The sequence below is a fragment of the Elephas maximus genome, chromosome 12, assembly GCF_024166365.1.
Source record: "Elephas maximus indicus isolate mEleMax1 chromosome 12, mEleMax1 primary haplotype, whole genome shotgun sequence".
In the NCBI taxonomy this organism is placed as follows: Eukaryota; Metazoa; Chordata; class Mammalia; order Proboscidea; family Elephantidae; genus Elephas; species Elephas maximus.
Window position 1 is genome coordinate 66,732,131 of NC_064830.1, and position 71,802 is coordinate 66,803,932.

At 46.3% G+C, this 71,802-nt stretch overlaps 1 protein-coding gene across 4 annotated transcripts; it reads left to right on the forward strand.

Moving 5' to 3' along the window:
- Nucleotides 1-26,688: 26,688 nt before the first annotated feature.
- METTL22 (methyltransferase 22, Kin17 lysine) lies at nt 26,689-48,770 on the forward strand. Of its 4 annotated transcripts, none has more exons than XM_049903991.1 (11): nt 26,689-26,776; nt 29,150-29,317; nt 30,958-31,341; nt 37,842-37,882; nt 37,972-38,116; nt 40,691-40,762; nt 42,862-42,915; nt 44,251-44,331; nt 44,566-44,668; nt 46,588-46,756; nt 46,978-48,497. In XM_049903991.1, exons 2-11 carry the CDS (start codon nt 29,185-29,187, stop codon nt 47,107-47,109), a joined length of 1,314 nt encoding a protein of 437 aa, XP_049759948.1. In that variant the 5' UTR covers nt 26,689-26,776; nt 29,150-29,184; the 3' UTR covers nt 47,110-48,497. The 4 variants fall into 4 exon arrangements, with proteins under 4 accessions (XP_049759948.1, XP_049759950.1, XP_049759947.1 ...); XM_049903993.1 differs by lacking the exons at nt 26,689-26,776; nt 46,978-48,497 and adding exons at nt 27,293-27,553; nt 45,776-45,852 and having other exon boundaries at nt 46,588-46,676; XM_049903990.1 differs by lacking the exon at nt 26,689-26,776 and adding an exon at nt 27,294-27,553.
- The last annotated feature ends 23,032 nt before the right edge of the window (nt 48,771-71,802 follow it).

Genomic DNA, 71,802 nt, shown 5'->3' on the forward strand with positions numbered 1-71,802 from the left:
ACGTACCCTCTCACAGTTCTGGAGGCTGTAGTTGTTGTTTGGTGCAATTGACTCGTAGAAGGCCCCATGTGACAGAGCAGAACTGCCCCATAGGGTTTCCTGGGCTGTAAGCTGATCGCCAGGTCTTTCTCCTCAGGAGCCGCAGGGTGGGTTCAAATCACCAACCTTTTGGTTAGCAGCCAAGCACTTAACCGTTGCACCACCAGGGCTCCTTTCTAGAGGCTAGAAGTCTGCAATCAAGGTGTCCACAGGGCCATGCTCCCTCTGAAGCCTCCGGGGCGGGGGGGGGTCCTCCCTTGCCTCGTCTAGATTCCGGTGGTCTCGCGTCTTCCTTGGTTTGTGGCTGTGTCACTCCAATCTCCACCTCCGTCTTCACATGGCCGTCTCCCCTCTGTGTCTGTCTCTGTGTTTCTTCTCCTCTTTCCACAGGGTCACCACTCAGATGGGATTAGGATCCACCTACTCCAGCATGACCTCATGTTAACGAATTACATCTGCAAAGACCCTATTTGCAGGGGTTAGGGCTTCATCATATCTTTTGGGAGGACACAAATGCACCCTAGCAGTCACTCAAAGCCACACAGAAGACAAGAAGAAGGACATTTCTGGCATCAAGGACCAATAGGAATAGGGTAGTCCGTTGCCTCCGAGGAGCTCACAGCGTCCTGGGGAAAACAGACAAGAAAGAAATACGTGTAACACTGTGTCCTACTTGCAGGGACAGAAGTAGGTCTAAATGGTACTACTTGATAACTACCGTTTGCTGAGTGCTGACTGAAAGGCCTTGACTAGCACACCAGGGTATTCAAGCAGTCCCCACTCCCGTCTCCACCCCAACTGCTCTCCCTCACTCTCCCCCACCCTTGGCACACTTGATGAGCTCTTATTGCCACATAACCTGTATTAGTTTCCTAAACCAGGTACCAAATTATTCTAAACTTACTGGCTTAAAACAACATAAGCGTTTAATCTTAGAGTTCTGGAGGGCAGAAGTCTGAAATCAGCTTCACTGGGCTAAAGTCAAGGTATCTACATGGCTACACGACTTCTGGAAGCTCTAGAGGACAATCCTTGTCTTTTCTGACTTCTAGAGGCTGGCTACATTCCTTGGCTTGTGGCCTCTTCCTCCACCTTCAAGGCCAACTGCGTAGCATCCTCAAATCTCTCTCTCTGACTTGGCTCTCCTGACTCTCTCATATAAGGATTCTTATGATGACATTGGGCCCACTGGATAATCCAGGATTATCTCCCCACCTCAAGATGCTTAAATCAATCACATCTGCAAAGACCGTTTTGCCATGTAAGGTAACATACTCACAGGTTTCAGAGATCAGGACATGGACGCCTTTGGTGCGGGGGCATGATTCTGCTATCACAAACTCTAATAAGGTAGGGACTCGTTAACCAACATGTTGCCATCGAGATGGTTCTGACTCATGGTGACCTCATGTGTGTCAGAGTAGAACTGTGCTCCATAGGGTTTTCATGGCTATGACTTTTCAGAACCAGGTCATCAGGCCTTTCTTCTAAGGTGCCTCTGGGTGGGTTCAAACTGCCAACCTTTCAGTTAGTCACCACATGCTTAACCATTTGCACTATCAAGGGCCTCCTTATAGACTCATTATCACTCCCACATTAGAGATGAGGAAACTGAGGCTTACAGACGTAAAGTAACTTATCTGAAGTCACAAAACTAGTAAGGAGCAGGGGGTTGAACTGGGCTTTATCTGATTCCTGAGAGAACAGTCTGGAAACCCTGGTGGCACAGTGGTTAAGAGCTACATCTGCTAACCAAAAGGCCAGCAGTTTGAATCCACCATGTGCTCCTTGGAAACTCTATAGGGCAGTTCTACTCTGTCCTATAAGGTCACTATGAGTTGAAATCAACTTAACGGCAACAGGTTTGGATTATTTTGGTTTTTTTTGTTAATAGTCTGGTTTCCACTCTGGTACAAAATTCAACAGAGAAGGAGTCAAGAGAAGGTCAATGAAAGACAGCTTCCTGGAAGAGTGTACCCCAATCCAAACTGTGCAAGATAAATAGGGCATCCTGTGGTTGAACTGCAGGACCCCTGCCTATGCTTCCCATCACTGCTCCCAGGAACGGAGGCATCTACGTGTGCAATGTGGGGGGAAGACACTGGAAACCTGATGTCACCAAACACACCAGGCCACTTGCCTCTGTAATTCCATATCATCAAGACAAAAATAGTAGATTGGGCGGAGTCTTCATAATGTAGCCAATTATCTCCAAACTCCAACTCACGGGGATGTTGGCAACCTCTGTGAGCATCCGTCTTCCGTATAGAAAATGGGCATAATTGCTGCCCTGGTGGCCCAGTGGTTAAGTGCTCAGCTGCTAACTGAAATGTCTGCAGTTCAAAGCCACCACCTGCTCTCCAGGAGAAAAGACTTGCAATCTGCTCCTGTAAATATTACAGCCTAGAAAACCCTATGGGGCAGTTCTATTCTGTCCTATAGGGTCACTATGAGTCAGAATCAACTCAATGGCACATAACAACAACATAAGGCATGAGATGGATTAACCCAAGAACTGCACCAATGGACTCAAACACACTGATGATTATGAGGACGGCACAGGACCAGGCAATGCTCTGTCCTGTTGTACATAAGGTCGCCCTGAGTCAGAGCCAACTGGACAGCAACTCATAACAACAACAATGAAAGTGCACTAACCATCCACCCTACCCCCTTCTGTTCTTCTCCCTGGCCCTGGAGTTTTTCTCATAAATGTTTTTCCAGTGTTAAGGAGCATCTTGTTTGCTCAACAGCAGAAGAAATAAAGTGTCTAGACACAGGCCTGAAGAGCCTGGCCTTAGCCAGCCTCTGCCACTGCTTATAGTCTGAACAGAATCCCCCAGAGACTTCACAACCAGGGACTCCTGGGACCATCCTGGCTGGGAAAGAGAAGGGATATTCATCATAAAAACCGTACCTACACATTTTTTTTAATCTTGGAAAAAAGAAGAAGATAAAAGATACCTATTATTCCACCACCAGAGAAGCCTCTATTAACATTTCAGGTGCATTTCTTTCTAATCTTTTTCCTATGAATCAAATCATGATTATATAGCATTTACTGGGCTTTCTGTGGGTGTGTGGCTCTGTTCTATGTGTTTTTACATGCATTGTCTTAATCCTCACAATAACCATAAGGCAGGTACTATTATTTCCCCCCAGTTTACAAGTAAGACTATCAAGGCCAGGAGAGGTTAACCAATAAAAGGATACCAGTACCAGTACCAGTTGCTGTCAAGTCGACTCCGACACATGGGGATTCCATGTGTGCCAGAGCAGAACTGAGTTCCATATGGTTTTCAATGGCTGGTTTTTTCAGAAGTAGATTGCCAGGCTTTTCTTCCTAGGCACCTCTGTGTGGACTCCAACTGCTAACCTTTCTGTTAGCAGCCAAGCATTTAACCATTAGCATTACCCAAGGACAATAAAAGGATAAATAGATGTAAATAAAGATAAATGGAGATGGAGCTAGGATGGTGGAGAAGAGTAGAATCTTTGGAGTCACACCACCAGGAGACTCTATTTTTCTGTAATTTTAGAAACATCTTAGGTAATAGTAGGTATAGGTAATATTAAGGAACCCAGGTGGCACAGTGGTAAAGCTCTCTGCTGCTAACTGAAAGGTTGGCAGTTTGAACCCACCAGCCATTCCACGGGAGGAAGATGTCACAGTCTGCTTCCATAAAAGATTTACAGCCTTGGAAGCCCTATGGGGATGTTCTACTGTCCTATAGGGTCACTATGAGTCAGGATTGACTCGAAAGCAATGGGTTTTGGTTTTATAGGTAATATTGGCATAAGGAATCCTGGTGGTTAAGTGCTCAGCTATTAATCAAAAGGTTGATGATTCAAACCCCCCTGCTACTCTGTGGAAGAAAAGACCTGGAGATATGCTCCCATAAAGATTACAGCCTAGGGAACTCTATGGGGCAATTCTACTCTGTCACAAGGGGTCGCTTGGCTTCGCAGCACACAACAATACTGACACAAGTTTTAAATTTTAAAATGTACAGAATGCCATACCATGAAAAGTCTCCTTTCCTCTTCTGACCCCAGCCAGCAGGTTCTCTTCTGCACCAGCAACCACACTTAACCGTTTCTTGTATCTTTCCAGAGATACTTTATGCAAGCAAATATGGTTTTATACACCTGTATTGTATGCGTGTATGTGTTCCTTTGCCCCCAAATGGTGGTATATTCTACACCTCGCTTTTTTAATTTAACAGTTGACAGGCCATGATGTGTCAGTCAGTGATGTCCTAACTTACCAGGTATGTAGCACTGAGCAGGACATTTAACTAGTTCCTTCTTTACTGAATCACTGTGAGATGCAGATTAAGTAACACAGGTAAAACACCTAACCAGAGCTTTGGGGCAGTGTTTAAGAGCTTGGCTGCTAACCAAAAGGCCAGCAGTTCAAACCACCAGCTGCTCCTTGGAAACCCTAGGAAGCAGTTCTACTCTGTCCTATAGGGCTGCTATGAGTTGGAATTGACTCGATGGCAATGGGTTACACACAGTAAGTGCTCAGAACATGTATTTTATTATTATTAAAAGTGTAATCATACTGCATATAGAGTTTTCTATTCTATGCTTTTCAAGTAAAATTAGATCACTCGATTAGATATACGCAAAACTAAGAATAAGCCTCTATCCTGACATTACACAATATATAAAAATATACTCTAAGCTAAATATACTCTAAACTACCAGCGAAGAATCTGGTTGGCCCTGCTTGGATCACATGCCCCTTTTTGAAAGTATGTGGCCAGGACGTTGGGACACTATAATTGGAAATCCAGGGTCACATGTTCCAGCAGCATGACTGACATGATTGAGAGTCTGGCCCAGGACCACAAGGAGTGGGACAGGGTGGTTGCCGCGAGGAAGGGAGGCTGCAGACTGAATCAACACGGTCACCACATTTAGCAATTATTATTCTAGTGTGGATATTGAGGGATGAAGGCTGCAGTCAGACCACAGCTATCCAGCTCGGGCATTCCCGTCGTTCCCATTACACATGCCTCTCTCTCCAACTCCCCCCCTAACCTTTTCAAGCTGCAGTGCAGCTCAGGAGATGAGAGCTGAAGGCTGCTGTCAGAAGGCCTGGAAAACAACTCCAGTGTCCAACAGCGTGCAACCAAAAGCAGCTCAGAAAAGAATCTCAGTGAACACAAGCCAGCTGGTTGCAAAGGTCACAGTTAAGGGTGGGGTGACATGCCCCCCAGGTCCTCACACATGCAGAACCTAGTGCTGCCAACGCTGTCAGTGACACGGCAAGCCCAGGAGAGGGCCCTGGGAGGCTGAGGAGTTGGCAGCTTCTCCCCGCCGCACAAAATGAAAGTAGTAATAGAAATGGCTAATGTTACTGAGTACAAGCATACCTCATTTTTTTAAGCTTTGCTTGATAGTGCTTCGCAGATACTGCATTTTTTATAAATTGAAGGGTTGTGACAAACCTGCATCGCTCAAGTCTATCAGCCCTATTTTTCCAACAGCACGGGCTCACTTCGTGTCTCTGTGTCACGCTTTGGTAATTCTCACAATATTTCAAACTTTTCATTATTATTTTATCTGTTATGGTGATCTGTGAGCAGTGATCTTTGATGTTACTGTTGTAATCGTTTTGGGGCACCACAAACTGCACCCATGTAAGACAGTGAACTTAACTGATAAATCTGTGTTCTGACTGCTCCACCAACCAGCTGTTCCCCTATCTCGCTCCCTCTCTTCAGGCTTCCCTATTCTCTGTGACACAACAATACTGAAATTAGGCCAATTAATAACCCTACAATGGCCTCTAAGTGTTCAAATGAAAGGAAGGGTAGCAGGTCTCTCATTTTAAATCAAAAGCTAGAAACGATTAAGCTTAGTGAGGAAGGCAGGCCAAAAGCTCTTGCACCAAACAGTTGGCCAAGTTGTGAATGCAAAGGAAAAGTTCTTGAAGGGAATTAAAAGTGCTCCTCCAGTCAACACACAAATGATTAAGAAAATGAAAGTTTTAGTGGTCTGGATAGAAGATCAAACCAGCCACAACATTCCCTTAAGCCAAAGCCTAATCCAGAGCAAGGCCCTAACCTCTTCAATTCTATGAAGGCTGAGACAGGTGAGGAAGCTGCAGAAGAAAAGTTTGAAGCTAGCAGCGGTTGGTTCATGAGGTTTAAGGAAAGAAGTCGTCTCCATAACATAAAAGTGCAAAGTGAAGCAGCTAAGTGCTGATGTAGGAGCTGCAGCAAGTTATCCAGAAGATCATTAATGAAGGTGGCTACGCTAAACAACAGATTTTCAATGCAGACAAAATAGCCTTATATTGGAAGAAGATGCCATCTAGGACTTTCATAGCTAGAGAGGAGAAGTCAATGTCTGGCTTCAAAGCTTCAAAGGACAGGTTGACTCTCTTGTTAGGGGCTAATACAGCTGGTGACTTTAAGTTGAAGCCAGTGTTCATTTATGCTTCCAAAAGTCCTATGGATTTTAAGGACTATGCTATATCTACTCTGCCTCTGCTCTATAAATGAAACAACTAAGCCTGGATGACAGCACATCTGTTTATAACATGGTTTACTGAATACTTTAACTTTAACCCCACTGTTGAAACCTACTGCTCAGAAAAAAAAAGATTCCTTTCCAAATATTACTGCTCACTGACAATGCACCTGGTCACCCAAGAGCTCTGATGGAAATGTACAAGGAGATTAATGTTGTTTTCATGCCTGCTAACACTACATCCATTCTGCAGCCTATGGATCAAGGAGTAATTTTGACTTTCAAGTCTTATTATTTAAGAAATACATTTCATAAGGCTATAGCTGCCATAGATAGTGATGCCTCTGATGGACCTGGGCAAAGTAAATTGAAAACTTTCTGGAAAGGATTCACCATTCTAGAAACTATTGAGAACATTCGTGATTCATGACAGTAGGTCAAAATATCAACGTTAATAGGAATTTGGAAGAAGTTGATTCCAACCGTCATGGATGACTTTGAGAGGTTCAAGACTTCTGTGGAGGAAATAACTGCAGATGTGATAGAAATAGCAAGAGAACTAGAATTAGGAGTGGACTCGAAAGATGTGACTGAATTGCTGCAATCTCATTATAAAACTTTAACAGATGAGGAGTTGCTTCTTCTGGCTGAGCAAAGACAGTGGTTTCTCGAGATGGAATCTACTCCTGGTGAAGATGCTGTGAACATTGTTGAAATGACAACACAAGATTTAGAATATTATACAAACTCAGTTGATAAAGCAGCAGCAGGGTTTGAGAGAACTGATCCCAACTGTGAAAGCTCTACTGTGGGTAAAATGCTATCAAACAGCATCGCCTGTTACAGAGAAATTTTCATTAGAGAGTCAACTGATGTGGCCAACTTCACTGCTGTCTTATTTTAAAAAAGTGCCACAGCCACCTCAGCCTTCAGCAACCACCACCCTGATCAACTGGCAGCCATCAACATCGATGCAAGACCCTTCACCAGCAAAAAGATTACAACTTGCTGAAGGCTCAGATGATGGTTAGCTTCTGTTAGCAATACAGTATTTTTTAATTAAGGTATGTACATTTTTGTTTAGACATAATGCTATTGCACACTTAATAGAATAACAAAAAAAACCAAACCCATTGCCGTCAAGTCAATTCCGACTCATAGAGCCCCTATTGTGACCCTATAAGACAGAGGAGAACTGCCCCAGAGGGTTACCAAGGAGCAGCTGGTGGATTTGAAATGCCGACCTTTTGGCTAGCAGCCAAGCACTTAACCATAAAAACCCTCCATTGCTGTTGAGTCGATTTTGACTCATAGTGACCCTAGAGGGCAGAGCAAACTGCCCCATAGTTTCCAAGGAGCGCCTGGTGGATTCAAACTGCTGACCTTTTGGTTAGCAGCCATAGCTCTTAACCACTGTACCACCAGAATTTCCTAACAGACTACAATATAGTATAAATATAACCTTTATATGCACTGGGAAACCAAAAACTTTGTCTTATTCACTTTATTGCCATATTTGCTTTATTGCAGTAGTCTGGAACTGAACTGCAATAACTCAGAGGTATGCCTGTACTTACTATGTACCAGGCCCTGTTCCAAACACCTGACCTGCACTGACTCACTAGATCATCACAACAGCCCTTTGAGGAACAAGCTGTCATTATTTCTACTTTCCACCCCTGTCTGTCAGTTTGTCCTACTACGGTGGCTTGCATGTTACTGTGATGCTGGAAGCTATGCCATCAGTATTCCAAATATCAGCAGGGTCAGCCATGGTAGACAGGTTTCAGTGGAGCATCCAAATTAAGACACACTAGGAAGAAAGGCCTGGCTATCTACTTCTGCAAATTAGCCAATGAAAGCCTTATGGATCACAACAGAACGTTGTCCGACTCACTTGTTTTGGACATGTCATCGGGAGGGATTAATAGCTGAAGGTGAAGCAGAGGGCCAACAACGGTGAAGGAGATCATGGGTGAGGTAGATTGGCACAACTATCACAACAATGGACTTGACCATGCCAGTGATCATGATGATGGTGCAGGACTGTGCAGGGTTTTGTTCTGTTGTACATAGGTCGCCATGAATCAGAGTCAATTGAACAGCAGCTAACAACAATTCCCATTTTACAAGTAGGGAAGCTGAGGTACCAGACGAGTTAAGTAACTTGCCCAAAGTCACAGAGTTGATCTTTGATTCAAACCCAGGCTGTCTTGCTCCAGAGGCTGTGCTATTAACCACTGGATTGTATAGCCATTGTCTGGGCCCAGTATCATAACAGCCCGTGCTATGGACCCAATGAGGACTTGGGCTTCAGCCCCTCCAAGTTCCAACCTGGGCCCACCCCGAGACAGAGCACTACCCAAGCAGAGTGTCCCCTCCCTCTTCCACGGCCCAGGGTTAGGGCTAACTAAAGTCTACCCTGGTGGTGCAGTGTTTAAGCTCTCAGCTACTAACCCAAAGGTTGGAGGTTCAAACCCACCAGCTGCTCCACAGGAGAAAGATGTAGCAGTCTGCTTCTCTAAAGATTACAGCCTTGGAAACCCCGTGAGGACAGTTCTGCTCTATCCTATAGGTTGCTACAAGTCGGAATCAACTCAATGGCAATGGGTTTGGTTTTTCAGTTTAAGTCCACCCAGTGACTCCCTGGCCCAGACTTAGGAGTTAATGATTTGTAACACTTCCGGAGCACTGACTACATACCAGTCATACCCAGCTTACCACATGCCAGGCACCGTGCTGAGCATTCCCATGCATTATCTCATGTAAACTTCATAGCAACCCCCTCACAGGTGCTCTTACTATTAAGCTCATTTTTGACATGAGAAATGATGCTGAAAAAGGCTCATCTAAGAAGACCACACAAGAGGTTTCAAGAAAAAAAATGGGCAACAGCATATCCATCTACGGAAGTGTTTATAAAGCAAGCCTCGTATTAGTATTAGCAGCCAGGCCCCCATGAGCCTCTCGGTTTGGGTCTCCTGGTCCACAGAAATGTCTCCGTGGAAATCTAGATAGAAATAAGGCTCTATAACAGGCATCAGCCAACTTTTTCTTAGAGGGCCACAGGGTAAATATTTGAGGCTTTGTAGGTCATACAGTTTCTGTCACAAGTACTCAACTCTGTTGTTGTGGCATGAAAGCAGCCGTAGACAATCTGTAAATGAATGAACATGGCTATATTCCAAGAAAACTTTATTTACCAAAACAGACTGGCATTATTAGTTACCAGGGCAAAAGAAAAGGGGAAGGTTGGGATGTAGTGCTTATGGCCTCGGGAGAAAGATACGGCAGTTTGCTTCATAAAGATTCACAGCCTTGAAAACCCGCGGGGCAGATCTACTCTGTTCTATAGGGTTGCTATGAGTCAGAACCTCATGCAGAACCTACACATAGACAAAGAGGAAGTCATTCGAACAGAACAAGGGGATACTGCTGGTTTAAAATCAGGAAAGGTGTGTGTCAGGGTTGTATCCTTTCACCCTTATTTGATCTGTATGCGGAGCAAAAAAATCCGAGAAACTGGACTATATGAAGAAGAATGTGGCATTAGGATTGGAGGAAGATTCATTAACAACCTGTGATATGCAGATGACACAACTGTGCTTGCTGAAAGTGAGGACCTGAACTACTTACTAATGAAGATCAAAGACTACAGCCTTCAGTATGGATTACATCTTGACATAAAGAAAACAAAAATCCTCACAACTGGACCGATAAGCAACATCATGATAAACAGAGAAAATACTGAAGTTGTCAAGGATTTTATTTTACTTGAAATCACGCCTTTGGAAGCAGCAGTCAAAAAATCAAACGACACATTGCATTGGGCAAATCTGCTGCAAAAGCCCTCTACAAAGTGTTTAAAAGATGTTACCTTGAGGACTAAGGTGCACCTGACCCAAGGCATGGTGTTTTCAATTGCCTCACATGCATGTGAAAGCTAGACAATGAATAAGGAAGATCGAAGAAGAATTGATGCCTTTGGACTTGGGGGTTGGAGAATACTGAATACCATGGATTGCCAAAAGAAAAAAAATATATATGTCTTAGAAGAAGTATAGCCAGAATGCTCCTTGGAAGCGAGGATGGTGAGACATCGTCTCATGGACTTTGGACATGTTGTCAGGAAGGACCAGTCCCTGGAGAAGTACATCATGCCTGGTAAAGTAGGGCATCAGCAATAAAGAGGAAGACCCTCGACGAGATAGATTGACACTGTGGCTGCAACAATGGGCTCAAACACAGCAACGATTGTGAGGATGGTACAGGACTGACAAGTGTTTAGTTTTGTTGTACGTGGGGTCACTATGAGTTGGAACCAACTCAAGGGCATCTAACAACAAGGACATGAGTTGGAATCAACTCAATGGCAATGAATAATTGCTTATGAAGTACTGAGTTTGTTTATGGTGATGGAAAAATCACATTGATTAAGGGTAGGGCTGCACAGCTAGTTATTATAAGTGCTATTAATAAGTTGTACAGTTGTAAAAAGTTGAATTGGCAAAAGTTGTGCCATAGATATATTTACAACAACCATCAAAAAAAAAAAAAAAAAAAGAGTAGCTGCCAAGGCTGCTTGTGTACAACCAAACACTTAATGGGATTTGGTTTCTGGCTGGAGGTTTAGGGTCATGCTGTCATGGGATACCCCAGTTAATTGACCTAATGACGTGTTTAGTGCTTCTGCTATACCTCCTAGTTCATTGTGTAATGGTCTTGCAAGAGATCATCTAAGGTACAATAATTGGTTTCTTTGCCTGGAGTTAACAGAGGAAGAGAGTCAGGAATAGGAGGAGGAAATGAACTGTGTGCTTAATTGCCTCCATGAAAAACCACCTCCTTTGCCATGAGGCCAGAAGAACTGGATGGTACCCAGCTACCATTACTGAATATTTTGATCAAAGAGTCTATAGAAGATTCCTGATCAAAAGGGGGAAAACACAGAAGAGAATTTCAAATTCTCATGGACTCGAGACTTTCTGGAGCCATGGAAGCTAAACAAACCTGCAAAACTACTGCCCTAAGATAATCTTTAAAACTTAAAACCAAAAATATCCCCTGAAGTCTTCTTAAAACAATAGTTCAGCTTAACTAGTAAAGAAGTCAGTCTTGAGCATTACGCACTTTTAAGAACTATCTATATGGGATCAAATGGACAACAGCAACCGAAAAGTTTAGATAGGAACCTTAGGGGGTAGTGAGTTTAGGTTAATGGGGGAAAAACAACTCAGAAAAGGAGGGTGAGATTGGTTGTACAACTCAAAGAATGTAATCAGTGTCACCAAATCGTACACGTAGAAACTTGAATTGGTGTAGGTTTTTGCTGTGTATGTTCTCAGCAACAACAAAAATAAAATAAATTATTTAAAAAACAAACTGAGGCCAGGTTTGACCTGCAGGTCCCTGCTCTGTATGAACAATTCAGAGACTTTTACTTAAGAACAGTAGCAGAAGAGAAGAATATGCATTTATTGAGCAACGTACCAAGGAGCCCTGGTGGTGCGGTGTTTAAAGCGCTTGGCTGTGAACCAAAAGGTCGGCAGTTTGAACCCACCAGATGCTCAGCATGAGAGAGATGTGGCAGTCTGCTTCCATAAAGGTTACAGCATTGGAAACCCTCTGGGGCAGTTCTACTCTGTCCTACAGGGTCACTATGAGTGGGAACTGACTCAATGGCAACAAGTTTTATTGTGTAGCACGGTACTAGCTGGGCTTTGTTTCATGTAACCCTCTAAAACAACTCTGAGGTAAGCTAGCTGTATATACCCATTTTACAAATGAGTGAAACTGAGGCCCCAAGACATAAATAACTTGCCCAAAGTCACATCACTGGTTGGCAAAAGAGTCAGGACTTGAATCCAATACTCCGCAGCCTGAGCCCCTGTGCCCCCATCACAGTGCCTGCCCTGGACATGGCTTTGGGTTCTGACTATACGACTCTGGGTGCCCCTGGCATTCGAGCCTCCCCCAGCCTGCTCCGACACACAGCCTGTTTATCCAGGAGAATGGCAGTGCTTCTGAGCCTCTGTCTGTCTATGTCCCTTCCCGCCAGCCCGCCCTCCCTGTAAACCCTGGTGAGCTATCTTACTCTCCTCTCCACAAAGCTCGGTTCTGATCTGTGGGCAACACAATTTTCCAGCTGAGGAAGAAGAAATCGAAAATTTTGTTTTCGCACAAGCTGCCCTTTTAACCTGCAGCTGAAATTCCTCACAAATGAGAAATAATGTCCAAAGTCATACAAAAGTTGAGCTGGACACTCAGCTCTCCTTCAGTTGATATTTATTGAGCTTGTACCCTGGGCCAGAAGCTGGCTGGGGGCTGGAGAGACAGGAGGAAGAAAGCAGAGCCAGCTCAAGGAGCTGACCGAAGCACAGGCCCCTCTGAAGGAGCACTAGTGCCGACACCAGTTGCCACGGAGTTGATTCTGATGCAGGGTGACCCCGTGTGTGTCAGAGCAGAACTGTACTCCACAGGGTTTTCGATGACTGTGACCTTTCAGAAGTAGATCACCAGGCCTTTCTTCTGCGGTGCCTCTGGGTGGATTCGAACCTCCAGCCTTCCAGCTAGTAGCAGTCCCTTCCTTAATAATCACTTGCACGTTAATTCTCATCTCTGGCTCTGCTTTTGGGAGAACTTGACTTAAAAAGGGGTAATAAATGGCTGGGTCAAGATTGGCACCCAGGCTGTCAGATTTCAGAAAGTTGAAGGCACATATTTAAAGACTTCCTTCACTTTTCTGAATCACTTTTCAGAGTCAAACACACCTGGGCCAACCCCCTCAAAGCTGGGTGACAGCAGGCAAGTGATTTTGCTTCTCTGACCCTCAGTTTTCTGATCTGTAAAATGGGGCCAGTCTTGGTACCTCCCCTTAAGTTAGCCAGAAGAACCAGAGGTATCCTGGCTGGGTACATATTTCCTGTCTATTACATAGATGTACATAAGAATGCAGCAGGAGTCCAAGCCTTGGGCACTGTGTTCTGCACTGCTGGGTGGGTGGAGGGTGGATGTGCCACTCTGGTGTGAGGACTCAGGTAGGCAGCCTCATCCTGACACAGGGCTCTTGAAGCCAAATCTGGACAATGTGGACCTCCATGAGCCCTCAGCTGCCTTATTTTGCTTAGGTTTGGTTTGCAAAGTGTTTCTAAGATAAAAGGAGCTGCCAGTGAGCCATGTAATCAAAGTGTACTCGTGAGATCTAAAGGCTCATGGAGTGTCATCAGCTGCCAAAGAGGAAAATGCAAGTTGGAGGGAGAAAAAAAGATAAATCACAAAGACTGGGAACAGAATGAGCCAGGCAGTCTGCATTCTGCCTCTCCAGCAGTAACCCAGCTCCTGCTCTCGGGGGTGGGGCACCGACGGGTGAGGCAATAAATAGACCACTCACATAAGGCAGCTGTCCAAGGTCACAAGGCTGGGATTCCATCTCAGGTCTGCCCAAGTACAGAGCCCAGGGTCTCAACCCTGCCTCTCTTGAGCTGCCTGAAGTCTCTAAAAATCAGCTGCCATCAAGTCAACCCCAGCTCATGGTGACTCCATGTGTGTCAGAGTAGAACTGTGCTCTAAAAGTTTTGTAATCGCCAATTTTTTGGAAGTAGATCACCAGGCCTTTCTTCCAAGGTACCTCTCCAGTGGACTCAAACCTCCAACGTTTCTATAAGCAGTCGAGCACATTAACTGTTTGCACCACCCAGGGAGTCTACTGACACCTAATTCCATACTTTTCTCCCGCCTTCATTCTATTCCCTTTCAGCCAAGTCCAGCATTTCAAACCACAACTGGTTGTATTTCCGAGGTTTTTATACAATATAGCTATGACATCCAGAATATTCCAGAAACAAACAAGGAAACAACTCTATGAGAGAAAACATGGTCATTTAGCACATGGTCACTATTCTACTAAATGTCAAGTCCACAGTTGCACACTCTGGACATGAGATTTCAAGTCAGCACTAAGACATGGGTAGCTGCAGCCCAGCACCAGGGGGTCTCTGTTGCTAGCTTCTCACATTCCTCAGAATGAAAAAGAAATCTGGTGGCACAAACTGAGAAAGTTAAATTCATTATACTAGTTATTTCCACCCAGATGGGGCTGGACATAGTTTAGAATTTTCCCTGTTCTCTGAATCACTTGTTGGTACTAGGTACTGTCTGGGTGATTCCGACTCATAGCAACCCCATGTGACAGAGTAGAACTGCCCCATAGCTTTTTCTAGGCTGTAATCTTTACGGAAACAGACTGCCAGGCCTATCACCTGCAGAGCTGCTAGGTGGGTTCAAAGTGCCAACCTTTAAGTCAGCAGCAGAGGACTTAACCGTTGTGTATCAGGCCTCCTTTCTGGTTGACTATCCACCTCAAAGTGAGGTTTGGGTTTTATGAACAAATTAACTACTTCATTTTTGGCTCCGCTCAGGGTCAGCACAGCCTAATACAGTAGAAAGATCAGGGATGTGATCACCAAAGCAGAAACAGCTCGATGCTCGTCACAGTAGTATGACTAAATAAACTGTGGTATGTTTGTTCGCTGAAATGTCGCAGTGCAGTGAAGATGAACGAACTGCCTCACACGCACTGATTAATCTTACAACATTGCGCAAAATATTCAAACACAAAATAATGCACATAGAATGACTCTATTTAAGGTTTAATAAAAGCAAAACTATAGTGGAATGCGTGATTAGGTGGGAAAATGTTTTTGTTTGCCAACGCATGGTGGCCCCGTGTGACAGAGTAGAGCTGCCCCACAGGGTTTTCTAGGCAGTAATCTTTACAGGAGCATACTGCCAGGTCTTTTCCCTGGCAGAGTCACTAGGTGGGTTTGAACCAATGACCTTTTGGTTAGCAGCTGAGCACTTAACCATTGTGCCACCAGGGCTTTGGTAAAACTATTAAGACAAGCAAATAACCGAGTTCCATGGACGGCAGGATAGGGGCTATTTCTAGCAGAACGAGGGAGGTGGGAATAAGCAGGGGCTCCTAGGGGTTCTGGCGCTGTCTATACCTTGTACTGGGTAGAATTACATGAACATTTGTTTAATAACTCTGTTATACTTCATATAGGTATGTTTTTATGAATATTATATTTTACATTAAAATGTTTTATGGGAGGGGAGGGAAGTGAAGGGAAGGAGGCAGGAGGGGAGAAAAGGGAGGGGCAGAGAGAGAAAGGCATAGGCTCCACCTCCACCATATACAACTGTGTGATCTTGGGTACATAACTTAACCCCTTTGCACCTCATCCATGAAATGGAAAACAATACTTCATTCACAGAGCTGCTATGAAGACTAAAAGCAATAAAATATGCAAGGTGTCTGGTATATCTTCCAACAGGCTGGGAATTTCTGACCGGGACATGAGTTCGTACTCCTGATTGAGCTAGAAAACTTCAATACACGCCCGGCCCTCCCCCCAAAAAATAACCAGTTGCAGTCAACTCCGACTCATGGTGACCCGATGTGTGTCAGAGTAGAATTGAGCTCCACAGGGTGTTCAATGGCTGATTTTTCAGAAATAGATTACCAGGCCTTTCTTCCAATGTTCCTCCGGGTAGACTCCAAGCGCCAACCTTTCAGTTAGCAGCCAAGCACATTAACCCATCTGCACCTCCCCAGGACTCTCAATCTATGCCCAAGCCTGAGGGAAACGAATGTATTTGAAAATAAAATAGAAATTAGAGAAGACACGCAATGGGGCAGTTGGGCATCAACAGTTGAAAAATGGCTAGTCTGTTCCCCTCATTACTCCATATCCCACATTTGAATCCCAGCAGATTATACTGGAATCCTAGGGTAAGAGCTGGGATACAATGATGATCAGAGGAGGGACCCATCAAGAAGAGATGGTGCTGCTCAAGACCCTCCACCAGCATCCTGCCTTCCCAAGGTCCTGGGGTAACCTAGAAAGTAGAACAACAGACGGCTTATGACAACATGCAAAGATTTATTATTCTCCAGAAGCCTGACCCAGGAAAGAGGTGACTTCCAGCGCTTGTCTCCGAAGGCAGCATTCTGACCAGGTCTAAGCGGATCGCTAAGAACCTCTTCTACCCGCCACAGCGGAGTGGATGGCACGGGCAGCCACTCTGCAGTTCTGCCTTCCTGATGGCATCCAGAGCAGCAGCACTTCCAGTGGCTTTCCAAAATGTCTCCGGTTACTCATTCCTTCTGTAAATAATCTCTGCCAGGCACTCAGCATTGTAACGGCAAAGGCCTGCCTTCATGCAGCTTACGTTCCAGCCTAAGAGGCAGATGGTCAGCAAGTAAAATAGGTAACAGATGATTCCAGACAGTGGCAGGTCTATGGAGAGAGCGAACAGGGTGCTGACACAGAGGGACTTGGGCAGAGAGGAGGTACTACAACAGATGGCATGGGCAGGGAAGAGCTCTCTGTGGTTGCCATTAGCTACCACCAAGTCGGCTTCCAACTCATGGCAGCCTCATGGCACGATGGAATGAAACACTGTCTGGTCCTGCTCCATCCCTATGATCAGTTCATATCAGACCATTGTGGTCCATAGGGTCTTCATTGGCTGATTTTCAGAAGTCAGTCACCAGGCCTTTCTTCCTAGTCCATCTTAGCACTGAAGCACTGCTGAAACTTGTTTAGCATGATAGCAACACAAGCCTTCACTGACAGATGGGTGGTGGCTGCACGTGAGGTTCTCCCACACGGAAGATGAGAATTCTACCACTTAACGTTTAAGCTATGAACTGAAGGAGGAGGAGTCAGTCATGACAATGAGCTAGGAATGGACGTTCTGAGCCAAGGAGACAGCAAATAAAGAAGCCAAATGAGCTAATCCCCTAAATCCTGTGATTGTAACACTGCAGCAGGTCATCTGCAGCCCTAAGAGAGCCGCAGCAGGCTGTAGGGGACATACGGGAATCACTGGGTTGTCCATTTTTCTAGGCAGTTTCCAAAAAAATTAAACATATAAAGACCATAAAACCAAAACCAAACCCAGTGCCATCGAGTCGATTCCGACTCGTAGCGACCCTATACCTAGCAATTCCACTCCTCAGTATATACTCAAAAAGCCTGAAAGCAGGAACTCAAACAGAGACTTGCACACCAATGTTCATTGCAGCACTGTTCGCAACAGCCAAAAGGTGGAATTAACCCAGGAATCCATCACCAGATGAATGGATAAACAAATGTGGCATATCCACACGATGGAATATTATTCAGCCATAAAGAGAAAAGGAGTTTTGATACATGCTATAAGGTGAATGAACCTTGGAAACATTATGCTGGTGAAATAAGTCAACCACAGGAGGATAAATATTGTATAATCCCACTTGCATGGAATATCTAGAATAGACAAGTGTATATAGACACCAAAGTTTATTAGTGGTTACCAGGGGCAGGTGGGAGGGACGGGAAAAAGGGGGCTCATTGCTTAGGAACAATGAGCTTTTGTTAAAGGTATGGAAAAAAATCAGAAACAGTGGTGAGGGATGAGCAACATGATAAACATAATTCATGCCCTTGAATTTTATTTGTGAAGAATGTTAAAATTGCAACTTTCTTGTTACATATATACATATATGTACATATCTACTTTACATATACACAATTAAAAAGTCATATGTACAAAAACTTGTATACAAATGTTCATAGCAGCACTATTCACAATAGCCCCAGATCAGAAACAACCCAAATATGCACCAATAGGTAACTGGATAAAGGAAAGGTGGTTTTGTTTATCCATACAATGGAATAGTATTCAACCATAAAAAGGAATAAAGTATTGATACATGCTATAACATAAATGAATCTTTAAATCATTGTGTAAAGTGAAAGAAGCCAGATCCGAAAGGCTGCATATTTTGTGATTCCTTTTATGTGAACGTCCAGAACAGGCAAATCTATAGAGACAGAAAGTAGATTAGTCGTTTCTAGGAACTGGGGGAAAGGGGTATTGGGAGTGACTGCTACTGGGTACAGGGTTTCTTTTTGGGGCGATGAGAATATTCTGGAGCTAGATAATGGTGAGGGCTGCACAACCTTATGAATATACTAAAAACCACTGAGTTTTACACTCTCAAATGGTGACCTTTATGGTATGTCAATTTTTAAAAAATAATCCGATTAAGCCCCAGCTGTTCCCAGCAGTAAGTCACTTGATACTCTTTGCCATCGAATCAATTCCAACTCATTATGACCCTATAGGACACAGCAGAATTGCCCCATAGTGTTTCCAAGGCCATAAATCCTTACAGAAAGCCAACTGCCATATCTTTCTCCCACGGAGAGGGTTCAAACTGCTGACCTTTGGTTAGCAGCCAAGTGCTTAACCACTGTGCCACAAGGTCTCCTTAACTTGCTTGACAGCACATCCCGATCCACCTCCTTCCATTCCCTCTCACGTTTCTGTCTCCCCTACCTGTGTTTCTTGGAATTATCTCTCAAATAAACTACCTGCTAAATTTAAATTCTTGTCTCAGGGTCTGTTTCTGGGGCCTCCAAGGCAGGAATGACTAAGGAATGACAGGAAGTGTGCATGCCAATGTCGGCATTCAAACCATTCTGCCTTAGGGTAACTGCCAAATCAAGAGCAGGCTGGAGAGGAACTGTGACCAGTTCTGCTGACCTGCATATTTCTCTCGCTGCCATCTTAACACTGCATCTTTACCATCCTCATGATTCCAAACTCAAAGAATTTCATTGCAGGATCACAATGGACTCAGGGTTATTTATATTCAGTGGGTCATATTTTATTCTTCTTGCTGTTGGTGGCACAGTGGTTAAGCATTTGCTGCTAACAAAAAGGTCGACAGTTCAAATCTACCAGCCAATCCTTGGAAACCCTACAGGGCAGTTCTACTCTGTCCTATAAGTTCGCTATGAGTCAGAATCAACTCAACAGCAACAGGCTTGGTTTGGCTGGTATTATCTCATATTTGACCAGTGAAAGCCCTCTGCACCTTCCTTTTTAAATAATTCATTAATTACACAAGTAATATATGATACACATTGCCATCAAAATGATGAAATAAAAGAACTGAACAGAAGATAGCGAAGGGCGGCTTGAGAAGACAAAGTATTATAACGAAAACGTGCAAAGAGCTGAAGATAGAAAACCAAAAGGGAAGAACATGCTCGGCATTTCTCAAGCTGAAAGAACTGAAGAAAAAATTCAAGCCTCGAGCTGCAATAGCGAAGGGTTCTATGGGGAAAATATTAAATGACACAGGAAGCATCAAAAGAAGGTGGAAGGAATACACAGTCAAACCAAAAAGACAGCTACCTGGCCAATCGACTGGAAGAGATCCGTATTTATGCCTATTCCCAAGAAAGGTGATCTAATCGAATGTGGAAATTATTGGACCAGACAATATTGTTAAAAGCCCATGCAAGCAAAATTTTGCTGAAGATCATTCAAAAGCGGCTGCAGCAGTATATCAACAGGAACTGCCAAAAATTCAGGCTGGATCCAGAAGAGGACGTGGAACCAGGGATATCATTGCTGATGTCAGATGGATCCTGACTGAAAGCACAGAATACCAGAAGGATGTTTACTTGTGCTTTATGGACTATGCAAAGGCATTTGACTGTGTGGATCACAACAAATTATGGATAACACTGCGAAGAATGGCAATTCCAGAACACTTAATTGTGCTCATGTGGAACCTAAACATAGATCAAGGGGCAGTCATTTGAACTGAACAAGGGAACACTGAGTGGTTTAAAGTCAGGAAAGGTGTGCATCAGTCTTGTATTTTTTCACCACACCTATTCAATCTGTATGCTGAGCAAATAATCTGAGAAGCTGGACTATATGAAGAAGAACAGGGCATCAGGATTGGAGGAACACTCATTAACAACTTGCATTATGCAGATGACAGAACGCTACTTGCTGAAAGTGAAGAGGACTTGAATCACATACCGATGAAGATCACAGTCTGAATTATGGATTACATCTCAATATAAAGAAAACAAAAATCCTCACAACTGACCAATAAGCCGCATCATGATAAATGGAGAAAAGGTTGAAGTTGTCAAGGATTTCATTTTACTTGGGTCCACAATCCACACCCATGGAAGCGGCAGTCGAGAAATCAAAAGATGCATTGCATTGGGCAAATCTGCTGCAAAGGACCTCTTTAAAGTGTTGAAAAGCAAAGACGTCACCTTGAAGACTAAGGCGCACCTGACCCAAGCCATGGTAATTTCAATCACATCATATGCACATGAAAGCTGGACAATGAATAAGGAAGATGGAAGAAGAATTGACGCCTTTGAATTGTGGTGTTGGCGAAGAATAGTGAATATACCACGGACTGCCAAAAGAACAAACAAATCTGTCTTGGAAGAAGTACAACCAGAATGCTCCTTAGAAGCAAGGATGGCAAGACTGCGTCTTACATACCTTGGACATGTTGTCAGGAGGGATCAGTCCCTGGAGAAGGACATCATATTGGTAAAGTACAGGGTCAGTGGAAAAGAAGACCCTCAACGAGATGGATTGACACCATGGCTGGAACAATGGGCTCAAGTGTAACAACAATTGTAAGGATGGTGCAGGACCAGGCAGTATTTCGTTTTGTGGTACAGGGGGTCATACGAGTCAGAACTGACTCAATGGCACTTAACAACAACAATTGCCATTGAGTCGATTTTTTTAAATTGAGCTTTAGGTGAAAGTTTACAGATCAAGTTAATTTCTTATTCAAAAATTTATACACACATTGTTTTGTGATATTAGTTGTGATCTCCACAATGTGACAGCATAGACTGTAATCTTTATGAAAGCAGATCGCCAGGCCTTTTTTCTGTGGAGCCACTGGGTGAGTTCGAACCACCAACCTTTAGGTTAACAGCCAATTGCAAACTGCTATAGCTCTTAAAAAATTAAAACAAAATCCTCTTGAACTAGCCTCCTCTCCAGAGAACCACTGTTTCAGTTTGAATATACCCTTCTAGACTTTTTTCTGTGCATTTACAGACATATATACACACAGTATATATCCTGCCCACCTCCCATCTGTCAGTTGGTCATACTGTGGTGGCTTGCATTTTGCTATGACACTGGAATCTCTCCAACCAGTACAGTCAACTGACTTTTTTTTTTTCGGGGGAGGGGGTGGTGGTTGGTGAGGGAAGGCCTCACTAAGTTGATGCTTGAACACAGACCTGAAGAAGGTGAGGGAACAAACACGGCAGGTGGGTATCCGGTGGAGAAGCATCTCAGGCCAGTGAAGCTGAGTCACCCATGGTGGACAGGTTTCAGCAGAGCTGCTAGACTAAGACAGACTAGAAAGAAAGGCCTGGCAATCTACTCCAAAATATTAACCAATGAAAACCCTATAAATACAGAATATCATCCAAGGCTTCAACTTACTTACTTTGGATGTGTCATCAGGACAGACCAATCGCTGGAGACGGACATCATATTTGTTAAAATGGAGGGCCAGCGAAGGTAATGGAAACCCTCAGTGAAATGGATTGATACAATGGCCACGACAATGGGCTCAAGCATACCAATGATCATGAAGATGGCACAGGACAAGGCAGCATTTCCTTCCATTATACATGGGGTCATCGTGAGTCAGAGGCACCTTGAGAGCAACTAACAACATATATCCTGTAAAAACATATAATATTTCATGAGTCATTTTCTTTTACCTAACTGACTTTGTACAGTATATATGGTTCTGTAATTTGATTTTTCATGAAAAAACATGACTTGGTGAAATTAGTGGAATTGGTGAGTTCATTAAACTAACAACAGACACTGTCAGATCACCTCGAGAAGTAGACAAGAGCCATGTCTGGAACTTTCCGCATGTTACATGTCACTCATTCTCAGACACCCACTTCAAGGTAGGTATTATTATCAGCATTTAATGAATTAGAAAACTAAGATTCAGAGAAGTAAGGTAACTTGTCAGGGTACATAGCATGTAAAAGGCTCTCCATAATTATGTGCTGAACAAATGAACATGATGAATTGGTGGCTGAGCTCGGGACTGGAACACAACTCTGTCTAGCCTGAGAGGCCAACATCCTTTCTCTCTACACAGATCCAAGAGCCACAGAGGAGACCCTGTGTACTTGTAGCCAGCTGCTAGGAGAGGCAGGGGGCAGAATTAAAATCACGTACTTTCAGCACTCCTGGGTAAAGAGCTCTTGGCCATCTTCCAAACCAAAAACCAAACCATACCCACTGTTGAGTCAATTGCGACTCACAGGGTAGAACTGCCCCATAGGGTTTCCAAGGCTGTAAATCTTTACAGAGGTAGACTGCCACATCTGGTGGGTTCAAACTGCTGACATTTTGGTTAGCAGCCAAGTGCTTTAACCACTTTGCCACCAGGGCTCCCTTTCCCATCCACCCGGGAGGACAAAATCATCTAGGCCTGATGGGGGAAAACATCTAGAGTTCGGTGAAGGGATGACCTTTGGAGAAGGGGTTGTTCTGAATAACTAGGCTAATAATAACCACCTGATAGCAATTTCCCGCAAGCCGGCTTCCTACCACACGTCTGGCAGTTAGTCACCATCCCTTTGTTGCACCCATGATTTGTCATTAGGCCAGGTGGCAGGAGTAAAACACACGCCTGCTTTGGGGGGTTAGTGCGTAACCCTTACACTGCCAACCCTGGGGAGACTCAAAGGAAAAGACGTGCCCGGGGCCCTACAGAAAGGGCCTTTCTCTCTAAGGCTCCATCCATCAGACTTATTGGGACATTTCAGAGACCTGAGCCTGCATCCCAGCTCTGCCACTCACTAGCTGGGCGACTTAGGGCAAGCCACTTAATCCCTCTGCACCTCAGTTTCCTCATCTGTACAGTGAAGATGTCAGTATTAGTACTCATACCGATTGGGTTATTCTAAGAGTTAAATGAATTCATAGACATACAGCACTTAGAACACTGCCTGGCACATTGTTGTTGTTGTTCGGTGCCGTTGAATCAATCCCAACCTATAGCAACACAGAGGACAGAGGAGAGCTGCCCCCTAGGGTTTTCTTGGCTGTAATCTTTGCAGAAACAGAATGCCAGGCCTTTCTCCCACAGAGCCACTGGGTGCGATTGAATCACTAGCCTTTCAGTTACCAGCCGAGAGCTTGAGCTTTGGGTCTTCTCTTTAATGATCTCAGTTGTAATTGTCCTTTCATAAACGGGATTATTTCATTAAAATCTGTCTCCCCCATGTGTTCCATGAGGACAGGCTTCCCATCTACTTTGCTTAATGTATTTCTAGCACATAGTACTGTGCCTGGTACAGAGTAAGCATTCAACAAAGAAGCAAGGAATGAATAAATGACTCACTCAATTATGGACCTGTTAAAACAATGAATAGGATTTTCCAGAGGGTCAGGAGTCCCTACGTGGTGCAAATGGTTAATGTGCTCAGCTGCTAAATGAAAGTTTGGAGATTTGAGTTCACCCAGAGGTACCTTAGAAGTAAGGCCTATCAATCTATTTTCGAAAGATTAGTCACTTAAAGCTCAACGGAGCACAGTTCTACTCTGACACCCACGGGGTCGCCACGAGTAGGAATTAACTCGATGTCAACTGGTTTGATTTGTTTTTTTTGGAGCGGGAAGGGGGTTTGGTCAGGGAAGGCCTCACTGAGAAGGTGACGCTTGAGCAAAGACCTGAAGAAGGTGAAGGAACGAACACGGCAGGTGGGTGTCTGGGGGAGAAGTATCTCAGGCCAGTGCAAAGGATGCGAAGCTGGGGTTGGATAAGCAAGGAGGAGGCCAGAGTGGCTGATGGACAGAGAGGAGAAAGGGGGGTGCGTTGTGAGAATACCGGCTTCTCTTTCTGTTGAAGATTCTGAACAGAGGAGTGACGTGACCTGACTTATGTTTTCAAAGGATCGCTGTGCCTGCTTTATTCTCCACAGGTTTGAAGATAAAAAACCTCCGTGTCCTCCCCACCAGCCCAACACTCCCAGAAGACAACTGAGAGCCCTCAGGGAACTAAAGAATGAGAACTAGAATGGGGTCCCAAGATCTTGTACTGTGCTGGGGGGGTCAGGAAACACAGTATGTTTCCTTTTTAAAAAAATGTTTTTTTCTTATTTGTGTAGCTTAGTCACTCTATCAACCCACTATTTTATCAATATTGACTGTGAAATTTATATTGACTCTCTTTTGTTTTGAAAAGAGAAATCCCTGTTTAAAAGTAATTAAGACAAAGGGTGGCGGCTGAGGCTGTGTGTGTGTGTGTGTGTGTGTGTGTGTGTGTGTGTGTGCGTGTGTGGGTGCAGGCACACATGTACATTTACATCTGTGGCTGCATGTGCCTTTATCTGTGTTTATATTTGTGTGTTCACTGGCCCGTGGTCTGAGTGGGCACAGCTGTGGGTCTACACCTGTCTGTGAACACATTAGCCTGACATACATCCCCAACGCCTCCCCATCTCCTGCACAATTAAATCCAGAGTTCTTAAGATGGCCAAAAAGATCTGACCCCTGGCCACCTTTGCATCTTCATTTCCTGCCGGCTCCCTCCACTTCAGTGCGGCTGACTTCCATGCTGTCACTGGAACACACTTAGCACACTCCAGCCCCAGGGCCTTTGCACTGGCTGTCCCTTCTGCCTGAAACGCTTTTCCCCAGATGCAAACATGACCCACTGTCACTTCATTCAGCCTCTGCTCAATTCTTGCCAACTGTTCTTAACTCTAGAATACAGCAACTAAACTTTAACCATTACACCAACCCTGTTCTAACACTGTATTTGCGTTTGTTTATTCTCAGCCTCTTCACTACAGAATGTAAGTTCCCCAAGGGCAGGGACCTTGTCAGTGTCATTCCTTGCTCTGCTCTCCCCTCAGCCCCTACCACCTAGAAGGCTGTCTGATACACAGTAGGCACTCGATAAACATTTGGTGAACGAAAGCACAGAAAGCTCCAGGTGAAACACGGGTTGTATGTGTTGTCCTGATACCTGTATGGGCACACCTTGAGTAAGGATGGGTTATGTATAGACACCTGTGTGTATGTTGATGTGTCTCTGTGTGTTGTGTGTGTGCATGGACTTATGTATATAAGCATGTGTGTCTGTCTGCCTGTCTGCCTGGGGAGACAGCAGCAAAGGGAGGCAGTAGCTCATAAAGCTGGGATAGGCAGCTCTGGGCACTTCAAACACCATGTGTCGGGCAGATGTGACCATGACGGTCATTCACTTCTTTTGTGCAAGTGCCTCCTATTTCGAGGAGGGGACAGGGATGAAAGTTTGCCCAAGCCGGAGCTTCCTCTAGGCTCCCCCAGCTGGTGGTGTAATTGGAATGCTATTAGGTCCCTTTGAGTCGTTTCTCATAGTGGCCCCATGTGACAAAGGAGAATTCCCCCATGGGGTTTCCTAGGCTGTAATTTTTACGAGAGCAGATTGCCAGGTCTTTCTTCCACGGAGCCACTCTGTGGGTTCAAACAGCCCACCTTAACAGTCCAGAGCTTAACCACTGCACCACCAGGGTTTCTCTGCAATTGAAATGGAGGCTGAATTTCACTGCTTAGACCTGCAGTGACCCTTAAACCCAAACCAAACCCATTTCTCTCCAGTCGGTTCTGACCCATAATGACCCTCCAAACTCGGGCTTCAGGATGCTTGGAAGACAGCTTAAGTCTTTTCTGCTAGTTTGTACTAAAGCGTGACGTTTGTACTGGATTTCACTTCCTCCTGGGCTCCAATTCAGTAAGCTCCTGCTTTAACCTGGTGTTGGAGACTCGATGAGTGACTGAATGAATAACTACCAGTTATGAATAATAATAATAGTGGACTCAAACCTACCAACAGTCGTGAAGATGAGCAGGATAGGGCAAAGTTGGAGCCGACTCCACAACAACTACTAACAACAGGAACAATAATGAATTGTAAGAGCAGTGAGAACGATAATGGTAACACAAAGGCAGCATGCTGGTTAACAGCACAGGTCCTGGAGCTCTAGCGCCGGGGTTCGAATCCGGACCTCACCATTACTAGCTAGGCGCCAGTTCGTCCCCCTAATGCGCAGGCCCTTCCCCACTGAGGTGCCGGCACCTCGGCAAAGGTACCCAGCTGAGAGCAGCGCCTCCTCAAGCCTTTCCGCGCCTCCCTGGCACCAAGAGCTCAGTTGCCCGCGCACACCAGCCGTCCTGGAACGCATGCGCGTCCCGTGCGCGGAGGCGTGGCCACGGCGCGGTGCGTAAAGAGGGCGAGGCCGCGCCTGCGCAAACCGCCGGCTATGGCGGCCCCCTTAGCAGTTCCGTGTTAGGGTTAGGTGGGATTCCAGGCTGCGCCCCGCAACGGGTAAGCCTCCCTAGGTGGTTGGCGGGACGTGGTAGAATACGGATCGCCTCCCGGCGCTGATCTTGGCTTTGAAATTCCCGCTCCCACGCACCTGAAGCTCAGGGTCTTAAGGCTCGTCCGCATTCACTGCCTAGGTTTCCCCTTCTGAGCAAGGGTATTGGGGGGAGGAGACCATGTCCACATCTGAGTTTCTCCCCGGGGTCCAGGAAGCCCCCTCAGTCCCGGATTAGAAAGAGAAGGCGATGCCCTAATTGTGACTGCCTTGTGAGAGGGCAATGCTAACCCACAAGTGCGGGCTTCAAGGAGACTCTTTTTACCTTAGTCAGGGCCAAGCCCTTTCCCCGATCCCCTACGCCTCGGTTCCTCTAGGTTTTCAGTCTTCACACACCCTCCCCTCCGCTATGCCTGAACCTTTATAATATGACGTCCAGTTCCTGATTTTTGAATGAATGAGTGGCTCCTGGCAGGAAGAAAAACTGGAGGCAGGGAGGTATTTCAAGCCCCTGGTCTCAGTAAACTGCTTCTTGGAGCAACCTTTACTGGGAAACCATAGGGGAGGAACGTGGACAGTGTCGGAGTCTGGCCCCCTCAACAAGGACACCTGTCAGGGTGTCCCCTCTGCATTCTGGGTCTCCGTTCCCGCTCTGCCCGGTGGAGAGGGAACGGAAGCCTAGACAGGCCCTGCCTGCATTCCCATGTGGAGACTCTGAGTCAGCTGTTCCTAAGTATGGAAGCTGACCATTGCCTTTTTCCAGCTTCCCAGCACACGGATTGGTGGTATTTATTATTATTATTGCTATAATGATAACCTAATTGTTATTTATTGAGTGTGTACTATGTTCTGGTCCCTGAAAGTGCTTATTGTCTTGTTTAATCCTTACCCAGGCTCTAAGGTAGGTACAAAACCACAACCAAACCCATAGCTGCAGAGTTGATTCCGACTCACAGCAACTGTATAGGGCAGAGTAAAACTGCCTCATAGGGTTTCCAAGGCTGTAATCTTTATGGAAGCAGATCGCCACATCTTTCTTCCACGGAGCAGCTGGTGGGTTCAAACTGCTGACTTTTCAGTTAGGAGCCAAGCACTTACCCACTGCACCATCAGGGCTCCTTATAGGTACAGTAGTCCTCATTCCCAGCTAACTGGTTCTGGGGAAAGCCCCTTAAAGGGAATCTACTTTGCCTGGGACCCCCAATTGCAGGGTTCATCTAATGGGAAGCCTGGGTAGTTGGAATTTTAAAATTGAAAATTCAACTAAAAATTAAGAACATGAGTTTTTTTTTGGTCTGTATTTAAGAAAAATTGGTTGTTTATTTTGCTATTCCCTTTCCTATTTTACGATTTTCATGATCAAGTATTCAAAAAAAAGATGGAAAAATACAAAAAGGAACTGATAAGTTATTTCATCAGTATAAATGGAAAACCAGATGCCTTGCCATAAATAGAAGGTAACTATGAAAATGAACGTAATCCAAACAAAATAAAATTAAATTCTAGCTGGATTCTTTTTCCTTGCCAGGCTCTGAGACTTTCTCAGTTATTTTAAAAGGGAGGTACTTTCTCCCAGGGAATGCCATGCTGTTTACTGCCTAGGAGTCCCTGGGTGGCTCAGTTAAGTACTTGGCTACTGTCTTAGTTCTCTAGTGCTGCTATAACAGGACTACCACAAGTGAATGTCTTTAACAGATGGAAATTTACCCTCTCACAGTCTAGGAGGCTAGATATCCAAATTAAGGGTGCCAGCTCCGGGAATGCTTTCTCTGTCGGCTCTGGGAAAGTATCTTTGTCATCAATCTTCCTCTTGTCTATGAGCTTTTAAGTACAGGGACCCTGAGTCCAAAGGATACATGATCCTGGCTCTTTTTGTTTGGTGGTATGAGGTCTCCATGTCTCTGCCCCATTCTCTCTTTTGTATCTCAAGAGGGATTGACTTAAGACACAACCTAATCTTATAGATTAAGTCCTGTCTTCTTAACATAACTACCACTAATCCCACCTCATTAACATCATAGAGGTAGGATTTACAGCACATAGGAAAATCACATCAGGTGACAAAATGGTAGACAATCACACAATACTGGCAATCATGGACTAACCAAGTTGACACACATTTTGGGGGAGGGGACCCAATTCAATCCATAACAGCTGCTAACTGAAAGGTTGGTGGTTCAAATCCACCCAGAGGCACCTCAGAAGAAAGACCTGGTAATCTACTTCTGAAAGATCATAGCCACTGAAAATCCAGTGAAGCACAGTTCTACTGTGACACATATGGGATCGAATCGATGGCAACTGGTTTGGTTTTCAGGGGGTATGTTTACACTCTGCGCCTTTGTGACCTGCTGGCCTGAGAGATGTTCTCTCCCCATCAGGTGCTCCTGCCCAGAATTTACGTGGAGCCTGGGTCATGGTCCAGCCAGCTCCCACCCCAGCTATGGACGAGGTTACCTTCAAAAGCGACACCGTTCTGTCAGACGTCCACCTTTACACCCCAAACCAGAGACACCTCATGGTGCGGCTGAATGGCATGGGGCAGCCCGGTAAGGCCTGGATGTGTGTGGAGGGCCTGGTCCCCCACAGATCCCATTTGTCTTCTCTTTTCTCGAACTCATGTTTTTGGGGAGAAGGCTGCGTTGTTTAACTGTTATCCTCACCACTTCCTCAGTGCTCTTCCTTCACTGAGCAGCTGTTTCCTGAGCGCCTCCTGTGTGCCAGGCCCGGGGCCCAATGCTGGGAATGCTGCAGCGATTGAGCGAGCTCCGCCCGCAGGGAGCCCATGTCCAGTAGGGGAGACAGCACTGGGGACTCCATCTGTCCCCTGCTCTCCACTCACATCCCCACCCCAGCCATGGTGTCATGAGGGAGAGGTAGTGTGAGAGGAAGGAGTCTCATAGGTCAATGCAAGGAGTCTAGATTTTATTCTAAGAGTAGTGGGAAGCCGCTGGAGGGTTAGGAGCATTAGGGGGATGCTGTGATTTTATTTGCATTTTTCAAAAGATCCCCTCTGCTGCAGGGGGAGAGGGTGGCAGGGGTATGCAGGAGAAAAGACAGCAAGTCCTGGTGGGAGGAGACTGAGGCAGCCAGGCAGTCTATGCAGGTAGCTGGGCAGGGTGGGCCAGCATAGAGGAGCAGCCTGAACTCCACCCTAAAAGCCGAGAAGAATGTACCCAGACAAAGGCGGGAAGCACAGGCATCACAGACAGAGGGAACGGCCTGTATGAAGGCCCACAGGGAAGAGCTGTAACCAGGCCCTGTCTGCTGTGACTCTGCCTGTGGTGTTCACAATGTCATTTGCCTTGGAGAAGGGGGAGAAGTGTGAGCTCCATCTTATATAAGGTGGTATGAAAGGAACAGAAGGGGAAGGAAAGGATGGAAAATAACGGGTCTTGAATGCCCACTGTGTGCTAGGTGCCTTGTATTCATTATCCCACCCTACCCTCAGGATGGTCCATCCAAGGGGGGAGTTACTACCTTCCTCATTCTGCAAATGAGGAAACTGAGTTTCAGAACAGATAACTGACTTGCCTAGAGTCAGACTACCTTAGGAGGATTCCAGCCCAGGATGATTAGCTCTGAAGCCTGCACCCTTCTGTTCCAGCCCTCCTCACCTGGCACACATATTATTATTGAGACTTGCCCCTTTGGCTTTCTAGCCACGAAACAGTGAGGGCACTTTAAGTCCTCATACTGTTCTCCAGGCCTTAAGAGGTGGAGCAGAGTGGTGAGAAGGGCATGGGCTTAGGAACAGAGCCAGCTGGGTTTGAACCCTGCCTCAGCATCAGCCGCACACTGGTTGTATGGGTTTGGTCAGCTCACTTAAGTAACTTCTCTAAGCCTCCGTTTCCTTATCTGTAAAACAGAGCATATAATACTACCCTCATAGCAATTGTGAGGATTAAATGAGGAAACATGGGCCAAGTGCCTATAACATTGTAAAAAAAAAACTATGGTCATAAAATGGCTGCTCTTGGTGGTGGTCATTGCTGCTCTTGGTGGCCCCAGGATCATGGTTGAAGCAAATGGGGCTTTTCTGCTAGCATTAGTATGTCTGCACCTGGCCTTTAAAACTCTTCCAAATCAAATTGAGAGATCAAATTTTCTAAAAAGGAGAGAAAAAGAAAAGAAAAGAAGACCCCTTGGAAATATCCCCATCCCATTTTGTTTTCATCTTGCCTTTCAGTTTTCCTGTCCCATTTCAAGCTCCTATGGAGCCAGGACTTATTGGCAGATTCGGGGGTTGATGGTGGAGTCCACAGGGATATTCACACCGAAGGGACTCTGCCCTCTGGGACAAGCCCCCTAGGATCCCCTCCAGGGAGTGAGCACGGTCATGAAGATTTCTGCCTCCAGACTGGAGTGCACACCGCTGGCCAGGAAGGGGCAGGAGCCCAGCTGGACGAGGACGGGGACTTGGACGTGGTGAGAAGACCACGGGCTTCCTCTGATCTCGACCCAACTAGACCTTCAAGAGACAAGGTACACCCCGTGATTCTCAGACAGGAAGAAGACGATGTCACGGGAGATGAAGCACAAGAGAGCAGCCTCTGCAGTGTCATCAGAATAGGTAATAAAGGTCTGGCTTGTCTGCAGCCCATGGTACCCATCAGGGAACACGCGTGGTTTGAGCATTGGCTCTGTGTTCAGGCCTAGGCTGGGTGTTACAGGGCAAGACAAGCAATCAGAACCAGCTCAGGTGAGACTGAGAGCAAGCAGTGCTGCTGCCTGCAGGGGGAGCTTCAAAACACAGTTAGGTCACTCTCTTGCTCAAGTCTCCTTGATGGCTCCCTATTGCCTTGGGGATAGAGTCCAAACAACTCAACTTGACTTATTAGGCCCTGTGTGACATGGCCTCTGCTCACCTCTTTAGCCTCATCTCACTCCACCACTTCCCCTCACCGCCCTCATACCCTTCCACACTCTTTTTCACCTGAGGGCCTTTGTTTGCGTTATGCCTCCCTCCCAGAGTACCTGACCCCATCTCTGCTTTCTTAATGATTCCTAATTGCTTTTCAAGTCCCACCGTAACCATCACCTCCTCCAGGAAACCTTGCTGCTACTTCGTCCCACATCATCGTTCTGATCTGGAGTTTACCAGGGGTGTGGAGTCATGAGTAGAGTTTGTGGAAGGCTGGTCTGGGCAGACAGCAGGGAGCCAGGGGCAGGTTGCTCAACCTCTCTGGGCTCAGTTTCCATGTCTGTGAATGGGTACAGCAGCCTCTAGCTGTGAGGAACTAAGACAGTGAATGTCAAGCTCTCAGCAGTGCCCGACACACAATAAGTGCTCAGTAAAGGTGAGCTGCTGTCAGCTTTAACCCAGGGGACTGCTCTGAGTGGGCAGAAGGGGGGCCGTGGCTGAGGAAGAGATGTACAGATGTACAGACTGAGTTAGCAGATGAAGTGGGACTCATAGTTTCCCAGTCTGATAGTGGCAAGTACAGGTCCTCATTGATGCAGACCTCCAGGCTGATCTTTGATGGTCTTATGATACCATCGGGGTAGTCTGAACAGAAAACGTGATTTTCCACTGGAGAAAGGAGCTAGCCCTTGACCCTGGCTGGGGAGGCCAGGAAGTCAGCTGGGTCCGGGTTGCCCCGCCTCTTCCCTGAGCAGACATGCCAGGCACCCGCCATGGTCACTCTAATGATCACCATGATGGTCATCCCAAAGAAGAAAATTGCCCGTTCAAGTGCCAGAGGAGTGGTGGTAGCCCAGAGCCTCTCTGCCCTTCAGACCAAGAGCAGCATCATCCAGTACACGAGGGAATCATGCCCCTCGAGACCACCGCACCGGCTCCTTGGCCCCTGACCTCATGGAGAATCTGCACAGCATTTATGGGTCTGGTCCCAGGGAGCCCCGGCATCATGTGCTGCTCATCGGTCTTTGTTCTGCCCATCCCTGAGCGTCTCGCTCTTGCTCTTGTCAGGCTTCCCGGGCATCCCTTTTGTTGTCAGTGTCAGCAAAAATCACATCTGAAGGCAGTTTTCTGTCAGTTTTCCACCTGACTTGATTTTTAAGTCCTTTTTGTTTCCATTTGGCTTTAGAAAAACACTGTTACATTTTTGATCTAAGTAGTTTGGTTTTTTTCTCTGTGACCTTGAGCTAATCATTTTCCCTCCCTGGGCTTCAGTGACCACCAGCTGCACCAGGGCTCGGGACTTTGACTAGGTCAGTGGCTTTCAAACACACCCCGAGCCCTTGCTCTCTGCCAAGTGCTATCTGGCTGAACCCCATTACAACCCCATAAGCAAGGTGGTAATGTTGTGTCTGCATTCATAAAAGAGGAAGCTGCAGCTCCGAGAAGTCAAGTGCCTCAAGTCACCCAACTAGAAAGTGACAATGCCTGGTCACACCAGGTCTGTCTGACATCTCAAAAGGGAGGCAGACCACCCCCTAAGAATACAGCTGGGGAGGCAGAACTTAGGCCTGTGAAGCCACTCAGAGAAAACGACACACCATGTGCAGCCAAGACCCCAGGGGGAGGTGCCCTGGCAGCAGGAACCCTTGGAACTGGGGGCCGAGGGCCAAGGACAGGTTTGCCAGGAAGACTTTGGGAAGTGATGGTGGGAGATGGGGAGCAGGACCCAGCGAGGGGAGCTACAGGCCAGGCCATAACCAGGGGGTAGTGAGAGGGAGGGCTGCAAAGATGGGGGCAGAGGGGACAGGCAGTGGGTGGAGGCTGCTGACACAAAGGACCTAGAACAGGGCTGTGGAAACAACAGCCAGAGCAGGCTTCATCACCCCCTCCCCAGGCCTTCAACACGCCAGGGGAGTCACTGTGCCCTTCGTTCTGAGAGACGTCTGCCCAGGGCTTTCTAAACCATGTCCCGGGGGTGCTTTCAGGTTCTCCTTCTTCAGGGCTGGTGGTGGAGGAGTGAAAAGCAGTCAAGCAGCAGACGCAAGCTCTGGAACCCAGCGGCCCAGGGCACAATCCCACATCGGCCACCTGCCCGCTCTGCAACCTCAGGCAGCCTGCTTCACCTCCTCAGGCCTCACGTTCCTCTTCCACAAAGGAAAGGGGCACTGGGTGGTGCAAACAGTTAAGGGTCTGGCTGCTAACCAAAAGTTGGCAGTTCAAGTCCACCCAGAGGCACCTTGGAAGAAAGGCCTGGCAATCTGCTTCCAAAAAATCAGTCATTGAAAACCCTGTGGAGCACAGTTCCGCTCTGACACACACGGGGTTGCCAGGAATTGGAGCTGACTTGACAGCAACTGATTTTTTTTTTTTTTAACAAGGGAAAGGAGATAATACTAGAACTTATTTGACTGGGTAGTTTTGAGATAATACTAAAAAAATACTCATTAAATGAGGTATTGCTCACAAAGCATTTAGCACAGTGCCTGGCACAGAGAAGGTGTCCTGTAAATGTTCAGTGAAGGAACTCAACTGCTGGGTGTGTCAGTGGAGATATTTCTGCTCCAGTTTTCAACCAAGTGGCTACATGTTAGGCCACTGTTGTTGTTGCTGTTAGGTGCTGTCAAGTCGGTTCCGACTCATAGTGACCCTGTGTACCACAGAACAAAACACTGCCCAGTCCTGCACCATCCCCACAATCGTTGTTATGCTTGAGCCCATTGTTGCAGCCACTGTGTCAGTCCACCTGGTTGAGGGTCTCCCTCTTTTCCGGTGACCCTCTTCTTTAGCAAGCATAATGTCCTTCTCTAGGGACTGATACCTCCTAACAATGTGTTCAAAGTATGTAAGACACAGTTTTGCCATCCGTGTTTCTGAGGAACATTCTGGTTGTACTTCTTCCAAGACAGATTTGTTCTTTCTTTTGGCAGTCCATGGTGTGTTCGATATTCTTCGCCAACACCACAATTCAAAGGCTTCAGTTCTTCTTCAGTCTTCCCTATTCATTGTCCAGCTTTCACGTGCTTATGATGCAATTGGAAATGCTATGGCTTGGGTCAGGCACACGTTTGACTTTAAGGTGACATCTTTGCTTTTCAACCTTGAGTATACCCCACCTGAATTTAGAGACCATCTCAAGAATAGATTTGACGCTTTGAACACTAATGACTGAAGACCAAATGAGTTGTGGAATGACTTCGAGGAAATACATGAAGAAAGCAAGAGGTCACTGAAAAGACAGGAAAGAAAGAAAAGACAAAGGTGGATGTCAGAGACTCTGAAACTTGCTTTCGAACATCGAGCAGCTAAAGCAAAAGGAAGAATTGATGAAGTAAAAGAACTAAACAGAAGATTTCAAAGTGCATCTTGAGAAGACAAAGTAAAGTATTATAATGTCCCGTGCAAAGAACTGGAGATAGAAAACCAGAAGGGAAGAAAACGCTCAGCGTTTCTCAGGCTGAAAGAACTGAAGAAAAAATTCAAGCCTTGAGTTGCAATAGTGAAGGATTCTATGGGGAAAATATTAAACGACACAGGAAGCATCAAAAGAAGATGGAAGGAATACAGAAGAGTCATTATACCAAAAACAATTAGTCAATGTTCAACCATTTCAAAAGGTGGCATATGATCAGGAACCAATGGTGCTGAAGGAAGAAGTTCAAGCTGCTCTGAAGGCATTGGCAAAAAACAAGGCTCCAGGAATTGACGGAATATCAATTGAGATGTTTCGACATACAGCTGCAGCGCTGGAAGTGCTCACTCATTTATGCAAAGAAATTGGGAAGACAGCTACCTGGCCACCTGACTGGAAGAGATCCATATTTATGCATATTCCCAAGAAAGGTGATCCAACCGAATGCGGAAATTATAGAACAATATTATTAATATCACACGCAAGCAAAATTTTGCTGAAGATCATTCAAAAGTGGCTGCAGCAGTATTTCAACAGGGAACTGCCAGAAATTCAGGCCGGTTTCAGAAGAGGACATGGAACCAGGAATATTGGTGATGTCAGATGGATCCTGGCTGAAAGCAGAGAATACCAGGAGGATGTTTACCTGTGTTTTATTGACTATGCAAAGGCATTCGACTGTGTGGATCATAACAAGTTATGGATAACATGGTGAAGAATGGGAGTTCCAGAACACTTAATTGTGCTCATGAGGAACCTGTACATAGATCAAGAGGCAGTTGTTCAGACACAACAAGGAAATACTGAGTAGTTTAAAGTGAGGAAAGATGTGCGTCAGGGTTGTATCCTTTCACCATACCTGTTCAATCTATATGCTGAGCAAATAATCTGAGAAGCTGGACTATATGAAGAAGAACATGGCACAGGATTGGAGGAGGACTCATTAACAACCTGTGTTATGCAGATGACAGAACCTTGCTTGCTGAAAGTGAAGAGGACTTGAGGCACTTAATGACAATCAAAGACCACAGCCTTCAGTATGGATTACACTTCAACATAAAGAAAACAAAAATCCTCACAACTGGATCAATGAGCAACATCATGATAAACGGAGGAAAGATTGAGATTGTCAAGGATTTCATTTTTCTTGGATCCACAATCAACAGCCACGGAAGCAGCAGTCAGGAAATCAAAAGATGCATTGCATTGGGCAAATCTGCGGCAAATGTTAGGCCATAGCAATCGGAAATCCTTCTGAAAGGATATTTTATTAAGAGTAACTTCGAAACCACAATATCAAATCCAGCCAAGATGCTCTGACTCATGGCAGCCCCCTGTGTGTCAGAGCAGAACTGTGCTCCATAGGGTTTTCAGTGGCTGGTTTTTAGGAAGCAGATCACCAAGCCTTCTGAGGCACCTCTGGGTAGACACCAACCTTTCTGTTAGCAGCCGAATATGGTGACCATTTGCACCACCCATGGACTCTACTTACACTGTAATTCTCCAGTCCCTTCCCTCTTCTCTCTCACCCTGTCCCTGCTCCTTCTTTGTTGTGAGCGTGTGGTTTGATTTGTGAGTCACCCTACTGTTCATGTGTGGGCGCGCACACGCACACATGTACCTGCGCTTTAATTTCATAGCCATTCCCATCTCATGTGAAAATACAGGAGTGAGTTCTGACTTAACAGAAATGTTTTACATCATTCTTTTGCTCCTTCATCTCGTATTTCTATTCTCTGCCCCCCCCCCATGTTTTATCCTAATATATTTTGTGCTTGAGAATACTCATAAGTAACTTACCATACTTCTTGGTTAAAAAAGGATATAAATTCAAACTTTGTTAATTTCTAGTGTGGCTCTAAGTGTAATGAAATATTTTGGAATGAGTTGCAGTTATTAGCATATAGCTGATCAAAACAGCATAAATACATCATCATCGCAATGTGCAGTTATTGAACATAAAAAGTGTGATGTGATGTGTGTGTTTAATTAGGTTGGGATCAAGCGCTATCATGTCCCTAGTCTGAAAGAGCAAGCTAAGTATCAGTCTGCGTTCTCCAGAGAAACGGAACCAATAGGATATAGACAGAAATATACAGAGTCCCTGGTACAGACACTCTGCTCCTGGCCAAAAGGTTGGAGGTTTGAGGCTGCCCAGAGGCACCTCGGAAGAAAAGCCTGGTGATCTACCTCGGAAAATCAGCCACTGAAAACCCCATGGAGGGCACTTCTGCTCTGACACACATGGGGTTGCCATGAGTTGGGGTTGACTTTGAAGATGTGTCAAGACGTTTATTTTAAGGAATTAGCTCGCACATTTGTGGGCTGGGACATCCAAAATCTTTAGGGCAGGCTAGAAACTCAGTCAGTTGGTGATGCAGCCTTAAGGCAGAATTTCTTCTTCTCCAGGAAACATATTTTTGCCATTAAGGCCTTCAACTGATTGGATAAGGCCAACCCACATTACGGAGGGCAGTCTGCTTTCCTTTAGGCCAACTGTGTAGATGTTAAGCCCATCTACATAGCACCTTCACAGCAGCACCTAGATGAGGGATTAATTAATTAACTGGAGACAGTAGCCAAGCCAAGCTGACACAAAGACTGGCCATCACGGCCACAGGGCCAGTCCATGAGCGATGCTCACACACCCCTGCCCAACCAGTGGTACGGCCTGTTTTTGTTTCTCTTTAGAACGCTAACCGCACTCCCATCCGACCATGTTTGCAAATTGCCATCGGCCCCCTTTCTGTGGTTTTCTGTCCACCCCATTTTCACAGTGGGCATTTCTCTCTTGGTCCAGAGCACACCATGGCCACCTCCCTGGAAGACGTTGGCAAGCAGGTGGGTAGGTCCTGTCCACTCCTCTTGACCCTGAAGGGCTCTGCCAGGGGCCTCATGCTGCATGCTGTTGCTTGTCCATGTCCCTGCAGGTGTGGCGGGGCGCCCTGCTCCTGGCGGATTACATCCTGTTCCAACGGGACCTCCTCCGGGGATGCACCGTGCTAGAGCTCGGGGCAGGCACGGGGCTCGCCAGCATCGTCACAGCCACCGTGGCCCAAACCGTGTATTGTACAGGTGAGGACTCAACGCCCCAGGCTTCACTAAGCATGTGCTGAATGTCCAAAAAAACAAAGGCAGGTAACTGAAACACAGATGTTGGCTTTCATTGACTTCGTTGTGTTCCTTGGTTTCTCCCCCTGTATTGTTTTTTCAATATTGTCAGAATGACCCAGTGACACCAAGTCAGTGGAGGTGACATCACCCAACAGAGACAAGACCATTTATGCTTCAGAGGCATCAGTGCCTCTGCTGGTCTTTCTGCTCACACCCCCAAGAGAGCAAACAGTTCAGGAAACCATGAGGAGTGGGCCCTTTCAAAAGGCTTTAAAGAGTCCCTGGGTGGTGTAGGTGGTTAATATGCTCAGCTATTAACCCAAAGGTTGGAGGTTCAAGTCCACCCAGAGGCACCTCAGAAAAAAACCCTGACAGTCTACTTCCAAAAAATCAGCCTTGAAAACCCTATGGAACACAGTTCTATTCTGACACACGTGGGGTCACCAGGAGGCAGAGTCAACTCGACAGCAATTGGGTAAAACTTTAAAAACAGATTTTGGAGTGGGTTTTTTTTCCCGACAATGCAAGTCTTTCCTACTCTTTGTGGAGATTGTGTAAAGCAGCAAATAAAAATCACTTCATTTTATGACCCCCAGATTCGTTCAGCAGCATACCTACTGTATTCCAGACTCAGTTCTAGAAGCGGGAGATCCAGCAGCCGATAGAACAGACCAAGGCACTGCCTTTGGAGAGCTTACACTTTAGAATCTGCATTTTAACAGTTTTTATATTTTTTTTATTATTTTCTTTCCTTTTTTGTGTGCAGACACCCAAACAACAGCTGAAATTAAATTACATATGTATATGGTGCTATATTCTGCCCTTAAAAACATTTTTGCATGAGCACGTTTCCATGCCATAAGGAATTATTTATGAACATGACTTTTAATGTTTTGTCTTTTTTTTAACCATTTCCCTATTACTGGGCATTTTGGTTGTTCCTGTGTTTTTTGCATTTGTCGGTAACATTGAAATGAAAATCTTTGTACTTCATCGTCTATTAATCCTCAGACTAGATTCTTAGAAATGGGTATGGCCATAAGCTTTGGCTATATATTGCCAACATGCTTTTTTTAATAGTTTTTTTTATTGTGAAGTAATTTTAGGCTCACGTGTTGTTGTTGTTGTTGTTAATAGGTGCTGTGTAGTTGATTCCAACTCATAGTGACCCCATGTGACAGAGTAGAATTGCACATAGGATTTTCTAGGCTATAATCTTTAGGAGGGCAGATCACCAGGTCTTTGCTGGTGGCACAACGGTTAAGTGCTCAGTTGCTACCAAAAGGTTGGCAGATCAAACCCACCCAGCTGGAGAAAGTTTTGTCCTATAGGGGTTTTTAAACCATGTTCCCTGGTGTTGAGTTTATGAGCTCCCTCTGGGGCTTGCAGAGGGATAAAGGAGGGCCAGCTCCAGGACCCCAAACCCTGTCCAGCCAGCGCCACTCCTCTCTTACCTGTCCAGTACACTAGAATCCCACAGAAGATCTCTTTGTTTACAAAAATGTTCATAGATAGTGACTTAAAAACCACTGCGCCTGCCCTGACTTCAGCCAGGCTTGGTGCTGGCCAGGCATGCCCTGTCAATGTGCTCCATCTCCCAGGGCCCCTGGGGAAGGGACTGGTCCTTTCCTTTGGTGAGCAGGGGCTCCACCCTGTGCCAGGCACTGCAGGGTCCCTGGAGATAGGATCAGTCTAGTCCCCAGGAAGTGGGATGGGATGGGGGTCCACAGCCACTGTGGGCCCTCCAGATGTCATTACATCCTCTACCCTACACACATTAAAAAAAAAAAAAAAATAGGTTCTCCTAATTGATCATTAATTTTTGGCAAAGCACTGCTTCCTCCGGGGAGGACTCACTGTACCACGAGTCAGTTCTTTTCAAATGCTGAGAAATCCCACCTCATCAGAGTGGCTGGGGGCTCAGAGGAAGGCACACATGGAAGCAGACCCCCTGACCTGGACGAGAGAGTGTGTCTCCTACCTACTCAGACCTGCTCTGGGTTTGGGTTAATCACCCAGAAACACTCTTCTGGCTCTGATATCTGCAGTTTCAAAGAGCAACCCTTGATTTGGAGTCAGAGAAACCTGGGTTCAAATCCCAACTTCCACTCCTACCGGTTGAGGGACATTGTTCAGGTGGTCATACCTGTGAAATGAGACCCATGACACCAGCCCACAGGCTTGTCATTAAGCCCTGAAAGGACGAATGATGGGAAGTGCTTTGTGTGTTCTATACGCTCAAAAAATGATTGGAAAACATTAGGTGTGCTCACCCCTCCCTCTGAAACACACGTAGGGTTTGTCCCCACCAGGACAATCATCTTCCGTTCAGAGGCGTAATCAAATAGAGCTTAAGTGAGTATCTCCCTTTTGGTAACAAAGAATCCGGAAATGCTTTTCTCTAATTTCTACTTTGCCCTTCTCTGCAGATACGCTGTTTTTATACCATTGCTATCAGCTGTCTCTGGGCAGAAACATGGAGATAACGCTGCTGTGCCGGCTGGCGCTCTCTGACCAGCCCTTCTGTCATTCCAGATGTCGGTGCCGATCTCTTAGCCATGTGCCAGCGAAATGTTGCCCTCAATGGTCACCTGACTGCTGCCAGAGGTGAGTGGTCTACCTGGGAGGGAGGTTTCTGTGCTTGGCAGGTGGGACAGGCACCCACTGTGGCCACACAGGGAAGCAGGGCTCCACCTGCTCCCCAGACACCTGGGTGATGGAGGAGAGGACACGGTCTTGCCCTTCACGTGGCTTCAGATTACAGATGACGCTGTCCTTAGGCTATCTCCTCCTTCCCACACCAGCCATCACAGCTCACTCCAGTCCTCAAGCCTGGATGCAAGTTGAGCCGCCTGCCTGGTCTCCCCAGCACTGTGCTTGCCATCCAAGCTGCCCTCTGTGGGCACCCTGAGTGACCTTTCAGGATGCAGGTCTGACCACTCAACCCCTCACCGAGAAACTTCCCAGGGCTCCTGTCACCTCTGGATGATGTCCAAGCCTCCCTGCTCCTGCCCTGCCTGCTCTTCCTGACTCCTCTCCTGGCAGTCCTACTGCCCAGCCCTGTTGTCCAGCCTGCCAGGGGCTCATTTCATGTCACCCTCCCTCTCCCTGGGACACCCCCATCCCCAATCCCATCTGCCTGTCAGACACTTACACCACCTGCAGGAATAACTTCAGTGATAAGTGACAGCAGCTGTCTCCTAACCGGACTACCCTGTCCAGACCATCCCCCTCAGGGCTACCTGAGGGCCTTCTCCATACTCAGGTCAGGTCACTCCAGCCCTACGGCTTCCAGCCCTTCAAGGTTTCCCGTTGTTTCCCAGTGTAAAGACCAAATCCCTCCTCATGGCCTGGGTTCTGCAGAGCCAGGCCCCTGCCCCCCTGCTGCCCTCTACCCACCTCATGCCTGGCTCTCTCCATTCTGATCAGCCTGGCCTTCTCTGAGGTTCCCCTCCCCTCAGGGCCTTTGCACTTGGCATCCCTCTGCCTGGAATACTCTTTCTCCTGTGAACTCCTGATCACCCTCAGGTGCCTAGACCTCCAGGTGAGGTCAGGACCCTCCCAGACTCCCATGACACCTGGAACCTCAGCACCCTGGTGGCGTAGTGGTTAAGTGCTACGGCTGCTAGCCAAAAGGTAGGCAGTTCAAAGCCACCAGGTGCTCCTCGGAAACTCTATGGGGCAGTTCTACTCTGTCCTGTAGGGTTGCTATGAGTTGGAATCAACTCAACGGCAATGGGTTTGGTTTGGTTTCTGGGTTTGGTTTGGTTTTTGGGTTTGGGTGATTAGCTGACTAGTGTCTGCCACCCCCATTAGATTGCATGCTCCATGAGGGCAGGGCTAGGTCTGTGTCTGTGTTTGTTGAATACCCAGTGTACAGTTGGCAGCTAACAAACAGAAGAAGGAGGGAGCTAGCAAGGAAAAGCAAAGGCTTGAACCTCCTTCTCTTTGAAGCCTCCCCTCACATCCTCTGGTCTGGCATAAGAGTTCCTTTCTCTCCTGTGCACCTGGTATATCCTTTTCATATTCCCCTAACCCCACTGACTTGTAGTTGTTTATTAACTTGCCAGTTTCCCCTCCCAGGCTGGTTGATCCTCAAGGATGGGCACTGTGTCTAATAAATCTGTACATTCCCTGTGTCTGGCAAAGTACCTGATACTTAGCAGTCAAAAAATGCTGGAAGGATGAGTGGACAGGAGGATGGATGGATGGGCGAGTGGGTGGGTGGGTGGATAGATGGCTGGGAGGGGGGAGGATGGAAGGAAGGATGAGAGTATGGATGGGAGAACGGGTAGATGGGTGGGTACTTGGATAGATGGGAAGTTGGATGATTGGATAGATGGGGGGGAGGATAGAAGGAAAGATTAGAGTATGGATGGGAGGATGGGTAGATAGATGGGTGAGTGGTTGGATAGATGGGAAGTTGGATGATTGGATAGATAGAGGGGAGGGGGGAGGATAGAAGGAAAGATTAGAGTATGGATGGGAGGATGGGTAGATAGATGGGTGGGTGGTTGGATAGATGGATGGGAAGGGGGAGGATAGAAGGAAGGGTGAAAGTATGGATGGATGGGTGGGTAGATTGGTGGATGAGTGGGAGAGAATGGATGGATGGATCTTGGTGTATAGTGTAAAAAGTTATCTTTTTTCATAGTTCTTTCTGGAGTATGGGGAGTTCTGTGTGTCTGTTTCTTGTTTTCACACAGGTGGAATAGTCAAGGTCAGAGAACTGGACTGGCTGAAAGACGACCTCTGCACAGGTGTGTGTTATGGCTCCCCGCTGTAGCTCTGTGCCATGGCCCTGAGCAGCAGAGTCCCACGACTCACTCCATTGGATGATGAGTGACAGCTGCCATTCTTGGAGCACCTGCTGCATGCCAGACCCCTTACATTCCTTTTGTCATTGAGACCTCACAGTTTCACTATATAGGTATGGTGGTTCCTAAGTTATGAGTGAAGACTGATGCTCAGAGAGGTTAAGTGATCTGCCCAGGGTCACACAGCTAGTAAATGGCAGGATCAGGGTTTGAACCCAAATCTGTTGGTGTCTGGGGCTTAGACCATTTCCAGTCCAAACAGTGGTGCCCCAAGAGTCCCGACTTGTCCCAGGCCAGGAAGCAGCCTCCTGCTTGGTGGCCTGCCCTCAGCCACAGCAGGAAGTAAGACAAGTGGGTTCTAAATGTCTCACACAAATCCCTTCAGTTTTTTCTTGCTTTTTCAGTGTACTAAAAGGCTTCTTTTCTTTTCCCTGTCAGATATCAGACTGACAGGTGAGGAAAAATCATTACTTGTTGAGTCCCCGTCACCTACCACGTACTTTGCATGCCTTATAGATGTAAGTACATGCATAGGTCTAAACCACTGCCATCGAAGTTGTGTATTAAAGTCTGTGTAGTATCTAGTACCTTATATAGCTCAAGGTGGACACTCAGTAACCAGAACATTTAGGATATGACCTTTTGACCTTCCCACCAATCCTAAGAAGGAACTATTACTCTTAGTCCCATTCTGGTAACCCTGGTGGCACAGTGGTTAAGTACTCAGCTATTAACCAAAAGATCAGTGGTTCAAACCCACTCAGCAGCTCCATGGGACCAGAACCTGGCTATCTGCTCCCATAAAGATTTACAGCCTTAGAAATATGGGGCAGTTCTGCCCTTCCTATAGGGTCGCTATGAGTCAGAATCAACTCAATGGCAATGGATTTGGGGTTTGTTTGTTTATAGATGGAAAAACTGAATCCCAGAGAGGGAAAGCGACTTTCTTGTCACACGGCAAGTCAGTGAGGCTGAGTATCATGGCTGTGGTGCAGATCATGTCTACTCAGGGCTGCCGGCCAACACCACGGGAGAGGCTGAAATCCAGCCCGCCTCTCACTGGTCTGGTTAGACTCCCTGGCAAGGCACTGTCGACCCGTGCGGAAAAGGCACCTGGGGCTGGAGTGCCAGGGACTCAGGACTGTTTGGTGGTGCCCACTGCACTGAGCCACTCCCATCTCCCCTGCCGTTTCTTCTGCAGCTTCTCAGTCAGTCTCTGTGAGAGCTGGTGGCAGCAGAGAAAGGAACAAGCATGAGACATCTTCTCTTCTTTTACAGATCCTGAGGTCCCCTTCAGTTGGTCAGAAGAGGAAATTTCCAACTTGTACAATCACACCACTGTGCTTCTTGCAGCTGAAGGTAAGAAATGCCTTTGCCATGGCAAATTTTGTTGTAACAGTAAAAACCACAATGTCCCCTTCTGAGTTGAGTTCTCAGAGGCGTCTTTCTAGAACGTTCTATCATATCTCCCTGCAATTTTAATTCTGAAGACTGTCACTGGTCTGTGTTGTTAGAATGTCTGCATGGGTTCCCTGAGAAATACATCTCTTTAATTTGCACATTTTACCCTAATGCGTTTTACTCTCTCCACAGTGTTCTATGATGATGACTTAACTGACGCCCTATTTAGAACAGTCTACCGACTCACTCACAAACTGAAAAATGCCTGCACAGTCATCTTGTCGGTGGAGAAGAGGTGAGGTCCGCACCTCAAGGGTAGAGCTGACTTGCTTATCAGCCAGATTTTTATCTTCCTAATGTGCCTTTGGAAGCCCTGGTGGCATAGTGGTTAAGAGCTATGGCTGCTGACCAAAAAGTCAGCAGTTTGAATCCACCAGGCACTCTTTGGAAACTGGGGCAGTTCTACTCTGTCTTATAAGGTCACTATGAGTCGGTAACAACTCGACAGCAACGGGTTTGGTTTTTTTGTTGTCGTTGTTAATGTACTCTTACCAATGTCATTATTGTTACTAATTACCATTTATTGGGCACTTGCTGTGTGCCAAGCCCTGTGCTCATCCTCTGCATACATGATCTCTATCAGTAGGCGCCCTTGTCCCCATTTTACAGATGAAGGGAGGAAGGCTGGGACTTCAGGGGCTTTCTAAGCTACATCAAATGCATACGTATACCAGAGCCAGAACACTTCACCACCACACTCTGTAGCCTCTTTTCTTTCTGAGCTTTCTCTCCAAGACACCATCTATCTCTTCACCATTCCCAGGTTCCCATTCTTCCAGACAGAGCCTCACCACCCAACAAGCCCCCTCCCGGACGTTTCCACTCAAATACTCAAAAGTGCATGACTCCTGTTTATTGAGTATCCACCTTGCAAGATACAGTGTCAGACAATTTGCACACATTTTTTTCTATTACTTACAATAGTCCATACCTTTCTGAGAGGCAATTTGGAACATGTAACACAAGCCATAAAAATGAACATCCTTATTGACCTAGCAGTTCAACATCTAGAAATTCATCCTGTGGAAACAGTCATGGTATGTACAAAGCCATCTGTACTTGTATATCCATTGCAGTGTTGTTTATACTGATACTGTTCAGGCCTTCTTTCAAGGCACATACCATCCAAAAGCAACGTCTGGACCTCATTTGGCTCCTGATTCTGTAAATTGTAAAGGAAAAATACTGAGACTGGTTATTTGATACAGTAGAATTTTTGTTACATTTGTCTTAAGTGCGATAATGGCATTGCAGTTTTGTTTTTTAAAATGTCTTTGTCTTTACGAGATCTACACTGACGTTTATGGAGGACATGCTACGCTGTCCGGCATTTGCTTTTCAGAAACCCAGTGGTGAGGGCCAGAGAGAGCAGAGGTGGTATGAGCGTGGCCATTAGTTGGCAGCAGTTGAAGCCGGGAGGTGGGTCCGTGGTGGTTCATTACACTACTTTCGCTCCTTTTGTGTGTTTGGTATTTTTCATTAAAAAAAAAAAATTCTTAAAAGAGGAAAAGGTGAAGAGTTTGAATTTAAAGATAAATAGTCTTGCAGATTAGGCTGTTGGAAGGTGAGAATGGCAGGAGTGGGAATGATATAAGGACTGGTTCCAGGATCACCCTCTCTCTGGAATTTTCCCAGCCCCCGACTCTGGCAGTCATCATCTCTGCCCTCCATGCCCTCAGAGCCCACTGCACTGCCTCTGCCACTGCCTTTTGTTCCTTTGTTCCTCACATGTTCTTTGGGCAACTACCAGGTGCCAGATGCCCTGCTGGGTGCAGGTGGGCTGGCGAGCAAAAGCACTCAGAGGCCTCACCCTCAGGCGCCACCTGGGTTTGCCTCTCACATCAATTTGTAGCTCTTCAGAGGTGGAGACTATGTCTTCGTCTTTCAAGTGTTGTAGTTCTGGATGTGCGACTGCACCTTTCTTAGCCTCAGTTACCACATCTGTAAAACAGGAGTGCTGACCATTTCCACCTCCCAGGCCATCAGACAGATCCAGAAAGGAGATACGTGAAGATGCTTAGCACACAGCAGCCCTCAGCTAAACTCCACTGGTGTGAAGCAAAGTCGGTGAGGCAACAGGAGAGCAGGCTGTGAGGAGAAAACAAACCCTCCCCAGTTGTGATGGGCACTGTGTGTCGGCTGGTTGGTTTCCAGGCTGAACTTCACGCTGAGGCACTTGGATGTGACGTGCGAAGCCTACGACCACTTCCGCGCCTCCCTACACGCACTGGAGAAGCTGGCCTCCGGCAAGGTGCGGTTCACAGTGGAGCCAGTAGAAGCTGCCTTCCCACAGCGCCTGGCCTACGAGCGCATCCAGCAGCTGGTAGGTGCGGTCCGTGTGACTGCAAGGGTGACTCCAGGACAAAGGAGGCACTGAGCCAACTGTCCAGGCCCAAGCCCCCGCCCTTCGGTCCTGAGGGGATGAAGGCTGCAGGTTTGGCACTTGCCTTAGTGAAACCTGTTGGGGGATGGACAGATGGATGCCCCATTCTTAACCATCTCCAGGGGGGCTTGTTCAGTAAACACAAACCTTCACCTTTATAGCACGTTCGTGCCTGTGGCAGTTCAGATTCCAGAGGAAGCAAGACCCAGGCCGGAAGGATGGCTGGGGAGCAGCAAGTCAGTGGAGGGGAAACTGGGTGGGTTGAGATCTTGACGCAGGGTCTCCGGGTGTAGCCGCTGCTGGTCACACTCACTCATGTACCAGACAGGCTGGCCTAATTACCAGTGGCCCTTCTGGCCCTGACACAGTGGGATTCCATCACATTAGACCCTTAGTAATCATCCTAGGGTTCCTGGTGGTGCAATGGTTAAGCACTTAGCTACTAACCAAAAGGTCAGCAGTTTGACCCCATCCAGTGTCTCCATAAGAGAAAGACCTGGCGATCTGCTCCCATAAAGATTACAGTCTAGAAAACCCAATAGAGCAGTTCTTCTCTGTCACATGGGGTGAGTATGAGTTGGAATCGACTCAATGGCACACAATAGTAATCCTAGTAACAACAGCTAACACTCTCCAGGCGCTGTGCTAAGCGCTTTTCCTCACCATCTTGGTTAATCGGCACAGCAGCAGGTGAGACCAAGTCCCTCACCCAGCTAGAACCTAATCCCCAGCCACATCACACTGCAGGTCACATTACACTATGTCCAGATTACAAGGTGGCTTCACCTAAAGGTCCCTTAGCCTTGCCAGGAGCTGGCTCCATGCATGTCCAGAGATCAAGAACTGACTTGTTCTTTCTGTGTTTTGGTTGTGACCTCCCTTCCTCTGGGGCTGGGGAGACCCAGGCCTGGTCTGAGGAGGAGAAGGGGAGGATGCCAAGTCATAAAGGGCTCTTTCTTGCTCCCTGCCTCTTTCCCCAGCAAGCGTAGCATTGAATTTGTGTCATTCCTTTGTACAAGGACCTTTCCTTTATCACTGCTGGCCCCCTGCCCTGTCCGTTCGGGCAGCCTCCAAGTCAGTGGCACACACACATATCTGATGAAGGCCACCTCATAGTGAGGGCATGCAGTGTCCACTAAGAATGTGGTGTGTTTTGTACATTCTCCACCTGCCATCATTAAAAGTAATACAACATGTCCAAGAAATCAGCCCCTTATGAAATTCAACAGCCACGGTACATGGTGCCTTGTTGTTAGATGCTGTCAGGTCGACTGACTCATAGCAGCCTTATGTATAACAACAAAACATTGCCTGGTCCTGCGTCATCCTCATAGTCTTTGCTATGTTTGAGTCCATTGCTGCAGCCACTGTGTCAGTCCATCTCGTTGAGCATCTCCATATGACCCCTCAAGATGGAGAAATCATGACAACTTCCTGCCTTTCTCCTGCATCCTTTTGATCATGACCCTCAGATGCTCCTCGGTTACTGCCAGGGCCTTGTCCATTCAGCTGCTCCCCCACAGTGAAGCAGACAGAGCAGCCAGCGAGGAGGAGGCAGGCAGAGGCTCCCCTTCCTGTAATAGCGTGTGTGATGCTGTCAGGCAACTTTTCTCTCATGCTAGTTACTTTCCTTTGTGAAGCTGCCACAGACTCATTTCCCTATGTCGAGTTCAGGCTTAAAACTCCCTTCTCCGTTTGTCACAGGAGCTGTGGAAGATCATTGTGGAGCCAGTCACGTGATGGGGCGCGTCGACGAGGCCCGGCTTCTCCCATAGAAGTGGCGCTTCTCCATTGTTCTTGTAATACGCTTCCAATAAAATCAAAACCTCACCAAAGGAACTTGCCTGAGATTTTGTCACTTTAATTAAAGGATTTACCTTAATGTACCTTAAATGACCCAAGAGGGCTCTCTGGGGTATGGTGTTACTTCCCAATATCTGCCAGAGAGTGGGCCTGGGAGTCGGTTAAGTTGCCTGCAGTTTTTTTATTTTATTGTTTAATTGTATTGTGTTAGAATATATGTAATAACATTTGCCATTTTAACCATTGTTAAGTGTACAGTTCAGTGACACCAATTACATTCACCATCCCGTGTGACCATCGCCACTCTCCATTTCCAGATGTTTTTACCCTGTCAAACTCAGTGCCCCTTCAGCAGTAACTCCCCATTTTCCCTTGCCTCCAGCCCCAGTTAACCACTAATAAACTTTTGTCTCTACGCACTTGCCTATTCTAGGTATTTCACATAAGTGGGATCCTACAATATGTGCCTTTTGTGTCTGGCTTCTTTCATTGAGCATGTTTTCAAGGTCATCCGTGTCAGCGTGGACCAGGATTTCACTTCTCTTTATGGCTGAGGAATATTCCTTTGTATGAATTCACCACAGTTTGCTTATAGCTGCCTGCGTTTTTAATGCTGCCGGCTTATAATACATGTCCCAGGACATATCGAGGGCTGCTTGGTCAAGTTGGGCAAATTTTCTCAACCTGTTTTCACTCGAGTAAATTACTGGGGCCACACACTTGCACTGGGGAAGCCAGGGCTGGGCCTGCAAGTTTTAATGCTCCCACTGCCTGTGTCCTCGGCTTGCTTCTCCCCGGAACACCCAGCAGTTCAGACTCCCAGGTCCATCGCACCCTTGGTCTTTGGCTTGTCCAGGGGCTAAGCATCTGCAAGTCTGAACTCTTTCATCCCCCCAACAACTCCAGGGAGTCAACAGCCTGGTTATACCCGCTTTATGGTTGATAAGACTGAGGCTGTAAAAGGAAAAAAACCTCCATTAGGTCAGGTACCTTGTTTGTCTTAAACATCACTATAACCAACAAACCCACTGCCATCTAGTCAATTCTGTCTCATTGGCTATAATCTCTACAGAAAGATTGCCAGGCCTTTCTTCCATTGTACTGCTGGGTGGGTTTGAAACATCAACTTTTAGTTAGTAACCGAGTGCAAACTCTGCATCATCAAACATCACTATAACCCTGGCATATGTCTAGCCCAAAGTAGGTACTCAGCACATATTTGTTGAATGAGTAGATATGAATTATTACAGCCCAAACAGTGGTTCTCCACTGGGGACAGTTTTGCCCCCCAGGGAACATTGAGCAATGTCTGCAGATAGTTTGGGTTGTCACAGCTTGGGGGAGGGGTGCTACTTTCATCTACTGGGTAGAGGCCAGGGATGCTGCTGAACATCCTACAGTGCACAGGACAGCCCTCCTCCCACTCCAAAAAAGAATATTTGGCTCAAATTATAAATAGTGCTAAGATTGAGAGACCCTGACTTGGAAGAAGGGGACTAGCTACTTTAGGAGAGAAGAATGGATCTGAGGCTGAATCTTCAGTGAAGGAGATGCAAGAGAATGACTCGGAAGACCTATTAGATGTTGTCAAGTCCATTCTGACTCAGCGACCCTACAGGACAGAGTACAACGGCCCCATGTGATTGCTCAGGCTCTAATCTTCACGGGAACAGATCAGTTAGCAGCCGAGTGCATAACCATTTCGCCACCAGGGCTCGTTTCAGAAAACCTACAGACTAAACTATCCCTACATCTTATTTGTTGTTAGTTGCCACTGAGTTGGCTCTGACTCATGGTGACCTTATGTATAGCAGAACAAAATTTTGCCTCGTCCTGCACCATCGTCACAATCATTAGTGTGTTTGAGTCCATTGCTGTGACTACTGTGCCAACCTGTCTCATTGAGGGTTTCCCTCGTTTTCTCTGACCCTCTGCTTTACCAACAATGATGTCCTTTTCTAGAGATTGGTCTTTTCCTGTTGACTTATCCAAAGTAAGGGAGTCGAAGTCTCTCCTTCCTCACTTCTAAAGAGTATTCTGGCTGTATTTCTTCTAAAACCTATTATTTGTTCGTTTTGTCATAAAGACTCTAAAAAGATCCCTATTTTACATAAGAGAAGCTGAAGTTCAGAGAGGTTAAGCAACTTGTCTAGCATCACACAGCTGCCAAGTGGCAAAGTCAAGCTTGGGGCCCATACCTGACTCCAGGCCCATGATTTTTCCACAATACCGCGCTGCTTCTCTTCAAGCAATCCTTGTTCTCCAAGGCTCCCTACACAGAAACTTCCTCTGATAGACTTGCCATAATTGAGCAGACTTGGAGATCACGACCAGATGTATTAATAAAGGGTCTTCAAAATAACCCCACTAGGCAGAGCTCCCAGCTGGTGATTTGTCAGAGCTAACAGTGACGTTTTTCTAGCACTCCTGGGGACAAGCCCATAAATATAATTGGCACCAAGCAATAGCGTTGTCATGGCTTTCACCTGGTACATTAGGGAAAACTGTTTTCATGTCTAAACCACCCAGCCTGAAAGCTCTAAGTGGAGCCCCGAATTCATCTTCCTCCACTATAATTCAAACTATCCTCAGATTCTTGTTGGGGTCCAAATGTGCCCTTATCACCAGGTTTTATAGTGTTTTACTTCAGCTTCTGCAAGTGCTGGCTTGCAGTGATATTTCAGAATCATGAAACCATCAGGATGTTCTGCCCAGGAATTAACCTGGGCCATTGTACTCATTTTGGGAGGGAACAGGGGAAAGGCACATTCTAACATTTTCAGAAAAATATACAGCCCAAGGAGGGGTGTTGGTCATTCAGCTGTAACCTGCATATTTTTTAAAAATAAAAGCAGTTTGCCCTGGTGTGCCGGGTGACAGTCATAACAACTCTGTGCTTGGTACCAAGTAGCAGACTGATTAAAACCAGCAAATAGTGATGCTGTAGCCCCCAACATTCTCCAACTAATGTTCATGAATCACCCGGGGCTTCTTAAAATGCAAATTCCGATTCAAGAGGTCCAAGGTGGGGCCGAGGCTACATTTCTTATTTTCTTTTTTTTTATCATTTTTATTGTGGTAAAATACCTATAACAAAACATTTGCCATTTCGATGTGTGCCCGAATTATGCCCACCATATTGTGCAACCATCATTATTATTCATTTCTAAGTTTTTTCATCACCCTTAACAGAAACTCAGTGCCCCTTAAGCAATACCTCTCCTCTTCCCCTCCCACCCACCTCTGGTATCCACTAAGAAACTTTGAGCTCTACACATTTGTCTCTTCTAGATATTTCATCTAGGTGGGATTGTATAGTAGTTGTCCTTTTGTGACCGACTTATTTCACTCAACATAACATTTTCAGGGCTCACCCATGTCGTATCATGTATTAGAATGTCATTCCTCTTTATGACTGAATAATACCCCATTGTATAAATAGACCACATTTTTGTTTATCCATTCATCTGCTGATGGACACTGGGGTTGTTTCCACCTTTTAGCTATTGTGAATAGTGCTGCTACGAACACAGGTATACACGTATCTGTTTTAGTCCCTGCTTTCAATTCTTTCGAAATTCCTAGGAGTAGAATTGCTAGGTCACATGGTAACTCTGTTTAACGTTTTGCAGAACTGCCATGCTGGTTTCCACAGCAGAGGTACTATTTAACAGTCCCACTAGCAATGGATGAGGGTTCTGATTTCTTCACATTCTTCCCAACACTTGTTTTCCTTTTCCCAATAATTGCTATCCTAGTGGGGGTGAAGTGGTGCCTCGTTGTGGCTTTGTTGTCCCTAATCAGTCCCTGATGACTGATGACGTTGCAGGTGCTGCACTTCCAATGCGCTCCAGGTGATGCTGCTGCTGCTGGTTCGGGACCATGCCGTGAGAAGCGAGGTGTGGACTGTCATTCCTGGTTAAGAGCACCAGTGCAGGAGCTGGGCGGACCTGGGTTCAAATCCTGGCTCTGCTGCGGAGCCACTGGATGACCTCCGACAAATGACCTAGCTTCTCTGAGCCTCAGTTTCCTCATCTGTAGAATGGTAAGATATCTTTTTCACAGAGTTACTGTGAAGATTATACTAGCTAATCTGTGCAAGATGCTTAGCGCTGTGCTGGGCACTGGAGAAGTTTTCCATGGATTGCAGATACTGTCCTAATGGGAGAGCTGTTTGGTTTGGGCATATTTTCAACTTGTGCAATGTGGCCTGTGTGATTTAGAAGATTTTCTGTGTAGCATCATCACCTGCCAGAGAAGCCACTGTGAGCAATCTTTATCCCCATAAACAAAATGGATCTTACGCATTACCCTTGTTGTCATTGTTAGGTGCTGTCAAGTCGGTTCCGACTTATAGTAACCTTGTGTACAATGGAACAAAACACTGCCCGGTCCTGCACCATCCTCACCATCATTGCTGTTTAAGCCCATTGTTGCAGCCACTGTGTCAATCCAACTTGTTGAGGATTTTCCTCTCTTTCTATGACATTCAACTTTACTACACATGATGTCCTTCTCCAGGGACTGGTCCCTCCTGATAACATGTCCAAAGTACGTCAGACATGTGTCATCCTACCCTGCAGCAATAGCAGGCAAACAGATCGCTTGAAAAGTCCTATTGTACAGATCTGACTTAAATTACAGTCTCCTTATTGTACACAAAGTTCACTTTGGGGGACCTGGGTAGCACCTCAAAAAGTAGGTAGTCCTTCTCCATACCTGCTGACCCTGGCGTTCAACAAGACACCTGGTAGGTGCCAGTAGGGGGAACATGTTGCATAGGGGAAGCGACATTGGAGTCCACTTTCTTCAGTAGAGTTAAGATAGAAGCAGGATGTTGTGTCTGTCCTGTTTGCTGTGAAACCCTCTTGTGTGCAGCTGCATTTAGACTAAGGGAGCCATGAGTTGGCGGGCAGACCTTGGCCATACATGACTAAACAAACCAAAAAAAACCAAACCCACTGCTGTCAAGTCAATTCCAACTCATAGTGACCCTATAGAATAGAGTAGATCTGCCCCATAGGGTTTCCAAGGAGTGTCTAATTGATAGATTCTAAATGCTGACCTTTCAGTTAGTAGCCGAGCACTTAGCCACTGCACCACCAGGGCTCTTTACGCGTAAGTACAGAGGTTAGGATTTACAACACTTATTTTGGGGGGACACAATTCAATCCATAACACTTGCCTGCCTAAATCTGTGGACTGAGAGTTACTCCTGAGTCATGTAGGGGACAGAGGAAAAGGAGAGGGCCGAGAGTGATGCCCAGCTTTCTGGCTCAGGTGACTCTGTTCCCTGACAAGACATAGCTCGTGAAGAAACACCACCACCCTCTCCACCAAGGTGAATTCTCCTATGGCCGTGTCTTTGCTTTAACATGGTGTTCCCCAAAATGAGGCCAGTTATGATACCAGTGATACCTGGGAGTTTTAAGTAAACACTTTTACAAGTTTCTCCTTTGCACCAAACCACCAAACCAAACCCACTGCCATCGAGTCGATTCCGACTCATAGAGACCCTATAGGACAAAGTAGAACTGCCCCATAGAGTTTCCAAGGAGAGCCTGGCAGGTTTGAACTGCCAACCTGTTGGTTAGCAGCTGTAGCACTTAACCACTACGCCACCAGAGTTTCCCTCCTTTGCACAGAAGGACGTATATTGCATGATCCCACTGACATGAGATATCTAGAATAGGCAAGTGTATACAGACAAAGTAGACTAGTGGTTACCAGGAGCTGGAGGCAGGTACAGAGAGTCATTGCTGAAGGGGCACTGAGTTTCTGTTTGGGATGATGAAAACCTTTGGGAAATGGATGGTGGTGGTGGTAGCACAACATGAAATCCAAAAACCCGTTGTTGTCAATTCCAAATCATAGCGGCCATCTAGGACAGAGTAGAACTGCCCCATAGGGTTTCCAAGGAGCAGCTGGTGAATTTGAGCTGCCGACCTTTTGGTTAGCAGCCTGAGCTCTTAACCACTGTGCCACCAGGGCTCCGCACAACATAGTAAATGTAATTAATAGTGCTGAACTGCACACTTAAAAAAGATTAAAATGGCCAAAAAGTAAATGTACCCTTTTAATGTGTGGTGTTGTTGTTAGTTGCCATGGAGTCCCCTTGCTACCTCACCTCCTGAAATTCTTTTGTTTGTACTTGGAGTCCTTTTTCCCCCTCCCAGCTTGTCTGCACAGGTAGGCCCGAGGTGTCCCCTGCAGAACCAGCCATTGGGGCTGCAAAGATTAGGCTGCAACACAGCCACTGACCGAAGGGGCCAGGGGTTCTGATGCAACCTTGCATAGTGGGAGCCTCTGCTTCAGCTGGGAAGGCGGGAGTGGGGAGACCCTGCGACCCCAGCAGGAGAAACAGCCAGCTCCTCACTCACTATCATCTGCTTTGGGGTGGGCCTCGTCTGCGCCCTGGAGAGGCACTGGCCCCAGTGGCGGCCATGCCCTGTGGATAATGCCCTCCCCCACCAGTCCAGGGAAGTCCCCTCCTACATCTAAGACAAGGGAGGAAGACCCAACTTTGGAAAGGATAGCTGTCATTACAAGATCCCAGGAAACCTCTCTGAAATTGCCCTCTAAGCTGGCCCAGCTGCAAAACACATCATATCCTGGTTTGCATATTCAGGGGGAAATATATCTAGTAGCAGCAAACTGGAGACAAGATGGTTAAGTGCTTGACTGCTAACCAAAAGTCAGCAGTTCAAACCCACCAGCTGCTCTGAGAGAGAAAGATGTGGCAGTCTTCTTGCGTAAAGATTACAGTCTTGGAAACCCTATGGGACAGTTCTACCCTGTCCTGTAAAGTTGCTATGAGTCAGAATTGACTCTGTGGCAATGGGTTTGGTTTGGGGCTTTTTATTTAAGTAAAATATTACAGAAATAATAACGTGAGTGGGATGCCAGTACTGCAGGAATCGTGAAGATGATGATGTCGGGACTGAAGGTCGAGCAGCACTGACAGTAATTTCACTGCAATCTCAGCCTCTATCCTGTAGGAAGACAAAGTGTCCCCGATGAAACCTAGTTGTCTTTTCTTCTACTGTTTGGAACTGAAGACAGTTTTGGTCATTCCTGAGAAACAGAAGACGAACTATGTTTTCCACTGTTCAGACCTGTAGTGTGTTGAATGGTGACTCCTAAGAAGATACATCCATGTCCTAACCCTTGGAACCTGTCACCATGACCATATTTGGAAAAAGGGTCTTTGCTGCTATAATTAATTAAAGATCTCAAGGTGAGATCCTTGTAGATAAATCTACAAGGATGGGCACTAAATCCAATGACTGATGTCCTTACACAGGCAGAGGAGATTTGAGACACACAGACACAAGAAGAAGGCCAGTGAAGGTAGAATGATGGGTCTGTAAGCTGAGGAGCACCAAAGATTGCTGGGAATCACAGAGGCTGGGACAGAGGCATGGGACAGATTCTCCCTCAGAGCCTCCAGAAGGAACCAGCCAACCCTGCTGACACCTTGACTTCAGACTTCGGGCTCCAGAACTGTGATAAAATTACTATCTATGGTTTTAAGCCACCCAGTTGTGGTCATTTGTTATGGCAGCCACAGGAAATGAATACAGAACCCAAGGAACAGACTCCCAGAAACAAGCTGATCCGTGGAGGAGAACTACAAGTTGCCTGGGGCTGAAGGAGGCAGGAAGCGGAGGAGAAAGCCTCCAACAGCTGGGCTAGACACCTCAAGTCCCTAGAGCTCCCGCCTCGGGTCCTTGCTTGGTCCTTGGAGGACTCTTACCACCAGGTGGCACCCCAGCCTCATGAATCAACAGTGGACATGCCAGAGAGGAAAGTAGGGCACATCAGTCCCCTTAGCTGCTGGCAGCCACTCCAAAGTGGGGGTCCCCAATGAGTGACCCTTGGGGGAGCCTAACTAACCTGCTGTACATTATACAGTGGTGCAACGTTAGTGCTGATGGCCTCCAGCACCCAGCTGCCCACACCCTAATTCAGCTCAAGGCCATGCTTGTTAAAGCACTTACCATTGATCTCATTTAACTGCGAGACAACCCTGCGCACATTATAGTAATGGGTAAGATGAGCCTGGGAGAGCTTTTGTAGACTGTCTGAGGTTACAGACTTGGAAACAGCAAAGCTGGAGTCTAAACCAGGCCTGTCTGATTCCATAACCAAGGTTCTTTCCATTATCCTTCCCCAGGATGGATAGTGCTTATCTGAAGTGGAGCCAGGAGCCATGTGGTTTGGAGACCATACCATGTCATCGTCCTAGGGAGTACTGAAGGGTTTGACGTGTCAGGGCTGAGATGTGACCACAGCCTAATTCTGCCTTCCTCAGGCTTCAGAAGGAACAGACATTAGAGCCATGCGGGAGCGTTTCTATGGAGCCGGAAGGAGCCAGGCTCAGGCGTGGGCTCCACAGGCAGCTGGTGAGGCTTCCAGCTCTGGAGTTCACCAAGAAGAGAACCCGGAGCTAAGGTTTGGACACTCAGGCCAGGGAGGAAAGGAACTTAGCCTTCTCCCCACATCCCCTTCCATTGGTATTTACTAGGAAGTAATTTTTTTTTTTTAATAAAGCTTGGAGTTAGGAGCATGGCACATGGCATCTGAACTAGGCTTAAGCCAGCCCCAGCACTCACCTCATCTGGACAATTAGGATGCTACTAGCGCTTTCTGTCTGTCAGTTCGTTGTACTGTGCATTGAAAGTTTGTGTGTTGCTTTGATGCTAGAAGCTATGTCACCAGTATTTCAAATACCAGCAGAGTCACCCATGGTGGACAAGTTTCATCAGAGCTTCCAGACTAAGACAGACTTGGAAGAAAGGTCTGGCCATCTACTTCCAAAAATTAGCCAATGAAAACCCTACGGAGCACAACAGGATATCGTCCCCTATAGTGCTGGGAGATGAGCCCCCACGTTGGAAGGCGCTTGAAATACACAACAAGGGCTACAACAATGGACTCAAGCATTCCAACAATTGTGAAGATGGCACAGAACCAGGCAACATTTTGTTCTGCTGTACGTGAGGCGGTCGTGAGTCAGAGCCAACTCAACAGCAATTAACAATACCAGGACTTGCTGTTTAAGGTTGTACCTGAGTGAGAATGCGTGTAGAGCACCTCGCTCACAGCGCAGTGTAGGGTCGAGGTGCGGTAAATGGCAGCCATCATTCTAATTGCTGTTGTTATTCACCGTTGCATTCTGGATCTCCGGGGGTTGCACCCTCCCCCAAGCAGGAGACTTGCTCCACAGTTAACAATGGCAAAACAATTCCACTTACCTAAGCACCAGGCCTAAGTGTTACTTGATTGACAGGATATGGGTTATTTTGGGAAGAAAAAACACCAGTCAAACTCTTGAGCACAGCATCCCTGAAAGGTTTCCACGACAACGTGCACCTGGATGTTCCAGGGGGAGGGCACCACACGGTGAAGAGCTCAGAACTAAACCAGGAGGTGGGGGAGGGGGCCCTCCCCTTCTTCCAGCACCCTGGCTGCCATTTGTGGAGTCCTAACTCCATGCCTGCCCTAAGCAAGCCACTTTACATGGGCTCTTTCTTTGAAACCTCATCACAGCACCTCGGGAAAAGCACTTTTACCCCCATTTTACAGGTAAAGAAACTGAGGCTCAGAGGGGATAAGAGTCTAGCCCAAGGTTAGGCTGCTAATGGTACACGGGACAATTTTGGACTTTTCTGGGTTTCATTTGTCAAACAAGAGGGGTTATACTAAAAAAGGGTTTCTCAACCTCAGTGCAAGTGACATTTCGGGGCTGGATACCTGGCCTCTACTCACTAGGTGTCAGTAGAAACACACACACGTGTCCCACTGTAGCAACAGGAAATGTCTCCAGACATTGCCCAGTGTGCCCTGGGGCATAGTCACCCCTGGTTGGGAACCACTGGACTAGCTGATAATTGTTCCTATCATTCCGTACAGGAGCCCTGGGGGTGCAGTGGTTAAAATGCTCGGCTGCTATCCGAAAGGTCAGCGGTTCCCACCACCAGCCGCTTCATGGGAGAAAGACGTTGCAGCCCGCTTCTGTGAAGATTACAGCCTGTGAAACTCTATGGGGCAGTTTTACTCTGTCTTATAGGGTCTCTATGAGTCGGAATTGACTCGATGGCACGGGTTTATCATTATTCACACTTGTGCAACACTCCGCGCCTGTGAAGCTCTTTCACAGGCCCTGTCTCCTGTAACCCATGTATGATCATGTAACTTTGAGGTCCTTCATGGCAGGGATCCTCATCCAGGGGCCCCCAAGACGAGTCCAGGGCCTGATTCTGGGTAGGTGCTTAGGAAATCTGTGTGAAACAAAACTGCTTACCATTCTTGTTTGATAGACAAGCCTCGGAGTATTATTGATGTTGTGTGCCGTCGATTCAGTTCTGGCTTATAGCGACCCCATGTGACAGAGTAGCACTGCCTCATAAGGTTTCCTCGGCTGTCATCTTTTCAGGAGCAGATTGCCAGGTCTTGTGTCTCACAGAGCTGCTGGGTGGGTTTGAACCGCTGACCTTTTGGCTAGCATCCCAGAGCTTAACTGTTGCACCACCAGGGCTCCTTCCTGACAGTATTATCCCTATTTTGTTGGCAAAGGACACGAGAGTCAAAGAGGAAGAGAACCTGGGGTCCTATAGCCGGATGGCTCTGACCTTAGACCTGGTGGCTTCCACTTAGCCCACTAAGGTCTCCAGATCCCCAAGGCCTCTCTGTTCACACGGGACAACCCAGTCAGCTCGTTGTGCTATATCTTAGGTTTGTGTGGGCCTGTGGAGTATACACCTATAAAACCAGTTGCCATGGAGGGTGACACCATATAAGTCAGAGTAGAACTGTGCTCCATAGGGTTTTCAGTGGCTGATTTTTCAGAAGCAGATTGCCAGGCTTTTCTTTCAAGGCACTTCTGGGTGGACTCCTGCACTAACCATTTGTGCCCCTCAGGAGCTCCTGGTAGGCATGAGTGGTTAAGTGCCCGACTACTAGCCAAAAGTTTGGAGGTTTAAACCCACCCAGAGGTGCCTCAGAAGACAGGCGTGGCGATCTGCTTCTGAAAGGTCACAGTCTTGAAAACCCTATGGAGTAGCTCTGCTCTGCACACATAGGGTCACTGTGAGTTGGAATCGACTCAACAGCAACTAAGAACAATATACACATGTATAAAATCATGGGTACCCCAGGCCCATTATAATACATAATCATGGGCACCCCAGCTCAGAGACCTGTGGCATATAGGGAAGCGATGTGAGGGAGCGGTACCATCTCCCTACATGGCAACAGAGGAAAGTGGAGGATGTCCCAACAGAAGCAGCTTTGATGCTCTGATTCTCATTGCGGGAGGGGGGAAATGGGGGCTTTCCATAGCGTGTAAAGCCTGATTTGCCGAGCCACGTGCACAAGTTACCTCTCCAGTCCTCTCAGTGACAAACTGCAAGGAGAAACTATCACCCCTATTTACAGATGAGGAAGCTGAGGCTCAGACAGAGCCTGCAGCGGGTCCAAAGTCACACAGCTGGGGAGCAGCAGCATGCCTGGGACCGGACTCTGGTGAGTCCAACTCAGAAGCTGCCCCTGGCAGCCAGGACAAGGCTGGTACCTTCCAGGCAAAGCTCCCTCCTTGCGCCTCCTTTGAATTCAGCCAGATTAGTATTTGCGTGCTGGGGCCCTGGTGTGCAGTGGTTAAGCGTTTGGCTTCTAACCAAAAGGTCAGCAGTTCCAATCCACCAGCTGCTCCTTTGAAACCCCATGGGGCAGTTCTACTCTGTCCTATAGAGTTGCTATGAGTTGGAATCGACTCCGCGGTGGTGGGTTTTTGTTTTTTTTTTTTTTTTAGCATAAGAGAAGGGAGCCCTGGTTTTAGCATTTGCATGTACTTCATTCTGCAGACCCCAAAGGACCCTCAAGATTCTTTTTCCATGGGAAAGAATCTGAAACGTCAACTAAGCAAGTGTCTAGTTCCCACCAAGTGTAAGGCTTTCTGAAAAAGAAAAATAGTGACTGTTTCCTCTAATTTGTTTCAGCTCAAGGAAACACATACTGAACCCTGCTCTGCATCTGGCACTGTACCAGGAACCAGACCTAGGAAAATGACTCAGACCTAGGGTCTGTCCCCAAGGAGCTCACAGGCCAGGTGGAGAGACACCTAGAATAGGTCATTTAGTGGCTGAGTGCCTGACACATAGTAGGTGGTGAGCAGTTTTTGTTGTTGTTTGTTTGTTTTTAATGTGTGGAAGGACAAGTGAGTGAGTAAATGGCTGAATAAATGAGGACAAATCAGCTAGTGAGTGAATGATTGAATTAATTATTGCATTAACAAGGCTGTAAGGGCTCAGTAGGGAGGCATGTAAAATCTTAGCAGTGGGCAAAGATTGCTGCTGTTGTTTGTTCTTGAGGTGATTCCGACCCATGGCTACGTGTCAGAGTAGAACTTCTCCATAGGGTTTCCCAAGCTGTAATCTTTAAAGAAGCAAATCACCAGGTCTTTCTCCCATGGAGCCCCTGAGTGCGTTTGAACCGCCAACCTTTCAGTTAGGAGCCGAGCTCTTAACCATTGTGCCAGTAGGGATCCTTTGTAAATTTCATAAAACCCTGTTGCCATTGAGGCAATTCCAACTCATAGCGACTCTATAGGACAGAGTAGAACTGCCCCATAGAGTTTTCTAAGCTGTGATCTTAATGGGAGCAGATCACCAGATCTTTTTTCCTGCGGAGCGGCTGGTGGATTGGAACCATTGACCGTTCAGTTAGCAGCCAGGCACTTAGCCGTCACACCACCAGGGCTTCTTGGGCAAAGAGTAGAATGACGAAACTGAAGAAGGAGAAGAATAACAGCAACAGAAACAACAAGAAGAAGGAGAAGAAGAAAGAGAGAAAACATAGAAAGAGAAGGACAAGAAGGAAGGAGAGTGGAGGGGAGGAGAGGAGTGGAAGAAAGGAGGGGAGAAAGAGAAAGAGGAGGAGGAGGAGCAAAAGGAGAAGAAGATTGTAGCAGACGCTGCTGATGCCTTGCCCAGCATTTACTATTTCTTTGCACACATACCTCTCTTCCAACTGCCAGCACCTGAGACTCAGCCTGAGCACTCTCTGCAGCCATCTGAGCCCACTCAACCTGAGAGCAACAGGCCAGAAGTGCTAGGGAGTTGACACCCTGGGTGAGCAGTCCTCAACCAATGAATGGTGGGAGTCGGCGTATAAATACCCCAACTCCCTCGCCTCTCGAGTGGGATAACTCTAATGCAAATGTTCTACACTGACTCCCAGAGTTCCCCAATGGAATGAAGCTCAGGCTTGCCCGCAACGGCAACTTGCTAGATAACCCGCCCTCCCTCACCTGGCTTCCCTTGTCTATCTAACTCCCCTACTGGTATCTCCTGGGATGATCTCCCAAATAAAGCACTGGAATCCTTATGTTAGTGTCTGTTTCTGGAGGAACCCAAACTATGAGAGTGATGAATATGACAGAGTTCATAACAATAACTAATAATCATTGAGTGTCTACTACATGCCAACGCTTCTGCTAACTGCTCTACATCCATTTCTCTGATTTAGCACTCACAAGAACCCTATCATGCAGGCATTATTATCATCATCCCATTTTACAGATGAGAAACCAACGCTCCTGGAGCGTAAGTAACCTTCATAAAGTCATACAACTCTCAAGTGGCGCAGCCAGGATATAACCCACTGACTGTAACTCCGGAGTTTGAGACCATAACTGCTGTGCCACTCCATCTTCTGGTTTTCATCTTCACTCTCTATAGGAAGAAGAGGGGAGCCTGAGAGGGAGAAAGGAAGTGTGTATTAGCTAGCTCTGGGGGAAGAGTTTGATATGTTTGAGTTTTCTTCTCCCTGTGCAATTTCAGGAAACCCTGGTGGCATATTGGTTAAAAACCACGGCTGCTAACCAAAAAGTTGGGAGTTCAAATCGACCAGACACTCCTTGGAAACCCTGTGGGGCAGTTCTACTCTGTCCTACAGGGTCGCTATGAGTTGGAACCGACTCAATGGCAACGGGTTTGGTTTGGGTCTGGTGCAGCTTCAGCAGGGAAGTTGCTGGACAGCTCCTGAGGCCAAGCGCTCCACTGTTGTCCGGTGCCAGTGAATAGATTCCAACTATAGAGACCCCATGTGACAAAGCAGAACTACCCCGTAGGGTTTTCTTGGCTGTAATCTTTACGGGAGCAGATCACCATGTCTTTTCTCCTGTGGAGCTGCTAGGCAGGTTTGAACCACCAACCTTCCGGTTAGCAGCCAAGTGCTTAACCATTGCACCACGAGGGCACCTAGAGCTCTACTTGGGAGGGACAAGATGAGTGAGCACCCTCCCTTATCATTCAGGGACATTTGTAGGTGTTAACAGAGCACCTACTGCATGCTAAACATGGTCAGAAACAAAGAAAAGTCTCCAAAGACCTCAGAAAAGACATACATGTTCAGCTACTTTCTCCAGTGCAGATGATCCCAAGATGCACTAGGCACGTACTGCAAGAATTGGGGTGAATACGCAGGGCACCTCCAGCCACAGGAGGAAGGGGCCTCCTGTGTCAAGCTCCTTCCATGGTCTTGGAACTACATTATGTAATGCAGGGTTTTGCTACCTTGGCGCCATTGACATTCTCAACTGGGTAATTGTTTGTTGGAGCAGGTGGACTGTCCCATGCATTTTCTCCCTTTAGGGAGCCCTGCAGGCCATGGGGGTGGCAGTAGGGGATAACACAGTTCCCCTGTCATTTCAGTGTGTCATGAGGTATAAGGGGAGCCACACTATTGTGTCTGTTTTGGGCTGGCAGCTCTGAAGGGCTCAGTTATTATGGTGACAAAACTGGGACATGTGTGTGACACGTGTGATGAAGCTGCCAGAAACAGCACACCTACCCTACTGGCCCCTCACACAGGTTCATTCCTCTTTTAGGAGGTAAGGAGGGCTGGAAACAGCCCCTGGGCCTTTAGGAGCCCAGCACAAGGGGCAAAATGTGTGGGAAGAAGGACAAGGAAATTCCACATAAGACTCCCTCTTGGCATTCATCTGTCAGTGTGTCCTACTGTGGTGGCTTGCATGTTGCTGTGATGCTGGAAGCTATGCCACCAGTATTTCACATACCAGCAGGGTCACCCATGGTGGACTGTTCAGCAGAGCTTCCAGACTAAGACAGACTAGGAAGAAAGGCCTGGCAATCGACTTCTGAAAATCAATCAGTGAAAACCTTATGGATTACAACAGAGCATTGTCTCACTCGCTTGCTTTGGACATGTCATCAGGAGGGATAAGTTGCTGGAGGAAGACATCATGTTTGGTGAATTAGAGGGCCAGCGAGGGCAAGGGAGATGCTCAGTGAGATGGATTGGCACCATCGCCACAAGGATGGACTCAAACATGCTGGTGATCATGAGGATAGCACAGAACCAGGCAGTGTTTTTGTTCTCTTGTACAAAAAAGGTCGCCATGAGCTGGAGTCAACATCAGCTATCTACCGATCTGTCTCTCTGTCTGCTGTCTCTGTCTATCTAGCATTCCAGCCTCTGCTTAAATGTCACATCCTCCTAGATGCCCCTCTGACCATTGCGACTGATGTGTCCACCCTGACCCTGGACATGTCGTCCTATTTTTCATTCCCTCAGGGCATTTATTATCAGAAATTAGCTTGCTTGTTTATATTTGCCTTTTCATAGGCACCAGAATGGAAGCTTCGTGAGAGCAGGACCTTGAATCCCCAGTGCCTAGAACAGCTCAGCACCCGGCACACAGTAGTGCTCAATGCATATTTGTTGACTGACTGAATGAATGATGGATTATTAAATGAGTGAATGAGTAAGCTCTGGTCAGCCTCTCGCAGTCGGGCTTGGTGGAAGTGGTAATAACAGCTGCCGACATATGCATGACCACAAGGGCCAGGAACCCTCCCAACAGCCCCCTGTGGTAGGTACTTTAATTACTCTGTTTACAGATGAGAACAGGGAGGCTGAGTAACTGACAGCCACTGGGAGGTGGAGCCGGGATTCAGTATCAGGCCTCATGCCCAAGCTGGTCCCCTTTCCACCATTCCCCAGCACCCTCCATAATCAGTAACCAGTTGCCATCAAGTTGATCCGAACTCATGGCAACCCCAGGTGCATCAGAGTAGAACTGTATTCCAAAGGATTTTCAATGGCTGTTTTTTTCAGAAGTAAATTGCCAGGCCTTTTATCCAAGTTGCCTCTGGGTGGACTGGAACCCCTAACCTTTCTATTAACAGCCAGAACATTAACAGTTTGCACCACCCAGGGATCCTATGCCCTCCATGGTATCCCTTTATTATTTCGTGAACAGGGAGTGTGGAAAGCATAGACCTAGGAGATAAGACACACGTTCTCATCTGGATTTGGGCAAGTTCTTCCTTTTCTCTGGGCCTCAGTTTCCTCTTCCAGACAATGGGTTGTGGCCTTCTTTTCTTTACCACTTGTGTATGTGTGTGATAAACATATAGATAAAACATTTGCCATTTCAAAAATTTATAAGGATTTTTCCTGATCACACTACTGGTGCCCCCTCCCCCAGTCCCCAACCTCCATCACCTTCATTTCCCCTCTTGGGGCCTTCAGAGAACCCTCCAGGGCTGGGCCCGGGCTGGTCTTCTAGAAGGCTCCTACAGGCACAGAGTGTGGGGGAGTCCTCATCCTGGGCCCAGCCAGCTCCTGACACCCCCTGAAAGACATCCACAGCCCCAGGCGGCCCAGCATGGAAACCACAGAGCTGTGGGAATGCAAGCAAAGCTGATGCTAGAAGGGCTTCCTCCACCTCTGACAGTTTTCTTTGTGAGTACCACGATGAAGCTATTTGAGAATCAGCTTGTAAAGCACCTGGCTCTAAATAGCTCTCTCACGGTCCTCCATAAGAAGAAACAACGCTGCCCCTCCCCTTCTCTAGGAAGCCTATGCCCAGGACTGGGACCTGACTTTACCAATAGAAGGAACCAGCGAATGAAAGTGACTGTACACACCTGCTTCCCATGATGGTTTAGACCAGGGCTTGGCAAAGTTTTCCTGAAAAAAAGGCTGTCGAGTTGTTTCCGACTCATAGCGACCCTATGGGCCAGAGTGGAACTGCCCCACAGGGTTTCCAATGTCATAATCTTTATGGGAGCAGACAGCCACATCTTTTTCCTCCAGAGCGGCTGGTGGGTTTGAACCACCAGCCTTTCGGTTAGCAGCCGAGCACTTAACCACTACGCCACCAGGGCTCCTTGAAAAAGGCCATATGGTAAATATTTTAGGCTTTGTGGGCCACACACAGTCTCTGTTACAGCTACTCAACTCTGCCTTTGTAGCACAAAAAAAGCCATCCACAATAGGACAATACGGAAACAGTGTGCCTAGCCATGCTCCTCTACAACCTTATTATGGACACTGAAATCTGAGTCTCACAGTACTTTCATGTGTCATCAAGTAGTATTATAATTTTGATTTTTTTTTCAACCATTTAAATGTGTAAAATCCATTCTTAGCTCACAGGTCAACAAAAACAGGTGAAGGACACATTTTTGGCCCACAGGCTATAGTTTGCCAACCTTTGACTTAGACTTTTGCTTTTTGTTTTTCATTTTAAATAATTTTTCCTTAGTCCAAGAGCAATATGCATTCATTACAGAACAATTAGAAATTAACCAAACCAAACCCATTGCCAACTCATAGCGACCCTATAGGACAGAGTAGAATTGGCCCATAGGGTTTCCAAGCAGGAGCTGGTTGGATTCGAACTGTCGACCTTTTGGTTAGCAGCTGAGCTCTTAACCACTGCACCACCAGGGCTCCTATTAGAAATTAGCAACATGCAAATAAAACGAAATTAGAATGGCCATAATTAAAACACGCAGAGGTAACTTCTGATACGGATCTGCCTATCTACATCTGAATAGGTAAGTAGACAGAGCAACCAGAATGCTCCTTAGAAGCAGCTTGTTTACTTCGGACACATTATCAGGAAAGACCAGTTCTTAGAAAAGGGCATCCTGTTTGGTAAAGTAGAAGGTTACTGAAACGAAGGAAACCCTTAGCGAGATGGATTGACACAATAGCCACAAAAATGGACTCAAATACGCCAATGATTATGAAGATGGCCAGGACTGGGCAACGTTTCATTCTGTGGTACATAAGATTGCCAGGAGTCAGAGCCGACTCAACAGCAATTAACAACAACAACACCTGTACCTGTGCTGTCCAGTGTGATAGACACTATCTACATGGGGCTATTTAACTTAATATTCAGTCCCTCAGTCTACTAGCCACATCTCAAGTGGTCAACATCTACAAGTAGCTCATGGCTGCCATCTTGAACAATACAGATATACATCACTTCCTTCACCACAGAAAGTTCTGTTGGATTTCTATGGGATGTTGTCGTTGTTGTTAGGTGCCGTGGGGTCGGCTCCAACTCACAGTGACCCTATGTAAAGCAGAACGAAAATACTGCCCAGTCAGGCACCATCCACCCTCAGAGCCATCGTTACGCTTGAGCCTGTTGTTGCAGCCACTGTGTCAATCCATCTCGTTGAGGGGCTTCCTCTTTTCCTCTACCAAGCATAATATCCTCCTCTAGGGACACATCCTTTCTGACAGCTTGTTCAAAGTATGTGAGATGAAGTCTCGCCATCCTTGCTTCTAAGGAGCATTCTGGTTGCACTTCTTCCAAGACAGATTTGTTCGTTCTTTTGGCAGCCCATGATATATTCAATATTCTTTGCCAACACCACAGTTCAAAGGTGTCAATCCTTCTTCAGTCTTCCTTATTCATTGCCCAGCTTTTGCATGCGTATGAGGTGGTTGAAAACACCATGGCTTGGGTCAGGCGCACCTTAGTCTTCAAGGTGTCTTCTTTGCATTTTAACACTTTGAAGAGGCTCTTTGCAGCCAATTTACCCAATGCAATGCGACTTTTGATTTCTTGACTGCTGCTTCCATGGCTGTTGATTGTGGATCCAAGTAAAATGAAATCCTTGACAATTCCAATCTTTTCTCCGTTTATCATGTTGTTGAGGATATTGGTTTTCTTTATGTTGAGGTGTAATCCATACTGAAGGCTGTGGTCTTTGATTATCAGTAAGTGCTTCAAGTCCTCTTCACTTTCAGCAAGCAAGGTTGTGTCATCTGCATAACGCAGGTTATTAATAAGCCTTCCTCCAATCCTGATGCCGAGTTCTTCTTCATATAGTCTAGCTTCTCGGATTATTTGCTCAGCATACAGAATGAATAAGTATAGTAGAAGGCTACAACCCTGACACCCACCTTTTCTGACTTTAAACCGCAGAGCATTCCCTTGTTCTCTTAGAATGACTGCCTCTTGATGTATATACAGGTTCCTCATGAGCACAATTAAGTGTTCTGAAATTCCCATTCTTCGCAATGTTATCCATAAATTGTTATGATCCACACAGTCAAATGCTTTTGCATTGTCAATAAAACACAGGTGTCATGGATTGAGTTGTGTCCCCCCAAAGTATGTGTCAACTTGGCTAGGTCATGATTCCCAGCATTATATGATTGTCTACCATTTTGTCATCTGATGTGATCTCCCTATGTGTTATAAATCCTATCACTATGATGTTAATGAGATGGATTAGCCGCAGTTGTGTTGATGAGATCTACAAGATTAGACAGTGTCTTAAGAATCTCTTTTGAGATATAAAAGAGAGAAGCAAGCAGAGAGACATGGGGACCTAATACCACCAAGAAAGCAGTGCTGGGAGCAGAGCATGTCCTCTGGAACCTGAGGGCCCTGCACAGAGAAACTCCTAGACCAAGGGGAGATTGATAACAAGGACCTTCCTCCAGAGACTACAGAAAGAGAAGGCCTAGCCCTGGAGCTGATGCCCTGAATTTGGACTTGTAGCCTACTGGACTGTGAGACAATAAACTTCTCTTTGTTGAAGCCACCCATTTGTGGTATTTCCGCTATAGCAGCACTAGATGACCAGGAGAACAGGCAAACATCTTTCTGGTATTCTCTGCTTTCAGCCAGGATCTATCTGACTTCATCAATGGTATCCCTTATTCTACCTCCTCTTCTGAATCCGGCTTGAATTTCTGGCAGTTTCCTGCCAATATACTGCTGCAGCCGCCTTTTTTTTTTTTTCAATTGTGCTTTAAGTGAAAGTTTACAAATCAAGTCAGTCTCTCACACAAAAACCTATATACACCTTGCTGCATACTCCCAGTTGCTCTCCTCCTAATGATACAGACCGCTCCCTCCCTTCGCTCTCTCTTGTCTTGTCCATTTCTTCAGCTTCTACCCCCTCTACCCTCTCATCTCACCTCCAGATAGGAGGTGCAACATAGTCTCAAGTGTCCACCTGATCCAAGAAGCTCACTCCTCACCAGCATCCCTCTCCAACCCATTGTCCAGTCCAATCCCTGTCTGAAGAGTTGGCTTTGGGAATGGTTCCTGTCCTGGGCCAACAGAAGGTCTGGGGGCCATGCCCACCGTGGTACTTCCAGTCTCAGTCAGACCATTAAGTCTGGTCTTTTTATGAGGATTTGGGGGCTGCATCTCACTGCTCTCCTGCTCCTTCAGGGGTTCTCTGTTGTGTTCCCTGTCAGGGCAGTCATCGGTTGTAGCCGGGCACCATCTAGTTCTTCTGGTCTCAGACTGATGTAGTCTTTGGTTTATGTGGCCCTTTCTGTCTCTTGAGCTCATAATTACCTTGTGTCCTTGGTGTTCTTCATTCTCCTTTGGTCCAGGTGGGTTGAGACCAATTGATGCATCTTAGATGGCTGCTTTCTAGCATTTAAGACCCCAGGCACCACTCTCCAAGGTGGGATGCAGAATGTTTTCTTAATAGATTTTATTATGCCAATTGGCTTAGATGTCCCTTGAAACCATGGTCCCCAAACCCCTGCCCCTGCTACACTGGCCTTCGAAGCCTTCAGTTTATTCAGGAAACTTCTTTGCTTTTGGTTTAGTCCAGTTGTGCTGACCTCTCCTGTATTGTGTGTTGTCTTTCCCGTCACCTAAAGTAGTTCTTATCTACTATCTAATTAGTGAATACCCATCTCCCACCCTTCCTCCCTGCCTCCTCTCGTAACCATCAAAGAATATTTTCTTCTCTGTTTAAACTATTTCTCCAGTTCTTATAATAGTGGTCTTATACAAGATTTGTCTTTTTGCAACTGACTAATTTCACTGAGCATAATGCCTTCCAGATTCCTCCATTTTATGAAATGTTCACGAATTCATCACTGTTCTTTATCAATGCATAGTATTCCATTGTGTGAATATACCCTAATTTATTTATCCATTCATCCATTGATGGGCACCTTGGTTGCTTCCATCTTTTTGCTATTGTAAACAGTGCTACAATGAACATGGGTGTGCACATATCTGTTCGTGTAAAGGCTCTTATTTCTCTAGGATATATTCCAAGGAGTGGCATTCCTGGATCGTATGGTAGTTTTATTTCTAGCTTTTTAAGGAAGCGCCAAATCGATTTCCAAAGTGGTTGTACCATTTTACATTCCCAGCAGCAGTATATAAATGTTCCAATCTCTCCACAGCCTCTCTAACATTTATTGTTTTGTGTTTTTTGGATTAATGCCAGCCTTGTTGGAGTGAGATGGAATCTCATTGTAGCTTTGATCTGCATTTCTCTAATGGCTAATGTTGGTGAGCATTTCCTTATGTATCTGTTAGCTACCTGAATGTCTTCTTTAGTGAAGTATCTGTTCATATCTTTTGCCTGTTTTTTAATTGGGTTATTTGTCTTTTCGTAGTTGAGTTTTTACAGTATCGTGTCGATTTTAGAGATCAGGCGCTGATTGCAAATGTCATGGCTGAAAACTTTTTCCTAGTCTGTAGGTAATCTTTTTACTTTTTTGGTGAAGTCTTTGGATGAGCATAGGTGTTTGATTTTTAGGAGCTCCCAGTTATCTAGTTTCTCTTCTGCATTGTTAGTAATGTTTTGTATACTGTTAATGCCATGTATTAGGGCTCCTAACATTGTCCGTATTTTTTCTTCCAAGAGCTTTATCATTTTAGATTTTATATTTAGGTCTTTGATCCATTTTGAGCTCTTTTTTTGTGCATGGTGTGAGGTATGGGTCCTGTTTCATTTTTTTATAGATGGATATCCAGTTATGCCAGCACCGTTTGTAAAAAAGACTGTCTTTTCCCCATTTAACTGCTTTGTGGCCTTTGGCAAATATCAACTGCTCATACGTGGATGGATTTATGTCTGGATTCTCAATTCTGTTCCATTGGTCTATGTATCTGTCATTGTACCAGTACCAGGCTGTTTTGACTACTGTAGGCAGTATAATAGGTTCTAAATCAGGTAGAGTAAGGCCTCCCACTTTGTTCTTTTTCAGTAATGCTTAACTTATCCAGGGCCTCTTTCCCTTCCATATGAAGCTGGTGATTTTTTTCTCCATCTCACTAAAAAATTGCGTTGGAATTTGGATTGGAACTGCATTAAATCTATAGATCACTTTGGGTAGAATAGATATTTTTATAATGTTAAGTCTTCCTAAACATGAGCAAGGTATATTTTTCCACTAATACAGGTCTCTTTTGGTTTCTTGCAGAAGTATTTTGTACTTTTCTTTGTATAAGTCTTTTACATCTCTGGTAAGATTTATTCCTAAGTATTTTATCTTCTTGGGGGCTACTGTAAATGGTATTGATTTGGTAGTTTCCTCTTTGATGTTCTTTTTGTTGGTATAGAGGAATCCAACTGATTTTTGTATGTTTATCTTGTATCCCGATGTTCTGGTGAACTCTTCTATTAGTTTCAGTAGTTTTCTGGAGGATTCCTTAGGGTTTTCTGTGTATAAGATCATGCCGTCTGCAAATAGAGATACTTTTACTTCTTTCTTGCCAATTTGGATGTGCTTTATTTCTTTATCTAGCCTAATTGCTCTGGCTAGGACCTCCAGCACAATGTTGAATAAGAGTGGTAATAAAGGGCATCTTTGTCTGGTTCCCTATCTCAATGGGAATGCTTTCAGGCTCTCTCCATTTAGGATGATGTTGGCTGTTGGTTTTGTATAAATGCCCTTTATTATGTTGAGGAATTTTCCTTCTATTCCTAGTTTCCTGAGAGTTTTTATCATGAATGGGTGTTGAAAACTTTGTCAAATGCCTTTTCTGCATCAAATGATAAGATCATGTGATTTTTGTCTTTTGTTTTATTTATGTGGTGGATTACATTAATTGTTTTTCTAATGTTGAACTGTCCCTG

Excerpts from the sequence above, each read along its gene's own strand:
- METTL22 (XM_049903991.1), top strand. The coding sequence starts at position 29,185 with ATGGTCCAGCCAGCTCCCACCCCAGCTATGGACGAGGTTACCTTCAAA. Across the intron at positions 31,342-37,841 it reads CTGCAGTGTCATCAGAATAG|AGCACACCATGGCCACCTCC; the intron begins GTAATAAAGGTC and ends CTCTTGGTCCAG. Across the intron at positions 44,669-46,587 it reads ATCTTGTCGGTGGAGAAGAG|GCTGAACTTCACGCTGAGGC; the intron begins GTGAGGTCCGCA and ends GTTGGTTTCCAG.